Source organism: Rutidosis leptorrhynchoides, chromosome 3, assembly GCF_046630445.1.
Source record: "Rutidosis leptorrhynchoides isolate AG116_Rl617_1_P2 chromosome 3, CSIRO_AGI_Rlap_v1, whole genome shotgun sequence".
Taxonomy (NCBI): Eukaryota; Viridiplantae; Streptophyta; class Magnoliopsida; order Asterales; family Asteraceae; genus Rutidosis; species Rutidosis leptorrhynchoides.
This window is the reverse complement of record NC_092335.1, coordinates 412886042-412958130: the sequence shown is the minus strand read 5'-3', so window position 1 is coordinate 412958130 and position 72089 is coordinate 412886042. Positions and strand designations below refer to the sequence as shown.

The following is a 72089-nucleotide window of genomic DNA, read 5'->3' as shown; positions in this document are numbered from 1 at the left end:
AACTTGCTCCGACACTACTTGCTCCGCCATTACTCGTTTCGACACCATTTGTTCCTTTCGTTCTGTTAACCCCTGGTCCGTAGACCTCACACTTTGACGCGCTATGACTATTTCTTTTACACTTGTTGCAAAATTTGGTGCAGAACCCCGAGTGATACTTTTCACACCTTTGGCATAGCTGCTTCTGATTGTTGTTGTTGTTGTTGCGGTTGTTATTGTTGTTGGGATGATTGTTGTAGTTGCTGTTGCTGTTGTTGTTGTTGTTGTTATTGTTGTTGTTGGGCCGTTTGTTGTAGTTGCGATTGATGTTGCGATTGTTGGGATAATTGTTGCGATTATTATTGTAATTGCTGTTGTTGTTGTATTGGTGATTCTTATCACCGTTTTCCTCCCACTTTCTTTTGACTTGCTTCACATTGGCCTCTTCATCCGTCTGTTCTTTAATTATTTCCTCAATCTGGTTCACTAGTTTGTGAGCCATTCTACATGCCTGTTGTATGGAGGCGGGCTCGTGTGAACTTATATCTTCTTGGATTCTTTCCGGTAATCCTTTCACAAACGCGTCGATCTTCTCTTCCTCATCTTCGAACGCTCCCGGACACAATAGGCACAATTCTGTGAATCGTCTTTCGTACGTGGTAATATCAAATCCTTGGGTTCGTAACCCTCTAAGTTCTGTCTTGAGCTTATTGACCTCGGTTCTGGGACGGTACTTCTCGTTCATCAAGTGCTTGAATGCTGACCACGGTAGTGCGTACGCATCGTCTTGTCCCACTTGCTCTAGATAGGTATTCCACCATGTTAACGCAGAACCTGTGAAGGTATGCGTAGCGTACTTCACTTTGTCCTCTTCAGTACACTTACTTATGGCAAACACCGATTCAACCTTCTCGGTCCACCGTTTCAATCCGATCGGTCCTTCGGTTCCATCAAATTCCAAAGGTTTGCAGGCAGTGAATTCTTTGTAGGTGCATCCTACACGATTTCCTGTACTGCTAGATCCAAGGTTATTGTTGGTATGTAGCGCAGCCTGTACTGCGGCTATGTTTGAAGCTAGAAAAGTACGGAATTCCTCTTCATTCATATTCACGGTGTGTCGAGTAGTCGGTGCCATTTCCTTCAAAATAGTCAAATGGAACAAGTTAATCATACAGAATATTAAGAGTGGTTAATAGTATTTCGTAGCATAATATGAACTCATTTATAAAAGCTTTTTCTTCATATTAGCGTTTTATAAGTTTAAATTCGGGTAGTACCTACCCGTTAAGTTCATACTTAGTAGCTAATATATAATTCAACTACTACAATTCTATATGAAAAACTGATTATAATAATATTTCGCGTTCAAACTTTTACACAATATTTTACAAACTTACAATACCGCTTATTTTACATATAGCATGAAATATAGCACACAATAAATTTGATTCAAGATGGTTGTGAAGATAATTCTAGCTAGTACACAAGTCGTTCAGCAAAGGCAATAAAGACACGTAATTCATACGTCCAGAAACAAGTCATGCATTCTGGTTTTACTAGGATTACTTCCCATCCTTGGTCTTGTGGAACATAACCGTTATGGCCGTTGAAAAGACAGCGTGTTGTAACGTCGTCAAAGGGACGAGGGTTACGTAATGTCCAACAGTCCCGTAACAATCTAAAAACCTCATTTCTTACCCCAATTACCGACTCCGTTACTTGTGGGAACGTTTTGTTTAATAGTTGTAGCCCGATGTTCTTGTTCTCACTTTGGTGAGAAGCGAACATTACTAACCCGTAAGCATAGCATGCTTCTTTATGTTGCATGTTAGCCGCTTTTTCTAAATCATGAAGTCCTATATTCGGATACATTGAGTCAAAATAATTTCTTAACCCGTTGCGTAAAATAGCATTTGGGTTCCCCGCAATATATGCGTCAAAGTAAACACATCGTAACTTATGGGTTTCCCAATGTGATATCCCCCATCTTTCAAACGAAAGTCTCTTATAAACCAAGACATTCTTGGAACGTTCTTCGAATGTCTTACAAACTGATTTCGCCTTAAATAGTTGTGCCGAGGAATTCTGACCGACTCTAGACAAGATTTCATCAATCATGTCTCCGGGTAGGTCTCTTAAAATATTGGGTTGTCTATCCATTTTGTGTTTTTAAACTGTAAAATAGACAAGAGTTAGATTCATAAAAAAAATTACTTATTAATACAAGCAATTTTTACATATATCATAAAGCATAAGCACACTATATTACATATATTACACCACATGAATACAACTATCTTATTCCGACTCGCTCATTTCTTCTTCTTCGGTTTTGGTTCGTTTTGCCAAGTTTCTAGGGATATATGATGTTCCCCTAATACGAGCCGTCGTTTTCCACATTGGTTTAGAAAAACCTGGTGGTTTAGAGGTTCCCGGGTCATTGTTACAACTTAAGGGCTTCGGGGGTTGACGATACATATAAAGTTCATCGGGGTTGGAATTAGATTTCTCTATTTTTATGCCCTTTCCCTTATTATTTTCTTTTGCCTTTTTAAATTCAGTTGGGGTAATTTATATAACATCATCGGAATTCTCGTCGGAATCTGATTCATCGGAGAATTGGTAATCCTCCCAATATTTTGCTTCCTTGGCGGAAACACCATTGACCATAATTAACCTTGGTCGGTTGGTTGAGGATTTTCTTTTACTTAACCGTTTTATTATTTCCCCCACCAGTTCTATTTCTTCATCCGGTTCCGATTCTTCTTTCGGTTCCGATTCTTCTTCCGGTTCCGACTCTTCTTCCGGTTCCTCTTCGGGAACTTGTGAATCAGTCCACGAATCATTCCAATTTACATTTGACTCTTCATTATTATTAGGTGAGTCAATGGGACTTGTTCTAGAGGTAGACATCTATCACATAATATCAAACGCGTTAAGAGATTAATATATCACATAATATTCACATGTTAAAAATATATAGTTTTCAACAAAATTTGTTAAGCAATCATTTTTCAAGTAAACACGGTCGAAGTCCAGACTCACTAATGCATCCTAACAAACTCGATAAGACACACTAATGCAAAATTCTGGTTCTCTAAGACCAACGCTCGGATACCAACTGAAATGTCCCGTTCTTATTGATTAAAAACGTTCCATATTAATTGATTTTGTTGCGAGGTTTTGACCTCTATATGAGACGTTTTTCAAAGACTGCATTCATTTTAAAACAAACCATTACCTTTATTTCATCAATAAAGGTTTAAAAAGCTTTACGTAGATTATCAAATAATGATAATCTAAAATATCCTGTTTACACACGACCATTTCATAATGGTTTACAATACAAATATGTTACAACAAAATAAGTTTCTTGAATGCAGTTTTTACACAATATCATACAAGCATGGACTCTAAATCTTGTCCTTATTTAAGTATGCGACAGCGGAAGCTCTTAATAATCACCTGAGAATAAACATGCTTAAAACGTCAACAAAAATGTTGGTGAGTTATAGGTTTAACCTATATATATCAAATCATAATAATAGACCACAAGATTTCATATTTCAATACACATCCCATACATAGAGATAAAAATCATTCATATGGTGAACACCTGGTAACCGACATTAACAAGATGCATATATATAAGAATATCCCCATCATTCCGGGACACCCTTCGGATATGATATAAATTTCGAAGTATTAAAGTATCCGGTACTTTGGATGGGGTTTGTTAGGCCCAATAGATCTATCTTTAGGATTCGCGTCAATTAGGGTGTCTGTTCCCTAATTCTTAGATTACCAGACTTAATAAAAAAGGGGCATATTCGATTTCGATAATTCAACCATAGAATGTAGTTTCACGTACTTGTGTCTATTTTGTAAATCATTTATAAAACCTGCATGTATTCTTATCCCAAAAATATTAGATTTTAAAAGTGGGACTATAACTCACTTTCACAGATTTTTACTTCGTCGAGAAGTAAGACTTGGCCACTGGTTGATTCACGAACCTATAACAATATATACATATATATCAAAGTATGTTCAAAATATATTTACAACACTTTTAATATATTTTGATGTTTTAAGTTTATTAAGTCAGCTGTCCTCGTTAGTAACCTACAACTAGTTGTCCACAGTTAGATGTACAGAAATAAATCGATAAATATTATCTTGAATCAATCCACGACCCAGTGTATACGTATCTCAGTATTGATCACAACTCAAACTATATATATTTTGGAATCAACCTCAACCCTGTATAGCTAACTCCAACATTCACATATAGAGTGTCTATGGTTGTTCCGAAATATATATAGATGTGTCGACATGATAGGTCGAAACATTGTATACGTGTCTATGGTATCTCAAGATTACATAATATACAATACAAGTTGATTAAGTTATGGTTGGAATAGATTTGTTACCAATTTTCACATAGCTAAAATGAGAAAAATTATCCAATCTTATTTTACCCATAACTTCTTCATTTTAAATCCGTTTTGAGTGAATCAAATTGCTATGGTTTCATATTGAACTCTATTTTATGAATCTAAATAGAAAAAGTATAGGTTTATAGTCGGAAAAATAAGTTACAAGTCATTTTTGTAAAGGTAGTCATTTCAGTCGAAAGAACGACGTCTAGATGATCATTTTAGAAAACATACTTCCACTTTGAGTTTAACCATAATTTTTGGATATAGTTTCATGTTCATAATAAAAATAATTTTCTCAAAATAACAACTTTTAAATCAAAGTTTATCATAGTTTTTAATTAACTAACCCAAAACAGCCCGCGGTGTTACTACGACGGCGTAAATCGTTTTACGGTGTTTTTCGTGTTTCCAGGATTTAAATCATTAAGTTGGTATATCATATAGATATATAACATGTGTTTAGTTGATTTTAAAAGTCAAGTTAGAAGTATTAACTTTTATTTGCGAACAAGTTTAGAATTAACTAAACTATGTTCTAGTGATTACAAGTTTAAACCTTCGAATAAGATAGCTTTATATGTATGAATCGAATGATGTTATGAACATCATTACTACCTTAAGTTCCTTGGATAAACCTACTAGAAAAAAGAAAAATAGATCTAGCTTCAAAGGATCCTTGGATGGCTTGAAAGTTCTTGAAGCAGAATCATGACACGAAAACAATTTCAAGTAAGATTTCCACTCGAAATAAGATTGTTATAGTTATAGAAATTGAATTAAAGTTTGAATATGATTATTACCTTGTATTAGAAAGATAACCTACTGTAAGTAACAAAGGTTTCTTGATCTTGGATGATTACTTGGAATGGATTTAGAAAACTTGGAAGTAAACTTGCAATCTTGGAAGTATTCTTGATTTTATGAAACTAGAACTTTTGGAATTTATGAAGAACACTTAGAACTTGAAGATAGAACTTGAGAGAGATCAATTAGATGAAGAAAATTGAAGAATGAAAGTGTTTGTAGGTGTTTTTGGTCGTTGGTGTAAGGATTAGATATAAAGGATATGTAATTTTGTTTTCATGTAAATAAGTCATGAATGATTACTCATATTTTTGTAATTTTATGAGATATTTCATGCTAGTTGCCAAATGATGGTTCCCACATGTGTTAGGTGACTCACATGGTCTGCTAAGAGCTAATCATTGGAGTGTATATACCAATAGTACATACATCTAAAAGCTGTGTATTGTATGAGTACGAATACGGGTATATACGAGTAGAATTGTTGATGAAACTGAACGAGGATGTAATTGTAAGCATTTTTGTTAAGTAGAAGTATTTTGATAAGTGTCTTGAAGTCTTTCAAAAGTGTATGAATACATATTAAAACACTACATGTATATACATTTTAACTGAGTCGTTAAGTCATCGTTAGTCGTTACATGTAAATATTGTTTTGAAACCTTTAGGTTAACGATCTTGTTGAATGTTGTTAACCCATTGTTTATTATAACAAATGAGATGTTAAATTGTTATATTATCATGATATTATGATATATAATATATCTTAGTATGATGTATATACAGTTAAATGTCGTTACAACGATAATCGTTACATATATGTCTCGTTTCGAAATCATTAAGTTAGTAGTCTTATTTTTACATATGTATTTCATTGTTAATACACTTAATAATATATTTACTTATCATTTAACATAATTAACCAAGTGTATCAATATCCTAATATGATTCATATGTACCAAGTAAGACGTTGTTATAACGATAATCGTTATATATATCGTTTTCGAGTTTCTTAAATTAATAGTCTCATTTTTATGTATATAACTCATTGTTAAAATACCTAATGAGATACATACTTATAATAAAATCATGTTAACTATATATATAACCATATATATATCATCGTATAGTTTTTACAAGTTTTAACGTTCGTGAATCACCGGTCAACTTGGGTGGTCAATTGTCTATATGAAACCTATTTCAATTAATCAAGTCTTAACAAGTTTGATTGCTTAACATGTTGGAAACACTTAATCATGTAAATAACAATTTCATTTAATATATATATATAAATATGGAAAAGTTCGGGTCACTACAGATACGGCTGACAAACTTGTTTGCAATTTCTGCTGAGATGACCACCGGCTGAACGGATAAAGCCCAATTCTGAATTGGTTGAAAAATGATTGGAGCATATCTCCAACTGTCCACATTGTTGTCTGACTGCTCCCCATCTTCATAACTACTATCATTAAACCACACCATCTTGATTACAACATCTGGAGTTGGCTCACGCTCTGTGATCCGGCTTCGTACTGGTTTCTGTTATCCCTTCCGCCATGCTCTTCCCTTCTTCTGTTCTCACCTTGACGCCCTCTTCCACCATCGTTCTTCTGCCATGCAAATTTTCTGCGAGGATCATTTCTCCTATATTGTTTGCCTGGCAGCCAGTGATTTAACTCTCCTGCCTTAATTTTTGCGATGATTTCCCTCATTAAAGATTTGCAATTATCTGTATCATGACCCCATGCCTCGTGAAAGTCACACCATAGCTCACTCCTTGGACCATCTCTTTCCTCCATAGGTGCTGGAGGATTAAAAGTAGTTCGGACGGGTTCAGTGAAGAGAATCTCCTTAGGAGTTTTGGTTAATGTCATTATCAACGGATGTCTCTCTATGGGCCTCCTGTTGTGGTGAAAATCATTGGGATGATTGTTGCCTCTCCATTCACCATTGGAATTGTCATTCCTCCTCTGATTTCGATCAAAGTACCGCCCTCCGTTGTGCGGTTTGTTACTGCTGCTACCATCAAACTTGTTTAGTCCTCGCTCTCCGGCTCGAACATGCTTTTGTGCAACTTCCAACGCCTGATGCAGAGTTTTTGGCAAGTCATACCTTAATGTATGAACAAGTGCACTAAACCGTCGTTGATCCAAACAGAAAATGAAACCAGATACTAGCTGTGACTCCGGACAATCACGTATCTTTTGTGCTTCAAGCGTGTATCTCTTCATGAAATTATTCAAGGACTCATTATGATGCATTGTTATCTCATGTGCATCAAGATGTGTCAAAGTGCAGCTTCGAAGATTTTGATATTGCATAACTTTGCACGAAGATCCAAATAACTTGTAATACTCCTTGATGGTAAGCTAGCAAACCACTCCCTTGCCATTTTCTGCAACACCATAGGAAACATATGACAAGCCACCTCGTCATCCCAATGCTGCAACCTCATTGCACCTTCAAATATGGTAAGGAAATCTTCAGGATCTGTAGTGCCATCATAAACTCCAATTGCCGGTATACCAAGATTCCTGGGCAACGGATAGTTAGCAATTCGATCAATGAAGCATTGAGTGGACTCTGCCATAGCTGATGGCTTTGTAGCTTGCTCTCCAGTTATTAAAGCAAAAAAATTATCCACAGCCACAGCGCGGACGGCGGGCTGCGCTAAGCGTTGCTTATACTTTGCCGGAGCTGTCTGCTTAAGGATTCCATTTAAAAGTAACGTTGCCTTCTTCTCAGACATGAACTCCTCCTTCCCATCATTCTCTTCATCAGAATCAATACCAATATAGCTGAATTCACTATCATCTTCAGAATCATCAATAAGACTACCCAACCTGTCAAGTATTTTGGATAACTTGTACTTTGACATAGACTGCTTCTTCATGATTTGCTTGTTCTTACCATCCATCGTCCTTCGAAAAGATGTAAATGGTATACAATGTCGTGGCTGCATCAATGGTCGCTTCTCTGGACTATTAACGAAATTGTGAAGCCTTGCTGCACTTTTGTTAGTTGTTTCTTCGATTATCGGCCTTTTCTCTGGATTAGTGACCAAACGTTTGAGCCTTTCTGCAGTTTCAGCCACTGTTTCCTCAATTGTGCCTTCTGGCGGCTGAACAGGTACATTCTCTTCAGGCATTAACGGATAAATTACCACGCCTTCGGTTGACGAATTGTTGAATGTTTCGAGGACACTTGTGGATGGGACTTCAGTTGTTTTTGATCCTTTTCCATTGCGCGTGTTCTTGACATTAGTGGATGGCGCCATTGTTAACACCTATTTCCTTACGAGGTAAGGCTTAGTGTATCAACACAATACTAGAAGTATCTAGTGAAGAGTGGGGGAGTGTTGCCGATTGATTTTTACCCTCGGAAAATAATCCCTGCAGACCCGGTTCACAAGTATAGAAACTTGTGGGGTGGCTTAATCAATCTGTGTCCGTTGAGCGTTGAGCTGTTAGCCGGATGACTTCTAGTGAGAGAAAGTACTGTGAGAGAGAGAAATGTGAAGTCTCTGCTCAGCAGTTGTCAGAATGTCTGAATGTGTAAAATGACGACCCAAAGGGTCTATTTATAGTGATAGATTCACCGGATTATTCGGGGACACGTGTCAGATGATGATATGTTCTGTTATTCGTGATCCGAAATTTACGCTGAATGGGGCGCTCTCCGGTCAGGGCTTATGCGCTAGGCGGCCTTCAGGGCTTATGCATGACGGGAGCAGCCTGCACAGCGGAGAACGCTTGACGGATAGTTTCACAAAACTATTGTTCCCAGTGTTCCTGATACTAATTTCATGCGAATATTATGCCTTTATGCGTGTATACGATAGGATACACCATTATCTGGTAGTTCAAAATGTCAATATTAGTAAGGACCATTACCTTAGCCTATTGCAGATCATGTACACTGTTATAAGCTCAAATGATATTTATCTGTGATCTTTAGCAGTTTTTGTTTTGCCTTTAATTCTCAACTTTAAAAATACACTATGTTATTTAACAGTGTGTTTTTAACATTTTTTATCAGCAGTTTCAGAATGATAGAACCTCATGGGTTTGACCTTGTGTAAACCACCAGACCCATTCAAGTCCAAATATGGGTTACTCCATCAGCTCCAAAATCTTGTTACTGAAGGACAGTTTCCTAATGAGAAGTTAACAACCACTGGTTAAAAGTAGTACGTAGTTGATCCCTACGATCTATAGAAAATCATAACTACACTGCTCTAATCTAAAGCTACTTATCAGTCAATTTTAATTTAAATCAACTTTTAAACAAAGAGTTGTGAATATGGATGACCCATATTGAGTTTGACTAGAGATGACCCATATTGAGTTGTGACTATTGATTTTATATAAATAAACACAGAGTTGCTTACTTCTGCTTTTTACCATCTTTGATGCTGACTTTGGAGACACTAATATCAGATGCAAGCTCTTATTGTAGATTTCATATTCTGCCAAAGCAGAGTCCTAAATTTAAATAATACATTTTTTACTACACAACTCTATCTGATTAGTTATTATAATTATAATTATTAAAATATATTATAAATTATAAATGTTTTGTTCATGTACTGACATTCAAATTGAGGTTATCAGGGAGTATTATTATGTTTTTGTGTTATATAGGGTGAGGATCCAGCGCTAAGGGGGTCTTTCAGCGATAAGGGGATAAAGTCAAGTTCTTCTTCTTTGATCAGTTTCATGATTAATTCAATCGATTTATTTTTGAACCCATTGTTTCACCGTTGTCCTCCTTCAATTCGTTTTACTAGTTATTTGTTTTTTAATTACATCGTTTTTTTGCTTTCTATATTCATTCAATCGCTTTTTCATCCAATCAATCAATCAATCGGTAGATTCAGTATCGAATTTTTAGATTTCTTTCGGTAAACCCTAATTCTTACTGTTTATGCTTTTAATTAGTATCTATGTTGTTAATCTTTAGTATTTTTATAATTGTTTATATTATATTGCAGCTCGATTGAATGCTACTCCTCATGTTTTTGCAATGAATATTACTGAATCGTCTGATAAGTTTCATTGTTTATTTTCATTTTTTCATCCGTTCTTCTTCTATTTTTGTGTTTTTATTATCATTTTTATATTATATGTTTGTTAATGATGTATATCAAATTTTAAGGAATATTATTTATCTCATCATTTTTTCATCATACATTGCATCAAATGTATTTTAATGCTTTTTTACAGAATTTCTAAAATATAATATTTTTCTCATCATCATTTTTATCATACATCACATGTATGTTATTTCTTTACACCAATATTTGTGTAAAATATATTATTTGTTCTGATCATTTTTTAATCGTACATCTCTTATATGTTTAAATGCTTTATACTAAAATATAAAGTTTTCACTGTTTTCCTCGTTATCATTTCATCATACAACACATGCATTTTAATGTTTTAGCCCAAAACATGTAGTACATAACTAGTCCGGATCCGGCCCGCGCGATGCGGCGGGGGCTTTCGGCCTACATATTCATATTTAATGTAGCTTTATGTATTTACAGGAGAGAAAACGACTCATTTGGTAAGCGTCGTTGTAGGTGTCGTCGTCTTTAGTGTTTTTTAAAAATTGTTCGGTTCGAACGTAGTTAGTTTCGTTTTGTTGATAAAATTATTTCGAGTCTAACGGTGTTGTTGGAAAAATTTAACTCGCGGCATGCAGGAAGATACGAGCTGTCGTCGTGTTTATCGTTTTTTTAAAAGTGTCCGTTTCGAACGTGCTTATTTTTGTTTTGTTCATAAAATTATTTCGAGTCTGAAGCTGCTGTCGAAAAAATTTAAATCGCGGCGAGCGGGAAGAGTTGTGTTTAGCGTTTTTTAAAAAGTGTTCGTTTTGAATGTAGTTAGTTTCGGTTTGTTCATAAAAATATTTCGAGTTTAACGGTATGGTCAGTGAAATTTAACTCGGGGCGAGGAGGAAGATGCGGGCTGTCGAAGTGTGTGGGTGAAGTTTTTATTTTAATTGAGAGAATTTATGTATTACCCCCTGGAGTTCAGGATAGTTTTTGTAAGCTGATTATAGTGAAGAGGTATTTTGCAGTGTGTGGGTTCAATTTTGGGTGAATGTCGTTTAGAAAGGGTGGATGGGTCTAAACGAGGTAAAAAGTGACGCGTTTTAGTGTAAACGAGGTAAAAAGTGACGCGTTTTAGTGTTTTAAGGATAAATGATTTTGTCTCCATCATTTCATCATACATGTGATGTATGTTGATGTTTTATTTCAAAACATATGGTACATAATGATTTTGTCATCATTATTTCATCATACATCACATGTATGTTCATGTTTTATGTCATTTTTATTTTTTGACTTCTTATTTTTTCAGATGGATCAAATGTTACACCTGTTATCAGTCATACAACGAGTTGTTATGAGCATTACACTCCAAATGGATCATACGATGGGTTTGACCTTGTGTAAGCCAGACTCATCCAAGTCCAAATATGTATTATTCCATCAGCCCCATATCCCCATATCTTGTTACTGAAGGACAGTTTCCCAACGACAAGTTAACAACCAATGATTAAAAGTAGTACGTAGTTGATCCCTATCTATACAATTTGGGGTACTGCCAACCCAGGTTCAATTCTCACTCCAAGCAAGAAGTTTTCAACTTTTGATGGTACTGCCAACATCAATGCGATTTGGGAAGGTCTCTGAGGGGGTTTTCCCAACCTTCGATGGTACTGCATTGCGAATTGGGTTTCCTCCTAACGCGTGTGTGGGTGACAAATGAGAACATTCGATGTCGATATCGCCGTTAAAAAAAAAACTGCTCTAAACTAAAACTACTTCTCAGTCCAATTTTAATTCAAATCAATTTTTAAACAGAGAATTGTGGCCAGAGATGACCCATATTGAGTTGTGACTAGACATGACCCATATTGAGTTGTGACTATTATATTATACTATACTATACTATATACTAAATATGGACAATGGAGACCAATAATATCTCGCCACCTCACCTAAAATCACTGTAGCTACTGTAGCAATTACTGTAGCTAATGTAGCATTTTTTTTTTTTTTTAACCACAATGGAGTATAAAATTTTTTTTTCCCCTTACCACAATGGAGTATAACCGCTACAGCATAATAGCAACTACAGTGTAACAGTAACGTTCAAGGGTATTTTTGTCTTTTTACAACCCATAAATTGCAAAAAAAAAAAATTGAAACAAATCTGATAACCAAGATCATCCAGCAAAAATTCACAAGTTATAATTTTTATAAATTGCCAAAAAAAAAAAATTCTAGAAACAAATGTGATAAACAAGATGATACACCAAAATTGGCGGATCAAATAGCTGGAGGTATGGTGGTGGTGGTTTGAGGTTCTGCAAACCTGCAACTTTCGAACTCTCTCGCCGGAAACTCCGTCGGTAACCAGATCTATTTTCGATGACATAAGTTCCTTTTCAGATCTGAAATGGCAGGTGGTGACGGCGTGTGTCTTGACCGGCGGCGAGGTGGTGGTTTGTGCGGATCTCAACAACAAAAACCACCTTCGGCGACCATCTGCTACCTCTGTTGCTTAATTTTTTTTCAAGAAAATATTAGAATGAGAAGAAGGTACCTGGTTTGGAAGGCCATATTCTAGGGATTCAACAGAAGTTCTTGGATGAAACATGAGATTTTAAAAATTGTGAAAAAAGAAAAAATAGTTATTATTGGAAGAAAAGAGGTTGAAAATGAGTAAAAGAGTGAGTGTAGAAAGAAGTTAAAAGAGGAATGTAGGATGTGGGCAAAGATGGAGGGGATAAAAGTAGTCAATAATAATTAAATAAAAAAACATTTAACTTAATAAATAAATAATACAAAGGAAAATAAGGAATAAAGGTCCAGGAGGAGATTGGGAGAATGGTAAATAATTGAAATCTCAAAGGCAATACCAACAAACACAACAATTAAAACTTGCAACTGTTGATCTCTCCCATGTCATCAATCTGTGCCTTCTTTTTAAGATATATTGTATATTATATGAGTGGCATTATTTCATTTTCTTTAGTTATTCTTTTATACAAAAAGACATTTTTAAATTTCAAATATTATAAGCGTGACAATTTAGAAATAGGAAAACAGTTTCATCATTAGAAACTTATCTTTTAAACCCAATTAATGGTGACAACAAATACACCAATTAGAATATCTAAAATGTTAGATATACTTCGTAAATATTTATAGTTTTAGGTAAAAAGCCGATTTTTTTATGATTTCAATTTAAAGCTATTTTGTGATTTTCAATTTAGACACCTAAAGTTAAATGAGAGAAAAGTGGTTATTGTTGATGGTGATGGTAGCAAAAATTGGGGATAATGAGGATGCAGTTTAGAAAGATGTGCAGAGGAACCCTAAAAGAAAAGGGTTGTGAACTTTAAGGTGTATCAGTGATTTTTTTGTTGTCAAGCACATTGGGCTAAGAATCCTACATAATTATTGTGTATCAAAGAGCCCGATTTAATAATTATGTAACATGTTGACTACTAAACTCAAGGATATTTACTGTACGTTTTTTTTTAACAAGAATAATTTGAATAATGAAACCTTTTTTTGCTGCGGAGTGAGTTTGGTCGGTTAACATCGGTTAATTGAATGGTTAACACTCGATTAATTAAAATATTTAAAAATAAAGCAAGGTGAAAAACTTTCTATGAACAAATCGTTAACCTTTTTTTTTAAACATTCAACGCTTAGATGACCAACCGTTAACTAGGTACATAAATAATTTCATCTTTGTTAGTTTTTACTCAAAGTTTTGTATAAAAATGTAACTACATACTGGCCAACGTGTAGAAACTGTATGCACTAATCCTCTACTTTTCTATTATTCAGTTAGTTTACTCTTATATTCGTGTGTTAATTAACATTCATAACTATCAACTAAAACGATTAACATAAACAGATTTTGAAATCCGCGGCAAAGCGCGGACCACGAACCTAGTTGATTTTCATAAACAAACAAAGCGTTGCTTACTTCTCTTTTTTACCATATTTGACACCGACTTTGGAGACACTAAAATTAGACCATTTCTAACCGTGACGTGACGTCACGGTCAGTTTTGGCACTTTGTGGTCAAAAAGTGCAATCTGAATCTGACCGTGCAGTGTCAGTTTCTGACATTTTTTTAACCACAAATGTCAGTTTTCAGTGTCAGTTTCAGTAGGGTCCACTAATTTTTATTTTTACATTTTTTTATATAATTTAATACATTATTTAATATAACTAATAATAAGATATTCATTGATAATAAAAACAAAATACAAAACTATTAAATAAAAATAAGTAATAAAAAAAGATTACAATCTAAAATAATAATAAAATTAAAGATTACATAATTAAAGACTAATTCGTAGGTCCAAATGACGTTGGAAGATTCCAAATATGCTCATTTAAATCTTCAGTGAGTTGGTCGTGCACCACCCTATCCCTTAATTATTTTGAGTAAAATGTATAAATATTGAAAGAAAGTTGATGTTTTTGTTTTGTAAAAATGAATAAAAAGTGTTGTATTTATAATTGAAATTTAAAAAAAAAATAAAAAATAAAAAAACGGCTAGAAAGCCGTTGGACAACAGCTAGTACACATGGACCATTCAGAAACGAACACGAGCAACTGACCTTTTTCGTTGCAATCCCAACTAACGCCCCAATCCGACGAAAACTGACGCCACGTTAATGGTCGTCAGTTTTTGTCAGTTAATGTCATGTGGGACTGACAGTGCAAACTGACGGAGGATTGGAGGTGGTCTTAGATGCAAGCTCTTATTGTAGATTTTATATTCTGCCAAAAGCAGAGTCCAAAATTTAATTAATACATTTTTTACTACACAACTCTATTTGATTTGATTAGTTATTATTATAAATTATAAATGTTTTGTTCATGCACTGATATTCAGATTGAGGTTAGACCACTCCCAGTGGCCCGTGCTGGAGGGTTTCTTCATCAGCTTCCTCTGAGGGCGCCAATGGCAATCCGTCCGCCCTCCTCCGCCCTGGATGTCGTCGCCCTCATTCAAATCATTGATACGCATGTTGCAGGGCGAAAAAAGCTGGTTTCCTGGTCCGTATTTAAACGTTACACAGCAACAACAATGGAGCAACAGATAAATTTTTAAAATTTGTGACTCTATATATACATATACATATTAAATATACACTTCACATTCATCTTAAACACTCTCATTTTAAACACACTTTCATTTTTAACACACCAAAAAATGTCAACACCATTGCTCGGTTCGTTCGACGTTTACTTCGGTGGTTTGTTTGATTTCGAGTACAAATCATACCATGACACAAATGCTACGAAGGTTTCTTTCGAAGATGTCAATGTCGACTGTAGTGTCCAAGCATTCCGGAAATTTGTGAAAGAAAACGTTTCGTTCGAATGGACGGACATTCTTCCTTTTGCGGAGCCGAATCAGGCGGCTACGTATCTTACGACCAACGAATATGACGACCCGGAAATTTCCGACCAAATTTAAACTTTAATCTTTATATTATTCCGACACGATAAGCAAAATTTGTTAAGTTAAATCTCAAGAATTTTAAACTGTGTTCATACATTCATTATAACCTCGACCAAATTCCGACGATTCACGAACCGTTATATATAAATAGATATGTATATGTATATATATATTATAACTTGAGAATATTAATAAAGTATTAAACGTATAATACTTTACACGAACGTATTTGTTTCAATATGATTTTCAACGAAATTAAAAAAAATATATATTAAATGATTGAATTATCAGAAACATTGAATTATGATTACAAGTCTCTGTTGAGAGGTCCACTATGATTTGAGAAAATCTATTCCTCTTAACGATATTCAGAATAATTTGTAAAGCTATTTATAAATAAAAACAAAAAGTGTCATTTACGAAAGTTAGATAAAAGTTAGTGGAGAATTGGTTTTCATAATATTCTATTAATCTATTTTCAAACGTACAAAGACGTTTTCAGTTTAAAAAGAACTTTATTATTAAAACGTATATAACTTTTATAAATATCTAGAATCACTTTTGACAACTCATTACTTAACCAGTATAATAAATATAACGATATTTATATTTTATTTCATTAAATATATATAACGATTCAGATTAATATTATATATATTTATACGAGTATTATACATACATAGTTTTTATACTTTTACTATACTTTAACTTTACCTTTACTTTACTTTTACTTTACTTTTACTTTACTTTAACTTTAATAATTCATACTTTAATAATTCACTTTAATAATTCATACTTTAATAATTCACTTTAATAATTCATACTTTAATAATTCACTTTAATAATTCATACTTTAATAATTCACTTTAATAATTCAAAAATCTATTATAAATAGAATTCAATAGGTTTCATTATTTCATAGAAACTTGAAAATATATTTCTCTAAACTCTCTCAATCGATTTATATATATATATATATATATATATATATATATATATATATATATATATATATATATATATATATATATATACATATATATATATTTGCTCTGTATTATTTCAAGATATTATTAGTATACATAAAATATTACGACAGAGTGCTGTCCGAGTGATTTCAAAATACTTTTTTTTGAATAAGTCGAAGCTAAGGAAATTATGGGTTATAGCTATGGAGGTTATGGGTATGATTCATGGGTATGCTCGTGAGGTCAATCTAGTGTTTATCATCTCCGTTGCGTTTACGTACTTTCCTGCAATATTGAATCTCAATATTGATACGTTCGTGAATCCGAGGCCAACCTTGCACTTGTTAAATGACGTTATATGTATTTTTACTACGAAATACAGTATGGTGAGTTTCATTTGCTCCCTTTTATATATATTTTTGGGACTGAGAATACATGCGCTGTTTTTATAAATATTTTATGAAATAGGCACAAGTACTAAAACAAATTCTACGTGGGTTTAAACCAGAAATATACTCTTAGCTTGATAACATTAAACTACTTGTCTATGTACGGTAGGCGCGAATCCTAAAGATAGATCTATTGGGCCTGACAAACCCCATCCTGACTATGGGATGCTTTAGTACTTCGAGGTTTATATAACACACCTGATTGGTGTACTTTCAGAGGGTAAAACATGAAAGTTAAGGCTTGTTACCGGGTGCCTACAACTTATAGAATACTTTTATACACTTGCGAGTGTACATATATTTATAAACGAAAATCTTGTGGTCTATTAATATATTGAAATGATTGTTATGATAAACCTATGAACTCACCAACCTTTTGGTTGACACTTTAAAGCATGTTTATTCTCAGGTATTAAAGAAATCTTCCGCTGTACATTAGCTCATTTTAAGGATATTACTTGGAGTCATTCATGGCATATTTTGAAAGACGTTGCATTCGAGTCATTGAGTTCATCAAGATTATTATTAAGCCAATTATAGTTGGATGTATTATGAAATGGTGTGCACGCCGTCAACTTTCGTTGTAAAGAAAGTTTGTCTTTTAAAAACGAATGCAATGTTTGTAAAATGTATCATATAGAGGTCAAATACCTCGCGATGTAATCAACTATTGTGAATCGTTTATAATGTATATAAACGGGTCCTTTCAGTTGGTATCAGAGCTGGTTTAATGCCGTTTATTAGCGGGTTAATCGTAGAGGGGGTTCTCACAGTGTTACCTGTGACGAAGCATTGGCTCTTACTGTAACGACCCGGAAATTTCCGACCAAATTTAAACCTTAAACTCTATATGTTTCCGACACGATAAGCAAAAACCTTAATGTTGAGTCTAGAAAGTCTGAAATCTATATTTGGATAAATAGTTATCCTTTGTTTATGCCTGACGATTCACGAACATTTAGTAAACTTGAATTTAAATTAATAAATTATTATACTTTTATATATTACTTGGAATATACATAATGCTATAATTAAGATTTCTTTAATTCTAAATATTTATTTAATATATTTATGTTACGTAATAGAAACATGTAATTAAAATGTAATTATATATTATGTTTAATATATATATGTATATCTATAATTATATATTTTTACGAAATTGATCTCATTATTTAGAAATACTCATTATATCTTTCATGAGGAAATTAATAACGAATATTTATATATATAATTGTAAGTTAATAAATGAGGTGTATATATATATAATTTACATATTTAGTGAATTAAATAAATATTGTAATCTATAAAGTTTATATTTATAGAGATTATTAATATTCCATAGTTATGTGTTAAATTGTTATAATATTTATTATTAGTATTATTATTATTATTATTATTATTATTATTAATTGTATTATTGTTATTAATATATTAATTAGTTATTAATATTAAGATTTAACATATAAAAGATAGACATTTAAAAAAAAATCGAATATATAGATTTTTGTTACAGATATACTGTGATATATAGAAACCAAAATATATATAAACAAAGATATATATATATATATATATAAATTAAGGGAATCATATCTATATGTATATATCTGCTGTCATATTTTTTTGTCTGTTTATTCCTTTTTCTATTGAGCCCGTGACCAATTATCGATCTCTATCCCTTATACATATACGTTCATCTCAGTTATAGGAATCATTCGAGTTTTTGTACCAAAGATCGATTATAAACCGCTGAAAGAAGTTACACAGAAAAAAATAAATAAACATAAACACTGGAATAGAGCGATACCCCTGCTTCGACCCATTTTTTTTTTATCTAAAGCTCGAGATCAAATGAACCCAAAAAGACACTCTCAACAACCCTAACCACCACTCGCCATAACCTTCTTGCTGCTGCAACAATTATATTTTTTTTTACTTCTGCTTCCCTGTCTGTTACGGTGTCAAACCACCACCTTCTCACCAAAAGACACCACGAACCACTCTCAACGAACTATTAGTTGCTGCTGTCGCTGTTTATTTTCTTCTTTTCTGTAACCATAGCGTAATGATATTGATGAATGAAGAAACCCGATTAAATAATCAAAAGTGCTGGTAAAGTGGTTCTTTAAAAATATTAAATTGATAATGGTGAGTGAGCTGTCAAGTGGCGGCTATAAGCTTGTTTCTACGTATCTGTTTCTATTCGGGGACAAACTATACCAATGGACCGAAATAATAACTGGCTATCGGGCTATATTTTTTCTATTGGACTTAGGAATATGATTTGGGCCGTATATCCCCTTGTAGTAATGGGTCGATTAATCTGGGAAAGAAGAAGATGAAACAGGCATGTAACGGGTTAAATAAAATATGCAGTCGAGTTTAAACAGAAAAATAGAAGTAGACGGATGGTTGTGTTGGTGTTTAGTATGAACGAGAGGTCTTGGGTTCGAGTCCCGTCCGGAGTCTTTTTTTCAGAAAAACAATTAAAAGGGTATACATTTTATTATCATTTGTGTTATAACTATTATTACTATTATTATTATTATTAACATTATTACTAATAAAAGTTACCAATTATTATTATTAACACAATTAAAAACTACAATTTTTCATTATTATTATTTCATTATTATTATTATTATTATTATTATTAATTTTAACAATAATATTATTTTTACAATATTATTATTACTATCATTTTATTTCTAATATTAATCTTGTTATTATAATACTTCTAGTATTATTATTATTATCAATATTATTATCATTATTATTACAATGAAAATTAGTTATATAAGAATTTTTCTAACAAAACTATATTTTTATAATAAATATTAGTTATCCATTTAAAATATATATAATAGTTGCAATTAATTAAAATAACATATAAATTATTATTATAACAAGTACAGTAATTAATATTAATATATATATATATATATATATATATATATATATATATATATATATATATATATATACTTGTTTACTGGTTGGTATATGTGTATTAATAAATAAACAAATGATATAGGTTCGTGAATCCGAGGCCAACCCTACATTTGTTCAAATGATGTTATATGTATTTTTACTACAAAATACATTAGGTGAGTATATAGTCCCTTTTAAACTCTAAATATTTTGGGATGAGAATACATGCAATTTATGATTTACGTTATGGACACAAGTGATTAAAATAATTCTATGTTGAGTTGTACCATGGCATATTTCTTTATACTTGGTAGCTAATATTTACATGAGGAATGTAAACGCGAATCCTGTTGATAGATCTATCGGGCCTGACAACCCCAACCGGGCTGGACGACCAGTTTTCAACGGTTGCACAGTACTTCGCTTCTGTATACTACACTTGGTACGGTGTAGCGATTATTTAAGAATATGCTGCGATGATTTAAATGTTAAGTATGGTTACCAAGTGCTCAACTACTTTTACATACACTTGCGAGTGTATTATGGTTAAATATATGAAATCTTGTGGTCCATAGTTATAACGCTGCTAGCATCAAACCTATATATCTCACCAACTTTATGTTGACGTTTTAAAGCATGTTATTCTCAGGTACCGCTGTGCATTTGCTCATGTTAAGGACAATACTTGGAGTCGATCATCGCAATGGAACCAAATGTTGATGACTTCGTCCGGATGGATTAGGACAGGTCCTTTCAGTTGGTATCAGAGCGTTGGTCTTAGCGAACCAGGTCTCCCATTAGTGTGTCTAATTGGTAGTTGTTAGGATACATTAGTGAGTCTGGACTTCGACCGTGTTTACATGTCAAAAGTTTTGCTTATCATATCTAGTCGGAAACCATCTGCTTATCATCCTTAGGGAATTGCCTGCTTATCATTCTTAAGTCTAGACACGTCTTACTACATTTAGTGCATCGACAGTGTAAAGACAAAACTCATATCTTAGCGTATCTGTTATTGTTACTTTTGGCTGACATCTTTTCTAAGATTCTCCGTAATTTATGGGATTTTGGTATTATATATACATATGTAAATTATGTATTGAAGAGTACCAAATCTAACTTCTATAATCTATTCCATACCAAAAATTCATTTCCCCGATTATACAAGATGGATTCCGCATCTAGTTCAAATTCCTCCGATCCCGACAACTATTCCGATATGGATTCTCACTCGAGCTCCGACAACAGTGTGACCGGAATGGATCAACCAATTTCCCATCATCTATTCTGGATGAATTGGAGATTGGTTCGTAATATACTAAATCACTGGAGACAAGAAGAAGGTGATCCATTTCATCCACCAAATTGTCCTCTTGACGATGAACCTGAAGCACTTACCGGCGAACCTGTTCGAGAAACCATTTTCTCTCTTATTTCTAGAGTCTCTCGTCACGATTATATACTATCTCATATTTCGAATCTTGTTCATTCGCTCGCTCCAACCGCCAATCATCCCGGTGTACTAGCAGAAGTTAACGAACTACGCGCTCGCGTGACGGCTTTAGAGAACATGGTGCGAAGGTTACAAACACCAGCAGCAGCACCAGCCGCATAATTAGCACCACCATCATCAACGCCAACAGTACCTTATTATCCTCAACCACAACCGCGTCGTAAACCTCAACATCACAATCTGTACCTCGGATATCAACCTCACACGCTTCAATATCACCATCTGTACTTCGAGTATGATCTTCGTTCTATATATTGTTCTACATCGATTATCTTCGCTTTACATATCATTCTACATCATTCATCTTCACTCGACATGGCGAATATGTAATTTCTAAAGTTTTAGAGATTATATAATCTAGCATTAGCGATAAATCAAATGAGTTTAATATCTTATTGACTCATTAAATCCATGATTATATCCGGAGAAAAATATATATGCAAGTATATTTTCATAAAGATTGTAATTAAGAATTCTTTCGTACAAACTGTTAATGATGAAAATATTTTAACGGGTAGGTAGTACCCGAGGAATATTTAGAATTCACATTAATAAGTTACACTGTACATTCTTCGAATCTGATTCAACGATCATTTACTATCCTACTTACAACTACCGATATACGTATTCGTTCACCACAGAATAATCATTTCTATTCAAATTTCATATTTGGATTTTACCTACCCGAATCCAACAAGTGGCATAAAGAAGAAATATTGGACAAATTAAAAATTGTTAGAAACACACGAATTAACTAATTAAAAATCTGTTAAGGATTTCACGCTAACTGTTCCGGCTAACTGTTCCCAGCTAACTGATTAACATTTAATTTATCGCAATTTACATTCTCGAAATTTTAAATTTCTGCACTGCACATACTGTCGGGACACATGTACAACAATACGTCAGATTAATTCTGAGACAACACGTTGTATAATGGGTCATGATATATATTTATTTATTTTACGCATTTTAAATAACGGGACACGTATGCAAGGTTTCGACTTATCATATTGACCCATCTATATATATATTTTGGAACAACCATAGACACTCTATATGTGAAGGTGGGAGTTGGCTATACAGGGTCGGAGTTGATTCCAAAATATATATATACTTTGAGTTGTGATCGACACTGAGACCGGTACACGGGTCACGATACGTATTAATTATGTATATTAAATTATATATGAATATATTGAACTGTTGAACTATTGGACCATTGGACAATCGGACTAATAGACTGCTAACTATGGACAAGAAAAATGAATTAAAATATTAATTATAACATATGAAACTAAACTAATCTTCAAGTTTGCCACTTGATTCTATCTTAAACCTCATTCGTATCTCGACAATTACAATTCGCATTCACAACTTTTCATGATTCTTGAAAACACCTCGATCGAAAAGATGAACCAACCGCACTTCATCTACAGAAGAAAAGATTTATGCACCTGAAAAACTTTCGAATCTACATTCATAGTTTAACACATATCGTGCTGAATCCTTTGTCATTTATTAGCAAAAACAACCCTACAATTTCTTTTCAGGAAGCTAATTTTGTCACAGCTCCACTTCGACTTCTCAGTGAGACTACTCCTATTATAATCTCGATATTTATACCTTGTCCTTTCGCCGTCGTTACTGGAGAACCTTTTATATTTCACAACATCATCAGCAGATGTAACAGCAACTCGTTATCTCTTTGGCGAAATCCGCAATCAGTATTTTGAAAATCTCGTAGAAATTCTTCCAGTTATACCGAAAACGTCTATCCCTAAGAATTTCATACTTCGGACGTGAAGTTTTTGAAAAACACCCTGAACTGCGAAGTAGATCTTGGAATGCTGATGAAACAGCAAAAACCATAAACGACTTTAACAGTCAACAGTTTGATGATAAAGTATAGTGTGTTGGTAAAGCTCAGAAAAATAGAAAGGGTTGGAATTGGAAAATGGATTGAGCAAAGTATGAAAGCGGCTGAGGATAAATCACAAGAACTGAACCTGTTTTCAAAGGATCCAAATGATTCCGTGCCTGCTGAAATCATTAGCAAACATCTTATTTCTCATTCTAAACCTTCACAGACAAATCTTCTTCATCATCCATTGATATTAGAAATTCTAAGATATTCTCGTATGTTCTATTATAAATATCCTCCATATTTCTGGCGATATTTTCACAACTATTCTTATCTGAGATCATTTATCTCTCCGCAATATCTGCAACATAAAAGAAACTGTGTTTCTAAATTCTGAAACCTTCGAGTTTAAAATATAAATGTTTTGAAGTAGTGTTGGGAACTGAAGCATGGATTAGTATAATATAATGACACTTGATCAACGTCATTATATTACAGTAAGTCATGTTGAGTTTCTAATGGAATGTGATGATTCACAGTACCATCGTCATGTGCCATGTTACACGGCTTACATTCTATATAAATTCAAAAAATATCAAGAAAATATTTCTTGATGATTCGGTCTTTTCCAGAATATTCTGGTAATTTGACAAATCAAAATCATGCCATTACCAATTCTTTCTTAAAGCATTAATTATATTCAATTCGAATTTCATACCTACGAATTCCGGACCATTACTCGCTTGACTAGAAGTCGGAAAGAGAAAACGAAAACATGAAGCTCCGAAAAATAATAAAGGATATAAAACCCAACACCCACTCAGGATTTACAAACCGTGTATATCAATACGTATTGCAACGTAAAGACACAGGAGAATTAAAAACATTATAATTCCAAGGAAATGATAAAAGTGACTAGATTCTTCTGGTGGTAAATGAAAGAGAAGAATGAAAAATATGAAAGTTAGAAGTATAACAAAAATCAAAACGGGATAAAGCATTTTAAAGAATACCTTAATGTATGAATTAGAGTAGGAAAAGTAGGAGATGTAGGATATGGAAATAAGGAAACGAATGGGGTAGTTTTATAGTAAAATATCCGACAAAGAAATGAAAATCGATTTGCTGCATTAACTCAAAGAAGATCTTGATCGCCGAAAAACCAAATCTTATAATGTAAGATTTTCTTTAGATCCCTTAAATTCTGGAAATTAATCCTAACCACGTCATCGGTAAAAACAATTCCATATTCACTCATTTCATTCTTTTGTGATAACTTCACTCGTGCGCTTCACATGATCGAATCGTTTTATCCATATCTTCCAATAATGATAAAACTCTATTATTACCTTATATTCGTCATGAAAACATTCCTATTGTTATTTATGACAACCTCTGCCAAATTTCGGGGACGAAATTTCTTTAACGGGTGGGTACTGTAACGACCCGGAAATTTCCGACCAAATTTAAACCTTAAACTCTATATGTTTCTGACACGATAAGCAAAAACCTTAATGTTGAGTCTAGAAAGTCTGAAATCTATATTTGGATAAATAGTTACCCTTTGTTTATGCCTGACGATTCACGAACATTTAGTAAACTTGAATTTAAATTAATAAATTATTATACTTTTATATATTACTTGGAATATACATAATGCTATAATTTAGATTTCTTTAATTCTAAACATGTATTTAATATATTTATGTTACGTAATAGAAACATGTAATTAAAATGTAATTATATATTATGTTTAATATATATATGTATATCTATAATTATATATTTTTACGAAATTGATCTCATTATTTAGAAATACTCATTATATCTTTCATAAGGAAATTAATAACGAATATTTATATATATAATTGTAAGTTAATAAATGAGGTGTATATATATATAATTTACATATTTAGTGAATTAAATAAATATTGTAATCTATAAAGTTTATATTTATAGAGATTATTAATATTCCATAGTTATGTGTTAAATTGTTATAATATTTATTATTAGTATTATTATTATTATTATTATTATTATTATTATTATTATTATTAATTGTATTATTGTTATTAATATATTAATTAGTTATTAATATTAAGATTTAACATATAAAAGATAGAAATTTAAAAAAAAATCGGATATATAGATTTTTGTTACAGATATATTGTGATATATAGAAACCGAAATATATATAAACAAAGATATATATATATATATATATAAATTAAGGGAATCATATCTATATGTATATATCTGCTGTCATATTTTTTTGTCTGTTTATTCCTTTTTCTATTGAGCCCGTGACCAATTGTCGATCTCTATCCCTTATACATATACGTTCATCTCAGTTATAGGAATCATTCGAGTTTTTGTACCAAAGATCGATTATAAACCGCTGAAAGAAGTTACACAGAAAAAAATAAATAAACATAAACACTGGAATAGAGCGATACCCCTGCTTCGACCCATTTTTTTTTATCTAAAGCTCGAGATCAAATGAACCCAAAAAGACACTCTCAACAACCCTAACCACCACTCGCCATAGCCTTCTTGCTGCTGCAACAATTATATTTTTTTTTTTACTTCTGCTTCCCTGTCTGTTACGGTGTCAAACCACCACCATCTCACCAAAAGACACCACGAACCACTCTCAACGAACTATTAGTTGCTGCTGTCGCTGTTTATTTTCTTCTTTTCTGTAACCATAGCGTAATGATATTGATGAATGAAGAAACCCGATTAAATAATCAAAAGTGCTGGTAAAGTGGTTCTTTAAAAATATTTAATTGATAATGGTGAGTGAGCTGTCAAGTGGCGGCTATAAGCTTGTTTCTACGTATCTGTTTCTATTCGGGGACAAACTATACCAATGGACCGAAATAATAACTGGCTATCGGGCTATATTTTTTCTATTGGACTTAGGAATATGATTTGGGCCGTATATCCCCTTGTAGTAATGGGTCGATTAATCTGGGAAAGAAGAAGATGAAACAGGCTTGTAACGGGTTAAATAAAATATGCAGTCGAGTTTAAACAGAAAAATAGAAGTAGATGGATGGTTGTGTTGGTGTTTAGTATGAACGAGAGGTCTTGGGTTCGAGTCCCGTCCGGAGTCTTTTTTTCAGAAAAACAATTAAAAGGGTATACATTTTATTATCATTTGTGTTATAACTATTATTACTATTATTATTATTATTAACATTATTACTAATAAAAGTTACCAATTATTATTATTAACACAATTAAAAACTACAATTTTTCATTATTATTATTTCATTATTATTATTATTATTATTATTAATTTTAACAATAATATTATTTTTACAATATTATTATTACTATCATTTTATTTCTAATATTAATCTTGTTATTATAATACTTCTAGTATTATTATTATTATCAATATTATTATCATTATTATTACAATGAAAATTAGTTATATAAGAATTTTTCTAACAAAACTATATTTTTATAATAAATATTAGTTATCCATTTAAAATATATATAATAGTTGCAATTAATTAAAATAACATATAAATTATTATTATAACAAGTACAGTAATTAATATTAATATATATATATATATATATATATATATATATATATATATATATATATATATATATATATATATATATATATATATATATATATATATATATATATATATATATATATATATATATATATATATATATATATACTTGTTTACTGGTTGGTATATGTGTATTAATAAATAAACAAATGATATAGGTTCGTGAATCCGAGGCCAACCCTACATTTGTTCAAATGATGTTATATGTATTTTTACTACAAAATACACTAGGTGAGTATATAGTCCCTTTTAAACTCTAAATATTTTGGGATGAGAATACATGCAATTTATGATTTACGTTATGGACACAAGTGATTAAAATAATTCTATGTTGAGTTGTACCATGGCATATTTCTTTATACTTGGTAGCTAATATTTACATGAGGAATGTAAACGCGAATCCTGTTGATAGATCTATCGGGCCTGACAACCCCAACCGGGCTGGACGACCAGTTTTCAACGGTTGCACAGTACTTCGTTTCTGTATACTACACTTGGTACGGTGTAGCGATTATTTAAGAATATGCTGCGATGATTTAAATGTTAAGTATGGTTACCAAGTGCTCAACTACTTTTACATACACTTGCGAGTGTATTATGTTTAAATATATGAAATCTTGTGGTCCATAGTTATAACGCTGCTAGCATCAAACCTATATATCTCACCAACTTTATGTTGACGTTTTAAAGCATGTTATTCTCAGGTACCGCTGTGCATTTGCTCATGTTAAGGACAATACTTGGAGTCAATCATCGCAATGGAACCAAATGTTGATGACTTCGTCCGGATGGATTAGGACGGGTCCTTTCACTTACTCCTCGCGGTCCCTATTAGGGTTGGCTGTACGTTGCCGAGAGGCGGGCCGTAAAATCAGTGTCTGAGGTACGCTCAGTGGTCACCCGACGGTTAGCTGGGAAGGCACTGAGTGGGATGTGTCCCCAACTTTCAGTTGGTATCAGAGCGGTGGTCTTAGCGAACCAGGTCTGCATTAGTGTGTCTAACTGATAGTCGTTAGGATGCATTAGTGAGTCTGGACTTCGACCGTGTCTGCATGTCAAAAGTTTTGCTTATCATTTTTGTCAAAAATTACCTGCTTATCATTCTTAGTCTAGACACATCTTATTGCATTGATTGCATGAATAGTATATATATAAAATTCATATCTTAGCGTATCTGCTAATTCATATCTTAGCGTATCTGTTACTGTAAACTTTGACTGACATATTCCGTAAATTCCTCCGAGAATACCACCCGATAGCCGGAAAATCATTTCATATCGAAAAATTCTTTATTCAATCGTATGAAATGGAATTCGTCATTAGTTCAAGTCCCTCGGATTCTGAAATGGAATCCCACTCAAGTTCCGAAAGCAGTGTGACCGGAATGGATCAACCAATTAGTCATCATCTATTCTGGATGAATTGGGGATGGGTTCTTAATCTACTTAACCATTGGAGACAAGAAGAAGGTGATCCCTTTCATCCACCACATTGCCCTCTTGGCAATGAACCTGAAGCACTTACCGGCGAACCTGTCTGAAACACTTTTTTCTCTCTCATTTCCAGAGTATCTCATCACGATTACATACTACACCAAATTCTAGATTTTATTTATCCGCTCGTCCTAACCGACAATCACCCCGGTGCAATAGAAGAAGTCAATGAGCTTCGCGCTCGGGTAGTGGCTTTGGAGAATATGGTGCAAAGGTTACAAACACCAGCAGCAGCACCAGCAACATAAACAGTACCACCATCAGCAACACCAACAGTACCATCACCACCACCAACAACAACATCCACATCCCACACCGCAACATCACAATCTGTATCTCAAACATCAACGTCATACGCCCTGTAAATATCCAGGAATATCAACAACAACAAACGATGAAGTATTAATTCATAAACTTCATTGAAGAGATATCTCTGCGGCAGCTATGTAATCTCCAAAATCTTAGAGATTATTTAATTCTGACCGTAAATCGAATGAGTGAATGGAGATGGTAGAGTAGAAACTTTGATCGAAAATGGTACGATTTACAAGCTAGAATTGTTTTACCAACAACATCAACAGGACCGTAGCATCATCAACACAGTCAGTGCCATCAGTATCGTCAGAATCAACAGCACATGTAACATCACAAACTCTGTCAGTTCAAGAATCATTGTGGACATCATTACGAATCAACAACAAATATATTTTATCAACGAGTTATGAAGTATTAACTCATTTCTAATCGAAAGATTTATATGTATATTTTATATGTATAAATTTTTAAACCATAATAAATCTTCCCGTACTAAGCTATTATGTGTGAATCTTAACTACTCAGTTAATTCATATTACAAATATGCAATGATGTACGTCCTTCGTCCGCAACTTAACCATCGTTAATTACAATCTCTGTCTCAATTCAATAAAATTCCAATTCATAATAAATCAAGTGTATTATTCGAATATATGTTTGATTTTACACTTTCATCATCGATGTACTCGAAACTTTTCAAATAACATCATTCGTACCTTGCGAAGTTCACAAGAATTTCACGAAAACCAACAAATAACAAAGTAATGATTCATAATTTCAATATTATTGAAGAAATACTTATGCAATTTATAAAGTTTTATGGATTACTCAATTCTAGTTCTAACCATAAAACAAATGAGTTTAATTTAATATTAACTCATTAAATCTATATTACATCTAAAGAAAATATACACATATATTTTCATAAAGACTGTAATAAACTTCTTTTGTACAAAATATTAATTGTGAAAAAAAAAATTTTAACGGGTAGGTAATACCCGAGAGATATATAAATTCACAATTAATATATTACATTTTTCGAAACTGATTCAGCAATCATCAACTATACTCCCTACTTTCACAACAATATCCATTCTTTCATATAAATCAAAATAATCATACTCATTCAAATTCAATTACATATTCTGATTTTAAAATCGCATAATTCAATTCGAAATATAACAAGTATCATCACTCTTAGATTCCTATATCTTTCAAAGCTATACTTTAACTTCAAAACTGTGTTAGAACATCATATGTATTAACGATTACAATATGTGCTTAAACCCTTCGAAATTCCTGAAGACACTTCAACTAAGGAACAATCGAGATGATGATCTAACCACATGTTACCCACAGTTATACACCTGAAAAACTCTCAAAACCCAAGTCATAGTTCGACACGTATCCATGTTAGACCCTTTGGCATTTACTAGCTAAAATAACTTTTCAATTCCGTTTCAAAATAGACAGTTTTGTCACAGCTCCAGCAAGTCAACTTCGACTTCTCAATCAAAACAGTCTTATTATAACCTCGATAGATACGTTGCCCTTTCGCCAACGTTACCGGAGAATCGTTTATATTCACCACATTAGCAATAAACTTACCAACAACTTCACTGATCTTTGACTTTCCAAAAAAAAAAAAATCATTATAATTATCAAAACCCTATCATATACTCATTCGTACCTTATAACAAGAATTGCCATACCAATTATTGAGAATCAGCAATCAGTATTTTGAAACCTCGCAGCATGTCTACATCAACAATTACATATACACATAACGTCTACCTCCAAGACTTACATTCTTTGAATGAGAAATTTCTGAAAAACACCCTAAACTGCGAACCAGTTCTCGAAATTTTGAAAAATGCTGATGAAGCAGCAAAAACTGTAAACGACCTTAACAGTAAAAAGTTGGATGATAAAGGATAGTATATTGGCAAAGCTCAGAAAAAGAGAAGCTTTGGAACTGGAAAACGGATTGAGCAAAGTATGAAGGAGGCTGTGGACAAATCACAAAGGCTGAACCTGCCTTCAAAGAATCCAAATGATTCAGTAGTTGCTGAAGTCATTAACGAATACCTTGCTCCTGACTCTAAACCCCTACGGACAATATCCTTCATCATCCTCTAATATTAGACATTCTAAGATATCATCGTATCTTTCATTATAAATATCATCCATACTTCTGAAGATATTTTTATAATTATTCTTATCTGAAATTATTTACCTCTTCGCGCTATCTGTATTATATCATAAAAGAAACTATTTTAGTTTCTAAATTCTGAAACATTCGAGTTTAAAATAGGAATATTCTTGAAGAAGTGTTGGGAGCTGAAGCATGAGTTAGTATAATATAATGACACTTGATCAACGCGATTATATTACAGTAATTCATGCTGAGTTTCTAAATGGAACATGATGATTCACAGATCATAACGTCATCATGTGCTATGTTACACGACTCTTGTATTCTCTTTGATCTCTAAATATCAAGAAAATATTTCTTGATGATTCGGCCTTTTCTGAGGTATTCTGGTAATTTGACAAGTCAAGATCGTGACATTACAATTTCCTTCCTAGAACATTAACAATGTTCATTCCGAAATTTATATCTGCGAATTCTGGACCATTACAAGCGGTGCTTAATCTCAAGAAGAAGAAACGAAAGGACAAAGCTCCGAACTAGAAATGGGAGTATAAATCATAGCAAATAGAAGAGAGCATTAACTGTGGATGACAATAATTATAGAAGAAGCAAGGACTTTGAAATATAAGGGAAGATATAAAACCCAACAACAACCCAGAAATCACAAACCGTATATATCAATGCATATAGCAATATAAAGACAGGAGAGAACTAAAAACACTATAAAACCAAGAGTATAGTAGAAGTAAATAGATTCTTCAGGAGGCAGATGAAAAAGAAGAGCGACAGACATGAAAGTGAGGAGTATATCAAGAATCAGCACTGGATGAAGCATATTGACAAATACTTTAAAAAATGAGTTGAGAAGGTGTGAGTTGTAAGAAAACAAAGGAGGTGGATTTATAGTGAAATATCCGACAGAGAAATCAAAATGGATTATTGCATTAATTCGAAGAGGATCATAATTTCCTTAATCGCCGAATAATCAAATCCAATATAGATTATAAAGATTTTCTTTTCGGAGATCAATCGTGATGACGTCAAAAGATACGACGAATCACTATTATCTTATTTCATTCATTTACGATAACTTCACTCACACGCTTCGAGTAATCGCATTATTTTATCTATGCTTCTTGAACATGATAAAACTCTATAATCGTTATAATAACATTCTCATTGTTAGTCATGACGACCTCTATCAAATTTCGGGGACGAAATTTCTTTAACGGGTAGGTACTATGACGACCCGGAAATTTCCGACCAAATTTAAACTTTAATCTTTATATTATTCCGACACGATAAGCAAAGTTTGTTAAGTTAAATCTCAAGAATTTTAAACTGTGTTCATACATTCATTATAACCTCGACCAAATTCCGACGATTCACGAACCGTTATATATAAATAGATATGTATATGTATATATATATATTATAACTTGAGAATATTAATAAAGTATTAAACGTATAATACTTTACACGAACGTATTTGTTTCAATATGATTTTCAACGAAATTAAAAAAAATATATATATTAAATGATTGAATTATCAGAAACATTGAATTATGATTACAAGTCTCTGTTGAGAGGTCCACTATGATTTGAGAAAATCTATTCCTCTTAACGATATTCAGAATAATTTGTAAAGCTATTTATAAATAAAAATAAAAAGTGTCATTTACGAAAGTTAGATAAAAGTTAGTGGAGAATTGGTTTTCATAATATTCTATTAATCTATTTTCAAACGTACAAAGACGTTTTCAGTTTAAAAAGAACTTTATTATTAAAACGTATATAACTTTTATAAATATCTAGAATCACTTTTGACAACTCATTACTTAACCAGTATAATAAATATAACGATATTTATATTTTATTTCATTAAATATATATAACGATTCAAATTAATATTATATATATTTATACGCGTATTATACATACATAGTTTTTATACTTTTACTATACTTTAACTTTACATTTACTTTACTTTTACTTTACTTTTACTTTAATAATTCATACTTTAATAATTCACTTTAATAATTCATACTTTAATAATTCACTTTAATAATTCATACTTTAATAATTCACTTTAATAATTCATACTTTAATAATTCACTTTAATAATTCATACTTTAATAATTTACTTTAATAATTCAAAAATCTATTATAAATAGAATTCAATAGGTTTCATTATTTCAAAGAAACTTGAAAATATATTTCTCTAAACTCTCTCAATCGATTTATATATATATATATATATATATATATATATATATATATATATATATATATATATATATATATATATATATATATATATATATATATATATATATATATATATATATATTTGCTCTGTATTATTTCAAGATATTATTAGTATACATAAAATATTACGACAGAGTGCTGTCCGGGTGATTTCAAAATAGTTTTTTTTGAATAAGTCGAAGCTAAGGAAATTATGGGTTATAGCTATGGAGGTGATGGGTATGGTTCATGGGTATGCTCGTGAGGTCAATCTAGTGTTTATCATCTCCGTTGTGTCTACGTACTTTTCTGCAATATTGAATCTCAATATTGATACGTTCGTGAATCCGAGGCCAACCTTGCACTTGTTAAATGACGTTATATGTATTTTTACTACGAAATACAGTATGGTGAGTTTCATTTGCTCCCTTTTATATATATTTTTTGGACTGAGAATACATGCGCTGTTTTTATAAATGTTTTACGAAATAGGCACAAGTACTAAAACTAATTCTACGTGGGTTTAAACCAGAAATATACCCTTAGCTTGGTAACATTAAACTACTTGTCTATGTACGGTAGGCGCGAATCCTAAAGATAGATCTATTGGGCCTAACAAACCCCATCCTGACTATGGGATGCTTTAGTACTTCGAGGTTTATATAACACACCTGATTGGTGTACTTTCAGAGGGTAAAACATGAAAGTTAAGGCTTGTTACCGGGTGCCTACAACTTATAGAATACTTTTATACACTTGCGAGTGTACATATATTTATAAACGGAAATCTTGTGGTCTATTAATATATTGAAATGATTGTTATGATAAACCTATGAACTCACCAACCTTTTGGTTGACACTTTAAAGCATGTTTATTCTCAGGTATTAAAGAAATCTTCCGCTGTGCATTAGCTCATTTTAAGGATATTACTTGGAGTCATTCATGGCATATTTTGAAAGACGTTGCATTCGAGTCATTGAGTTCATCAAGATTATTATTAAGCCAATTATAGTTGGATGTATTATGAAATGGTGTGCACGCCGTCAACTTTCGTTGTAAAGAAAGTTTGTCTTTTAAAAACGAATGCAATGTTTGTAAAATGTATCATATAGAGGTCAAATACCTCGCGATGTAATCAACTATTGTGAATCGTTTATAATGTATATGAACGGGTCCTTTCAACGAACGTTGGTACGGGATACAAGATTGGGTCGCGGATGGTGTCAAACCGATTTCGCTATAATTAATTTATGAAGATGAGGAATCGTTGGGTATGCACTACATTGAAGAGCTCAACCAGGGGTACGTCGAAATGGGAGATTACATACCCTCGGGACCTGTTTACGACACCGATGATCGTTTTTTTTTCGGATTCCGATTATTAAAAACGATTTGTGTTTGTGTCCCGAATAAATGTTTGTATTTTAACTTAGTTGTATTTGTCTTTTTTATTATTATGTTTATGTTTGTGTTCGTGTTAAATAAATGTTTGTTTAAATAAATGTTTCTATTTTATTAATTCGTTACATATAAAAATTAATCACAAATTTTTAAATTAGAAATATTAAAGATTACTTCGTAATTTTAATAACAATAACAATAATTAATTATTAATAATAATAACAATAATTAATAATATAGTAGTAGTAGTAATAATAATAATAAAATAATAACTAATAATAATAAAAATAAAAAAATTGAGTAAGTATGTTATGGTTGGCAATGGTGTGTTATGGAGGAAGTGGTGAGAAAGGAGGAGAGAGAAACCTGATGTGGCGCTGAGAAAATGTCCATGACGGCGTCATGATTGGGATTGGTCTTATCAAGGAGTATTATTTATGTTTTGAAGCATTGTGTCTTATTTTTTTTTCTCAGTTCCACACTGAAGAAAGTTCTATGGCTTACATAAATATTAAAGGAAAAAAAAAAAAACTACACTAGTTCAACTGTATGATGTACACACCTCATATATATAACCAACTAATTTATACTCCGTATAAATATTTTTCTTCAAACCCATGTCAATAAACTAGTTTAATACACATTTATAAAAATAATATATTTATTTATTTTTCCTGTACAGTAAGATAAGATGAAACAAATACAAGGCTGTTGTTCAAACAATCACATGCCACTGTCTTTTTTGAAGTTTCTTTGAAGTTTCACCTACCATCATTTTCTTTTCAAATCAAAATCAAATTGAATCGTCAAAATCAACTTTTTTTTTCTTCAAGTTCTGCTTTTGATAATGGCATCTTCTTCAACTTCGTTCGTTCAAAAGTGCTTTAGGTATGATGTGTTTATAAGCTTTAGAGGTGAGGATACTCGTAAGACCTTTGTAGATCATCTTTTTTCAGCTCTTAAGGACAAAGGAATTCTGACCTGCAGAGATGATAAGGAGATCAGGCAGGGCAGAAAGATAAGTGATGAGCTCATCAATTCTATAGAAAACTCGAAATTATACATAATTGTTTTCTCTAAGAACTATGCGTCTTCATCTTGGTGCTTGGATGAACTATGCGTCTTTATTTATTTTTACTGTACAGCAGACCAGACCGCTTACCCTGTTTTCTATGACGTGGAACCTACCGAAGTCCGCAAACAGATCGGTGTAGTTGGAAAAGCATTTGCCAAACATGAAAAGGCAGAAGATGCTGGGAAATGGAGAGGAGCTCTGAAAGAAGCAGCTGATCTTGCTGGGTTGGAGTTAAAGACCACCGCTAATGGGTAATTAATAATTTATACATACATTATTTTATTTAATTTAATTTAAATATTTAGATATGAAGTGATTGATCATGTAGGTGTTATGAGCAACTTAAATTGATAATCGACTCTCCTTTTTAACGTACAGGCACGAGGCTGAATTTATCAAACAAATTGTTGAAAAGATTTCACTAGAGTTACCTCCCATTTGGTCAAGCGCAGACGAGAATTTAATAGGCATGAAGTCAAGGGTTGACGGAGTTGTATCAAGTTTAGAAATTGGTATCGATGATTTTCGTGTGATAGGGATCAAAGGGATGGGAGGTGGTGGGAAGACAACTTTGGCCAGAGCAGTTTTTGATCAAATATCACATACTTTTGAAGGTCAAAGCTTTGTTGCGAATGTAAGGGAAGTTTCAAAAGCTTCCGGTTTGAAATCTGTGCAGAAACAGATTCTTTCGGATGTGTCAAAAGATCAAGGCATAACCGTAAACGATGTTTATGACGGGAAAAATAAGATGAAAAGATTGATGCCTAGTAGAAGGGTTCTTGTTGTTCTAGATGATGTGGATCACATTAATCAGCTTAATGAGTTAGCAATTGAGCCTAATTCGTTTAAGCCGGGGAGTAGAATTATCGTTACAACAAGAGATGAGGATGTGCTCAACATTCGCAGGGTAAAGATAACCATTCTTGAGGTCAATCTGTTATCGGAAGAGGAAGCAGTTAGTCTTTTCAGTAGGTATGCATTTGGCGGAGAGAATCCAATTCAAGGTTATGAAAAGCTATCAGAACAAGTTGTACGTTATGCAGATGGTCTTCCCCTAACGATCAAGGTTTTGGGCTCGTTTCTCGGTGGTAAAGATAACCTTGAGTGGATAGATGCGTTGGAAAGGCTGAAAACAATTCCATTGAAGGAAACTCTTGAGAAGTTGGAAATAAGCTATATAGGTTTAGAAGATGACTACAAAGAAATATTCCTTGATGTTGCTTGCTTCCTAAAAGGATGGTATAAAGACGAAGCAATCAGAGCACTTGAAAGTCAAAGATTTAATGCTAGAATTGGTTTAAGAGTTCTTGAGCAAAAATCACTCGTAACTATTTCTGAGGATAATTGCTTGAACATGCATGACCATATAGAAGAAATGGGCAAGAATATTGTTCGCCGTTTACACCCTCACGAGCCTTGGAAGCATAGTCGATTGTGGAATGAAACAGAAATTGAAGATATATTGGCCAATGACCAGGTAATTAATTAAGGATCGTCACTTTATTCGTAAGATATTGGTTGTTATGATATAACTAAATTTTACAATAGTCACTTTCTTATTACAGGGTATGGAAGCAACAAGAGGCATCCAACTTGAATCTACGGAAATTGAACCCAAAATTTTAATGAGCGGTCTTCAAAACATGAAGAAACTTAGATTTCTTTGCCTTAACTATCATTATTATTTTGATTCTGATATTAGTAAAATTGGCAAATGTGGTCCATACTTGCCAAACAGTTTACAATATCTGCAATGGAATAAGTTCCCCTTTGAATGCTTGTTATCCAGAACATTTACGGCAGATAATCTTGTTAGACTGGAATTGCGTGAAAGCAATATTGTACGACTTTGGGAAGATGGAAAAAGAAAGGTAAGATGATGTGGTTGATTAATTGTTTTGCATGATTTCTAAATGTTATATGTACATAGTACACCAATATTCATCTTTTCTTTTTTAATTATGTTTCTTTTTCCATCACAGGTTATTAACAATCTCAGATTCCTTAACCTCGAAGGGTCAAATTTGGTGGCCTTTGACCTTGAGTTCATTCCGAACCTCGAGACATTAGATCTTTCAGATTGTGAAAATATAGTGGAGCTTAATATTCCCAATGGATTTCCAAAACTCAAATTCCTCAACCTCACGCGCACACCCTTGAGGATTCTTAACCTTGGGCCGATTCCAGATCTTGAAACGTTAATCGTTAAGGGATGTTATGATTTGGTAGAACTTCACATTCCTTTTCAATGCCCAAAGCTCAAATCCATTATCCTTGAATCGGAAAAAATGATGATCCTTGACCTCGGGCTGATTTCATATCTCAAGACATTAAGTCTTGCAAGATGTGATTTGGCAGAACTTCACATGCCCAAAGAATGTCCAAATCTGAAATATATGAAACTTAGCCTTTCCAATTTGAGGAACCTTAGCCTTGGGCTGACTCCGGATCTCGAGTCATTAATTATTGATGGGTGCTGTGATTTGGTAGAACTTCACATGCCCAACACATACCAGAAGCTCAAATCCATTATCATTACATGTTCAAAGTTAGACCTAAACGGTTGTGGGAGGTTTGAATCATTTTTGTTCGCCAAAATGTTCCAGTTAGTTGAGATGGGTTCTTTTTCGGGGGAATATCTCGTAACAGAGTCCAAAGATATATGTCCATTTCATCCCGAAAACAGTTGGTGTAAGTTTCGGATTACACGTATCTATAAAGAAGAGCCAGTTCCGATGTATGCAAGTCAAGGTAAAGTTATGTCTATAAGTCATTGTGTTATCAACCTTGAGAGTTATGCACTAAGCGCTTGTCATTTACGATGTATGAAAAAGCTTACTTTAGAAGGTTATATTCACGAGGCCCCCAAAGATCTTGACCACTTACAATGCTTAGAGGAGTTAACTTTTTCTACAAAAGAAATTAAGAATCTTCCAGATAGCCTTTGTATGTTAAAACAACTGAAATCTCTTTGTTTTAAATCTTGTAGGCTTATCGAGAAGCTGCCTGACGATCTTGGCCTATTAGAATGTTTAGAGGAGCTAATCGTAACAGATTGTGTATATCTACGTGGTATTCCAAACAGTATCTGTAAGATGGAACGTTTAAAATATCTCCATCTCACACATTGTTTTTTAGTTGAGAAACTGCCTGAGGAAATAGGGGTATTAGAAAGTTTGAAAGAGTTGAACATACAAGGTAGTGGCATAAATCGTCTTCCTCCGAGCATCTTTCGGTTAAAAGGTCTGCGTATTGTTGGGACTAAATGGCGGCTTCAGTCTTATGGTTTTACATCTGTAAAAGATACGACTATGCTTGAAAGTTTCTGCTACATATAGCTGTGATCGATAACTCAGAAACAACGATATGTTACAGGTATATATCTACAAACTCTATTAAGAAGATATGTAACAGGTATATATCTACAAACTCTATTAGCTTCTTAATGTAGATTTCAGTAGAATATTTTCATTTTATATAAGTATGCTTCTAAATAAAATTAATATGATTTCATTTTGTATCTGTTAAAACTATTTTTTACATTTTCGAAATAAACAAATATTGATTGGAGTACATAAAAGCATTATGTTTGCACTCTTAATTGTCAAATGGAGTACTGTTTATAGTATTCGATTATTACGTTGAATATGGTGAGCTGGAAATTGTTGAGCTTGATACATGCATTATCATTGCTTATTGGATTCAGGTGAACTTGAAGGGCGAGTGATAAAAACAAGTTTTAATTGGAGGTTGATCTGTTGCTAATATGGGTTCAGATGATCAGTGAGGTTTTGTGCCCAACAAATGACAAATGGATGGAAATCGTCTTCATCAATTCCTGATGATCAACGGGTGTTTTTGTTTTGTTTTGAGTTTTCTTCGCATTTATGTTTCTGCCATGTGTTGGTCCTTCATGTTTGTAACTAATTTACTGTTAATAATGTTAGAATACAAGAACAAAAGTAAAAAAAACATATTACCATATTTGGTAAGTGGACTTTAGGATCAGAAGAAAGGTTTCTTAATCATTTCCTCATTTAGATGATCACAAGGGCACATTGGCTGTCACATTCTAACGGATACAAAGGCAACTTCAACAGCATCTTTCCATTATAATAAAAGTGGTTCCAAAAGACATATTGGAGCCTAACTTCTTTTAGAAATAGCTGTTAGGAACTTTGTACTTATAAGCATACTTTGTAATTTACTAAGAAATCAATTCAGCTTGTATCAATATAATCAATCAATGGCAACTCAAAATTGCAGAAGCAAGAAAATAGTTTCTCAAACAAAGCTACCATGTCAAAACTTGACGGTAGCCCAGTTAATCAAAGTATGAAATCCAATCAATTAAAGATCATGAAGAACAGTTACCTGAATGTCCTTTGTCAGCCACCACCGGTCACCATCAAAACCAAGAAATTCATAGCCTACCAAGAAGGTAAAAGGTTGAATACGGCGAAGATGGCGGCAACGGTAGCAACTGGAGCGGCGGCCGGAGATAAATGTGAGGCTACCGGCAACGGCACAAGAAAATCCTTCGATTTCATAGCTTCAGTAATCAAACGGAACAGCCACACTTTTACTTCAACAAGAGGTAAAGGGTTGAGATTAAAAACCTCAAACCCTAAAAGCTCTCTTACTTTTAATTCGTACATTTCGGCCAAAGGGATAAGGGGTAAAACCTCAAACCCTAAATTAAAACAGCCTATCGAATTTAAAAAGGAACCAATCATAACCGTAAACCTTAATCGCTTCTCTTGTCTTCAAGACAAGGAAGAAGGATTGAACCCCAGTTTTGAATTAGAGTTACAGAAAACAACCATAGATGAGATGAGATGAGATGAGAAAGAAATCCTCAGATCTTAAAATTGCTTGTGAACCACAACAACAAACTACAAATGGGGAGTCATGCGACTCAAACCCTAAGATTTTGTGTGGATTGAAACATGAGACAAGAGTATTGTGTATCAATCGCAACTTACGGCCAAAAGTGGAGTTGATATAGGTCTACGTAATTTGACCACAACACCAGGTCACTCCACTAGGTCATTTAACTCTCCTATTTTAAATAGGAGTAATAAACCCCCAATAAACCATGTTTTTAAAACTCAGCCCTCAAAATATAAACAATTATTAAATGGCCCTCCTGTGTCAAATACTTTGTCAAAAACTTTAATTAATAAGAATTCAAAACTTAAAAAATCAAATTCTAAAGTCTATACAAATAAAAGCGTTTTTGGAAAAGCTAATGCTATTACAAATAAAATATAAAATAAAGAATGAATTTTTGACTGCGGTGCTACTCATACCATGACTTTCGAAAAATCCGACTTTAGTTGTGAATCAATATCGCGGGTAAATAAAATTCAAGCTGCCAATGGAGAGATTGTACAAGTACAAGGGGGTGGAAAGATTGAAATTACTCCAACTTTGACACTATCTAATTGCTTATATGTTCCAGCCCTGTCTCATAAGTTGTTATCAATTAGCCACGTTACAAAAGAACTTAATTGTTCTGTTCTATTACACCCCACCTTTTGTATTCTTCAGGATATCAAGATTGGGGTGATTATTGGGTGTGGCACCGAACGGGGTGGGTTATATTATGTGGACGAAGTAACCCAACAAGGTACTGTGATGCTTGCACATGGAATACCTAATAGGGAGGCTTGGTTATGGCATAGAAGATTAGGTCACCCTTCCGCAAGTTATTTAAATCTTCTTTTTCCAAAATTATATCCACCAAATTCCGTTTTAACTTGCGAAACGTGTATTTTGGCAAAAAACCACAAAAGTACTTTTAAACCTAGTAAAACAAGGAAAAATATTCCTTTTTCGTTAATACACTCGGATGTGTGGGGTCCTGCTCCAATTAACGGCGGGAAAAATCTTCGATATTTCTTACTTTTCATTGACGATTGCACACGAATAACTTATACTTATTTTTTAACAAATAAATCAGAAGTGTTTGAAAAATTCTCTATGTTTTATACTATGATACAAACTCAATTTAAAAGAAATATACAAATTTTAAGATCAGATAATGGAGGAGAATTTGTAAACACCTCTATGAAACATTTTTGTCAAGAAAAAGGAATTCTTCACCAAACTTCGTGTCCTCATACCCCTGAACAAAATGGAGTAGCCGAGAGAAAAAATCGTATCATTTTAGAAATAACTCGGGCTCTACTAATAGAATCAAATGTTCCGAGAAGTTTTTGGCCGGAAGCACTTGCCACGGCAACTTATCTTATAAACCGTCTTCCGAACAAAATTCTTGATCTACAAACTCCACTTCAAGCTCTTTCCAAATTTCATGAACTCCCGTCTAATCTTACTATCCAACCTAGAATATTTGGGTGTTCTGTCTACATTCACATACCTACACAAGAACGAACCAAACTTGACCCATGTGCTGAAAAATATGTTTTTGTTGGTTATGGGGTGAACCAAAAAGGGTACAGATGCTACAGCCCGAAAAGACGTCACATATTCACTACGATGAATTGTGACTTTCTTGAAACTGAATATTTTTATAGATCCCAACACACAAGTGAGGGGGAGATTGAAACTAATGACATTGTGAGTTGGTTGGAAAGGATTCCCTCATCAGAAGGAGTGAACCACAGTACAAAAATAATGCAAGATACAGAAATCGAAAAAGAGCAAGAAAATCCAGCACAAGATGAACCAGGATGTTCAAGTCAAACTGGATCAACTCAACAAATTCCTGTTGAACCACAAAGTACAAGTCCTGTCGAACAACAAAGTTCAAGTCGGGAATCAAGTCAAGAAATTCTTGTTGAAGCAATTGCAAGTCAGAATGAATCAAATGAAGGTTATGTACTTCCTCCGAGAGTTAATAGGGGAGTTCCACCCAAAAGATATGATCCCGAAAAAGAAGCTCTTAGATCGAGGTATCCGATGGCGAATGTTGCGAAAGGCAATTTATCAGAAGAAGCAAAGAAGTTTAATTCTGCGATATACTCTGAAAAAATACCAACTTCTATAGAACAAGCTTTGAAATCAAAGAACTGGAAAAAGGCAATGGAAGTTGAAATGGAAGCTTTAAAGAAAAGTGATACGTGGGAAAAATGTACTCTTCCTCAAGAAAAGAAGCCAGTAGGATGTCGATGGGTGTTTACAATTAAACACAAACCAGATGGCACAATTGAAAGATATAAAGCTCGACTTGTTGCCAAGGGATATACTCAGATTTATGGGATAGACTACTCCGAGACTTTCTCACCGGTGGCTAAAATTAACACCATTAGAGTTCTTTTCTCTGTTGCCGCAAATAAAGGATGGCCTCTTCACCAATTTGATGTGAAAAATGCTTTTCTACCTGGCGAGCTCAAAGAAGAGGTTTATATGCAAGCTCCACCAGGATTCGCAGAAAACTTCAAAAACAGGGAAGTTTGCCGCCTTAAAAAATCTTTATATGGGTTAAAGCAATCTCCTCGGGCTTGATTTGGGAAATTTACCTTAGCCATGAAAAAATATGGCTATAAACAAAGTAATTCAGACCACACTTTATTTTTAAAACAAAGAAACAAAATGATAACTTGCTTAATTATCTATGTCGATGACACAATAATTACCGGAAATGACAGAGATGAATTTTTCAACTTAAAAGCAAATTTGTCAAACGAATTTGAAATGAAAGATCTTGGAATGTTAAAATATTTTTTGGGGATCGAAGTTCTTAGATCTAAACAAGGAATTTTTATATGTCAAAAGAAATATGTTCTTGATCTACTTGCTGAAACAGGGATGATCGACTGCAAACCAGCTGAGACCCCTGCAATTCCAAACCAGAAGTTGTTTATTGAAGAAGGAGTTGAATTTGCAGATCAAGAAAAATATCAAAGGATCGTTGGAAAGCTGATCTATCTTGCTCATACTCGCCCAGATATAGCGTATGCAGTAGGAGTTGTCAGCCAATTCATGCATCACCCTCAAGTACATCACATGGAAGTTGTGTGGAGAATCATCAGATACCTCAAAGGAACAACTGGACATGGAGTTGTATTCAAAAACAACGGACACCTCAAAACTCAGATATATACAGATGCAGGCTGGGGAGGTGAAAAAGGAGACAGAAAATCCACATCAGGGTATTTTACCTCAGTTGGCGGGAACCTGGTTACGTGGAAAAGTAAAAAACAAAAGGTTGTAGCTCTTTCAAGTGCTGAAGCTGAGTTCAGAGGAATAGCACGAGGAGTACAAGAAGCGTTATGGATCCGAAAGCTACTAACAAATATCGGATTTCCACCAGAAGACACTAGTCAAATTTTTTGCGACAACAAAGCAGCCATTGCTATTTCAGAAAACCCAGTTCAACATGATCGGACAAAACATGTTGAAATCGACAGACATTTCATCAAGGAAAAGCTTGAAGCAGAAATCACCTCACTACCATTTGTGAGATCAGAAGACCAGCTCGCAGACATCCTCACCAAATCAGTTAATGGAAGACTATTCAACGAAGTATTTGTCAAGTTGAATTTTGGAAACCTCACTATTCAACTTGAGGGAGAGTGTTAGAATACAAGAACAAAAGTACAAAAAATAGATTACCATATTTGGTAAGTGGACTTTAGGATAAGAAGAAAGGTTTCTTCATCATTTCCTCATTTAGATGATCACAAGGGCACATTGGCTGTCACATTCTAACGGATACAAAGGCAACTTTAACAGCATCTTTCCATTATAATAAAAGTGGTTTCAAAAGACATATTGAAGCCTAACTTCTTTTAGAAATAGCTGTTAGGAACTTTGTACTTATAAGCATACTTTGTAATTTACTAAAAAATCAATTCAGCTTGTATCAATATAATCAATCAATACAAACGATCAATTCTTCAATTGTTACAAATAATGTCAACATGAGTCACTAAGCACTTTTACTTGAGCCGATTGCTGATGCAGTACACTGTTGTAAGCCCAAATGATACCAGTATTATTTATGATCTTTACGAGTTCTTTTTGTTTTGCCTTTAATTTTCAAACATTTATATATTTAACAGCTGTTTCAACATGATAGGAGCTCATGGGCTTGACATTGTGTAAGCCCAATCTAAGTCCATATATGGGTTACTACATCAGCGCCAAATTTTGTTACTGAAGCGTAGCTTCTTTATAACAAGTTAACAGCTATTGAATATAAATTAAACTCATGTAATCAGTTGGAATTGAGTTAAAGCACGGTATCAGGTATCAGGCTTAGCAAGTAAAGCACAGTAACTAGTTTAACAACCATAGATCTCGACTAGATAGCAGGCTTGAGTTGTCAAACTAAAGGCGGAAAGTATGTTCTTTTGGAAACTTTGTTGTTCACTTACAAAAATAGGTAGTGTTTAAGATGGTCCATGAAATATATCTTAAAAAAAGAGGGCCAAATCACCATTAAAAATAGCATCAAAAACTATATCATCTTCTCCACAGCATTCTTCCAGTTGATTCACATAAATTATGGTTATAGTTTATCAAAAAAGAAAAAGAAAAAAATTATTACTATTTGAATGCAATAAACCTTTTACTGAAAATGGCACCTTATATTGATGGCGTCATATTAACGCACCTGAGATACAGCTTCTGTTCGTCTACCTCCTCCATAGCACAATGCTAGTGTGTGTGTGTGTGTGTGTATATTTTTATTTTTTTTTACTCGAAAGTGGTATTTATGAAAATTGGCATTAGATTAACTGCATTAATTACAAAATCTAGTTACGGGTTTACCAAATTCACCTTAACGTAAATGCATTGTCTAAAGAGGAAGTTTTGTATCTTATGTCATGGTGGTTGACGCACATGTCACCTTAGTTCTAAAATGAATAATACTTGTAAATTGATACATTACTTGTAACTTTGTTATATTTGTTCTACTCACGTTAGGACCTACTGATTTTGGTTAAAAGATGAACAAACGTTTGGGATAGATTATGGATAATTCATTCGATTCCATTTCCAGTCATGTTAGCAAGTCTGATAGCTTTAGTTAGTGTACCTTGGAAAATAGACCATATGTAAACGGCGAATAGAAAAAGTGTTAAACATGATTCTTAGACTACTCCATGCGAGATCAACATATCTTTATACGGAGTATAAATTTCTAATTTTATATCTTGTTATGTTTGATATGGTATCTTGTTATATTTATAACCATAACATATATCATATTTTTACGTATAATAATTCATTTATTGGATGACCAAAGATTGTTTCACATATATATTTCCTACAAATTTCATACAATCAGTGACAACTTGGCTACCATGGAAATGCACTTTTCACATACCCCGCGACTTACATCAAAATACTTTAACAATTGCTAATGATTTGAAACACTAGTTCATGACATCCAACTGTAAACTAGAACCATTAAACTTGTGGTCTAAACCTTATATTTTACACTTTAAAGTGTCTAAACCGTGATTTCAAGATTAAACCATTACAAAATACTTTAGCAGACACCATCCTTTTAATCATCAACGATATATTAAGTAACAATATCACTACACAAAAGTGTAAAGTAGAAACATTTAACAGCAAAAAAGGGACTTAACATATGTTTTTCTAAAGTTTAACCTCAACATCAACACCAGCAGGTAGATCAAGCTGCATCAAAGAGTCAATGGTTTGTGCAGTCGTATGTAGAATGTCAATTAGCCGTTGATGGGTTCTGATCTCAAAGTGAAATCTTGCGTCTTTATCAACGTGAGGAGATTTAAGCACACGGTATATTCTCTTTTTAGTTGGCAATGGAACGGGACCCATGGTCTTTGCATTAGTTGTTCTGGCAGCATCCATGATTTGCTTGCATGAATCCTCGATTAGAGGCACCCAGTATGACCTCAGTTTAATCCTTATTTTTTGTTTCGGTGCCAGCTGATCAAAAACAAGACATATATTAAGCTTTTACTAAACTAGATATATCTGTTGAATTATTTCAGTCATTTATCATTTATTTTGTGGGTCCTGATTCTACCTTAAACTTAAAAATGAAATGAAAATATGAACTACAAAATAACGACCAGATGAACTGAATCAAAACCTAGCTCAACATTTACCGAGGAAGACATTGCGTAGTCAGGACTCAGGTTAACAGACTTGTGTCTTATTACTGTTTATACTGTTTATATTTCATTTAGTGAATGGATTCATTAAACAATGCAACAAGCCATCAATATGTTTCTTTGACCAATCAAAAAACCTGACCCGGCCATTTTGTCCCCATAGTTCAGAACAATGTAAAACGCAGCTAAAACTTGACACATACTTTCATATGGACGTCAGACAAGTTAGATAAGTGGAAATAACGGAATACTAATACAAAAGATAGATATCTGAAATTGACATGTGACATGTTCAAAACCTACCATGGGAATTTTGATGTGCATTTTCAAAGTGACTGTACTTTTTTTTTTTTTTTTTTTTTTTTTTTTTTTTTTTGGCAAAAAAGGGAATTCAATTAAATGGCTTCAATTCACAAAATAGTGAAAAAGAAGCATATTACAGTAAACAAACAAGCTGGGTTTACAATTTAATACCCACTTGTGAAAAGAAATAGAACTACCAACTTAAACGAATACAGTAGCTTGCATACTTTCCCAAACAAAATAAAAGAACATCAAATTTTACATAAGGACCCAAGGTTGATTGTTCTATATGTATAATTGATAACTTGCACAAATCTTTGCATTAGATAGCCATTGGAATACCTTTAGCTTGATGCGCTCCACCGTTACGGCCCAACAAACATACGAGCCTTTGAAAACCAATTCGTTTCTCGCCAACCATATTGCCCATATAGCCGCCGGACCGATCAACTTCCAAAAACGTCCAATTTTGAGCTTGAAAATGATCTTTTAAAGAGAAAAAATATCCCTCCAAAAAGAAACCAATCCACCCGATCGGCCTCGAGACGAAACTTGAACCCCATTATAGACCGCACCTCTCCATATTTCATTAATCACACTAGGGGACACACTGAATTTTCCCGATCATGTTTGAAAATCCAATTCCACCTGTACAAACACAACTTTCCATATAAGTTATGATCAATTTGTATAGTTTACGACTTTCCACCTGTACAAACACACCATTAGTTCCCTTTATATATGTATCTGGTAAATTTTGTTGGGTAATCTTGAAATGATCCAACTAGAGAAGATAAAGGAGCCCAATTGCAGCCCAATTTGAATTGATCTAAGTCAAAAATTGAAAGAGTCAGATGAGTTGGATCACTATGCAGTTTATTGGTCCTATCTTTTAGGAGAACATGCAGAATTAATAGTGAAGTACATGGGGTGTCATGTAACTTGTAAATGCACGATTATTGTTTCCACTATCATAGGATGTTTGTTAGTGGTGGTGGGTATATAAATATTGCTTCTTAATATGAATAAAATTAAGAAAAAATATTAAACATGCAGTCCTCTGGTTATTTTGTTCTTTATACACTTTATATTCAATCAAAAATATATTGTGTATATTGTGGAATGTTCTAACAATTGGTATCAAGAGCAGGTAGTATATAAGAAATAAATTTCCACACATATGGTGGGATTGACATCTCATTAATATATAGGAGTAATTACAAATAAATATGGATAAAAAATAAATTCTAAATATACATGAACTTGTTCTCCAAGTATAAGATATCATACATAATTACGTAACACCTCTAATACCCCCCCCCCCCCCCCCCCTCTCTCTCTCTCTCAAGCGAATTGGTGGTGGGCCAACATGGAGCTTGGAACGAAATGATTCAAATAATGGTCGAGGGAGACTCTTCGTAAAGATATCCGCAATTTGAAGCGTTGTAGGAACAAACTTCGTGTATAATTTACCAGAAGAGATGAGCTCGCGAATAAAATGATAATCAATGTCAATATGTTTTGACCTTTTGTTAGAAACAGGATTCTGACTTAGAAATATTGCACTCTTGTTGTCGCATAAAATTGTCGGTCTTTCTGGAGGTAATACATAGAGCTCTCGAAGAAGATGAGTAATCCATACTATTTCGGCTGCAGTGTTAGCTAAAGCACGATACTCCGATTCACAGCTTGACCTAGAAACGGTTGGCTGCTTCTTGGCACTCCATGAAATAAGGTTACCACCAAGAAAGATAGAATAACCATAGGTAGAACGTCTTGTCTCAATACACCGAGCCCAAACAGCATCAGAGTAACCAAGGTTTTGAAGCATGATGAAAAGACAAACCATATACAAGTGTACCTTTGACATAACGTATAATCCGCTTCACAGCCTGAAAATGGTCAGTGGTAGGCGCATGAAGAAACTGACTAACTTGATTAACCGCATAAGAAATGTCGGGGCGAGTAATGGTTAGATACTGTAGTGCACATGTAGTGACCCGAACTTTTCCATGTTTATATATATTAAATGAAATTGTTATTTATATGATTAAGTATTTCCAACATGTTAAGCAATCAAACTTGTTAAGACTTGATTAAGTGAAATAGATTTCATATAGACAATTGACCACCCAAGTTGACCGGTGATTCACGAACGTTAAAACTTGTAAAAACTGTATGATGTCATATATATAGATATATATATAGTTAACATGGTATTATGATAAGTAAACATATCATTAAGTATATTAACAATGAACTACATATATAAAACAAGACTACTAACTTAATGTTTTCGAAACGAGGCATATATGTAACGATTATCGTTGTAACGACATTTAATTGTATATATATCATATTAAGATATATTAATACATTATAATATCATGATAATGTAATAATTTAACATCTCATTTGATATAATAAACAATGGGTTAACAACACTTAACAGGATCGTTAACCTAAAGGCTTCAAAACAACATTTACATGTAACGACTAACGATGATTTAACGACTCAGTTAAAATGTATATACATGTAGTGTTTTAATATGTATTCATACACTTTTGAAAGACTTCAAGACACTTATCAAAATACTTCTACTTAACAAAAATGCTTACAATTACATCCTCGTTCAGTTTCATCAACAATTCTACTCGTATGCACTCGTATTCGTACTCGTACAATACACAGCTTTTAGATGTATGTACTATTGGTATATACACTCCAATGATCAGCTCTTAGCAGCCTATGTGAGTCACCTAACACATGTGGGAACTATCATTTGGCAACTAGCATGAAATATCTCATAAAATTACAAAAACATTAGTAATCATTCATGACTTATTTACATGTAAACAAAATTACACATCCTTTATATCTAATCCATATACCAACGACCAAAAACAACTACAAACACTTTCATTATTCAATTTTATTCATCTAATTGATCTCTCTCAAATTCTATCTTCAAGTTCTAAGTGTTCTTCATAAATTCTATAAGTTCTAGTTTCATAAAATCAAGAATACTTCCAAGTTTGCTAGCTTACTTCCAATCTTGTAAAGTGATCATCCAACCTCAAGAAATCTTTTTTATTTACAGTATGATATCTTTCTAATACAAGGTAATACTCATATTCAAACTTTGATTCAATTTCTATAACTATAACAATCTTATTTCGAGTGGAAATCTTACTTGAACTTGTTTTCGTGTCATGATTCTGCTTCAAGAACTTTCAAGCCATCCAAGGATCCTTTAAAGCTAGATCTATTTTTCTCATTTCCAGTAGGTTTATCCACAAAACTTGAGGTAGTAATGATGTTCATAACATCATTCGATTCATATATATAAAACTACCTTATTCGAAGGTTTAAACTTGAAATCACTAGAACATAGTTTAGTTAATTCTAAACTTGTTCGCAAACAAAAGTTAATCCTTCTAAATTGACTTTTAAAATCAACTAGACACATGTTCTATATCTATATGATATGCTAACTTAATGATTTAAAACTTGAAAACACGAAAAACACCGTAAAACTGGATATACGTCGTCGTAGTAACACCGCGGGCTGTTTTGGGTTAGTTAATTAAAAACTATGATAAACTTTGATTTAAAAGTTGTTCTTATGAGAAAATGATTTTTCTTATGAAAATGAAACTATATCCAAAAATCATGGTTAAACTCAAAGTGGAAGTATGTTTTCCAAAATGGTCATCTAGATGTCGTTCTTTCGACTGAAATGACTACCTTTACAAAAACGACTTGTAACATGTATTTCCGACTATAAAGTTATACTTTTTTCTGTATAGATTCATAAACTTAAGTTCAATATGAAACCATAGCAATTAGATTCACTCAAAGCGGATTTAAAACGAAAAAGTTATGGGTAAAACAAGATTGGATATTTTTGCTTGTTGTAGCTACGTGAAAATTGGTAACAAATCTATATTAATCATATCCTAGCTAACTTGTATTGTATTATACATGTATTCTAATATATTATGTAATCTTGGGATACCATAGACACGTATGCAAATGTTTTGACATATCATATCGACCCATCTATATATATTATTTGGAACAACCATAAACACTCTATATGCAGTAATGTTGGAGTTAGCTATACAGGGTTGAGGTTGATTCCAAAAATTTATATACTTTGAGTTGTGATCTAGCCTGAGACGTGTATACACTGGGTCGTGGATTGATTCAAGATAACATATATCGATTTATTTCTGTATATCTAACTATGGACAACTAGATGTAGGTTACTAACGAGGACAGCTGACTTAATAAACTTAAAACAGTAAAACGTATTAAAAATGTTGTAAATATATTTTGAACATACTTTGATATATATGTACATATTTGTTATAGGTTCGTGAATCGACATGTGGCCAAGTCTTACTTCCCGACGAAGTAAAAATCTGTGAAAGTGAGTTATAGTCCCACTTTTAAAAATCTAATATTTTGGGATGAGAATACATGTAATTTTATAAATGTTTTACGAAATAGACACAAGTAAATGAAACTACATTATATGGGTGAATGATCGAAGCCGAATATGCCCCTTTTTAGCTTGGTAGCCTAAGAATTTGGGAACAGACCCCCAAATTGACGCGAATCCTAAAGATAGATCTATCGGGCCCAACAAGCCCCATTCTGGAATTTGGAATGCTTTAGTACTTCGATTTTATCATGTCCGATGGGTGTCCCGGAATGATGGGGATATTCTATATGCATCTTGTTAATGTCGGTTACCAGGTGTTCACCATATGAATGATTTTTATCTCTATGTATGGGATGTATATTGAAATATGAAATCTTGTGGTCTATTACTATGATTTGATAATATATAGGTTAAACCTATAACTCACCAACATTTTTGTTGACGTTTTAATCATGTTTATTCTCATGTGATTATTAAGAGCTTCCGCTGTTGCATACTAAAATAAGGACAAGATTTGGAGTCCATGCTTGTATGATATTATGTAAAAACTGCATTCAAGAAACTTATTTTTGATGTAATATATTCTTATTGTAAACCATTATGTAATGGTCGTGTGTAAACGGTATATTTTAGATTATCATTATTTGATCATCTACGTAATGCTTTTTAAACCTTTATCGATAAAATAAAGGTTATGGTTGTTTTAAAAATGAATGCAGTCTTTGAAAAACGTCTCATATAGAGGTCAAAACCTCGCGACAAAATTAATTAATATGGAACGTTTATAATCAATATGAACGGGACATTTCAGCACCAACAAGCGAGCGATAGAAGGTAGGATCCTTAAAAAGAGTACCATGCGATGTGAAGCTCTCAGCCGTAGCTAGTGGTGTTGCAGCTGGCTTGGAGTCCACTAAACCGGCCTGAACCAAAATATCATGAGCGTATTTTGTTTGGCTCAAAAACAATCCGGAATCATTGTAAGCTACTTCGAGCCCTAAGAAATAACTGAGGTGACCAAGATCCTTAATGGCAAACTCCTCATTTAGACGATTGATGAACTTTCTAATGATGGTACTGTTATTGCCTGTGAGGATTAAATCGTCCACATATACTAGCAGGTAAAGTAGGCATGAGCCTTTTTTGTAGACGAAGAGTGAGGGGTCTGCTCGACTGCAAGAAAAACCAAGTTGAAAAAGAAAAGTACTAAGCCTTTGAAACTAAGCTCGAGGAGCTTGTTTAAGGCCGTATAATGCTTTCTTGAGTCGACAGACATGAGAGGGAAAACTTTGGTTATTAAAGCCCGGAGGTTGTTCCATTAATACTGTCTCAGTGAGATGGCCATTGAGAAAAGCGTTGTTAACATCAAGTTGATGAAGCGACCATTTGTGAAGTGTGGCAAGAGATAACACAATGCGGACAATTGAAGCTTTGACAACCGGGCTAAAGGTGAATGAGTAATCAATGCCAGGTACTTGGGTAAAACCTTGCGCAACTAGACGGGCTTTTAGATGATCAACGGAGCCATCTGATTTGAACTTGGTGCGAAAAACCCATTTCGACCCAACAATATTGCCATGCTTTGGTCGCGGTATAATTTCCCATGTTTGATTAGTTTGCAACGCATGCATCTCATCTCTCATAGCTCTCAACCAACCTGGATCCTTAGAAGCAGTCTTAAATCCACGTGGTTCAGTGTGAGAAAACAAGGCTTGATGAAGGCCAGAAGAAGCAAGTTGAGCTAGATCAACGATATGCCTTGTTTTAAAAATTCCAGCCTTAGAACGTTTAACCATGGGATGACCAGTAGTGACAGTGGATGATCTAGAATTAGGCACAGCAGGATCACAGGCATGATCAGGTTCTAAAAGTGGGTGACCAGTAGTCACAGATGAGGGCACATCAGAATTATTGGCATGATCGGATTGTGAATGCATATCATGTTCATGACAAAGTGTGCACGAAGAGGCAGGAGACAAAGTTTCTGATGTTGATGCATCTGTAGCAGGTGGAATAGATAAGCCGGAACCCATAGTGTCAGGTGAAGTAGAATGCCGAATAGGAGCTGATGTATCCATGTAATCTAAAAATACCAAACTTGCGGGATCAACAGACGGTGAATTTCCATTAAATGGAAAAACTGCTTCATCAAATTGGGCATGACGTGTAACATATTCACGACCGGTGGTAATATCCAGGCAACGAAACCCTTTATATTGGGAGCTATATCCAATAAAAACACAAGAAATACTACGAGGCGCAACTTTGTGTAATGCATAGTCTCGTACATAAGGGAAGACACGACAATCAAAGGTACGAAAGGTACCATAATGTGGCGTGGATGAAAAGAGGAGTTCATAAGGACTTTTGTTGAGTAAAACCCGCGATGGCAACCTATTAATAATATAAACAGCAGAGCTAAAAGCATCAGTCCATAAAGAAGCAGGAGCATGCGAGTGAAACATCATAGCCAAACCTGTTTCAGTGATGTGACGGTGTTTGCGCTCAGCTCTACCGTTTTGCTGTGGTGTATAAGGACAAGATATACGATGATGTGAACCATTGTCCAAAAGTAGAGATTTAACTCTGGCATTAATAAACTCTGTACCCTCGTCACTTTGAAACACTTTAACCTTGCACTGAAATTGAGTCTGTACAAAATTTAAGAAGGCTGTAAATACGCTGAAAAAATCAGATTTAGCCTTCAGCGGGTAAAACCATGTGAAACGAGAGAAGTCATCCATAAATATTACATAATATCTATATCCATGCGTGGACATAACAGGAGCAGGACCCCACAAATCACAATGTATCAAGTCTAATACATGAGATGAGCGTTTTTCGTTATTAATAAAGGATAGGTGTTTACACTTGGAGAGTTGACATGATAAACAAAGGCCCGGTTTTGGTAATAAGGATGTGACTGACAATCTTCCTAATTTATGTAATAATGAAATAGTGTCAAATGAGACATGACCTAGACGACTATGCTATCGTTCAAACGAGTCACGAAGCTTGATGGAATGTAACTTCGAAACAAAAGCCTCGTGTCCCCGCTCAAGCACATAAAGATCTTGACTACGCCGACCTGTTGCTAAAACTGTTTTTGTGAGATGATTCTGAATAACAAATTCATGGTCATTAAATAATATGTCAATAGGGTTATCAGATGTCAACTTGCTAATAGATAAAAGATTCTTGGTAATATAAGGAACAACAAGAACATCTAGCAATTTAATATCCTTGGAGATGAGGGAAGAGCCGATATGTGATATCGGTATCGAGTTACCATTACCAACCATGACTTTCTCATTGCCTGAGTAGGGTGCAGCTGAGTCAAGATGAGATGTTGATGGAGTCATGTGTGCAGTAGCCCCTGAATCAATATACCAAATCGGAGAACTAGAGTTCACATGACAATTTGCATGAAAGGCTTGAGCCAAGTTACCAGCAAAAACAGATGAACGAGATGCAAAAGTATGGAGATCGGGACACGTTGAAGCATAGTGTCCATTATTACGACATAACTGACAGCCAGGAGGGCATCTACCAATAGCATGACCTGTCATGATAACAATTTTTTTTTTTTTTTGTCGTACAATTAAAAAAGAGGCTTGAATCAAACCCACGACTGATTTGATCAATAACGAATATGTGTTGAACAATTATCAAAAGATTTAATTGATGGTAGTATTTCATTCAATGAATAATTAAATCTTGAAAGCAGAAAGTAATAGTGGTAAAGTAAGCATGTGTCAGAGATATATTTGAGATTCGGTGCAAATAATGAGAATATGTGGCTATTGTTTTGCAACGTCAATAGATGGAGAATATATATATATATATATATATATATATATATATATTTTGCTAGACTTACACCAGCGAAGGATGAAAAAACATTAACAATTGCCTCTTTAAGGTTGGTGAGATAAAAGTGATACTCAAACACCGATTGTAGTTTAAAGACGAAAAGAACAAAACTTACATGAAAACACCAACACAGTCATAGTTGATAAGAAAAATAAGAAAAGAAGTAGACGTATTTTGTTTGATCGTGAGGATCAGAAGATATTAGGCTGATACCATATAAGAAATAAATTTCCACGCATATGGTGGGATTGACACTCATTAATATATAGGAGTAATTACAAATAAATATGGATACAAAATAAATTCTAAATATACATGAACTTGTTCTCCAAGTATAATGTCACAACCCAACAACTTTGTGGCCCAACCCACTAAGATTATAACCCAAATCATGGAAGGCCCAAGAAGCATATGGAAGATATCTAGAATTCTCTCCTTATTCTTCCATGGAATGGTATGGAAACTCCATAGATATTTCTAGGTCATGAAGTTTCTAGTACTTAGATCATAGCCATTGATTTAGTTTAATCATAGCCATCCATTTTGATGTAAGAGTAGTATAAATAGGGGTGGCCTCATTTGGCACACCACACCTCAAATCTCAAACATTCTCTCTTGTAAAACATTCTCAAGCAATATAAGTATTTTCTTCAATTCCACTTGTTCTATAATATTTTCTCTTTTGATTACTTGAATCATTTAAGGTCCGAGTAAGGCTGACTTAGTAGAGACTAAGTGCCGCACGTGAGCTTATCGAGATAAGTCCGTGACTTTTGGTATCAAGAGCAAGGTCGATTCAAGGATATGGCAACCGAGACCGAGAAGAATGTGAGCGCAACAAGTGGTGTGATGGGTGATGAGACTCATGGCCGGGTAGAGACTCGCCAAGGAGCTAAGAAGAACCGAGGTACGTCCAAAGACTTTGTCGCAAACTTGGACAAAAGGATCATGGATGTAGAGACATCCATGGACGACGTGAAAGCAAAGGTCGAAGACGTCCACCAACGTTTGGACGGTTTGGACGGGGACTTTGACGAATTGAAAGATGATTGCAAGAGTGCAATCAACGTGCTAGACGTTGACATGCGACGTGAGATTCATGACTTAAGGGGTATGCTCATGGGTGAGATTACGAAGTTGCGTGGCGAAATGGAGGGGGAGGTCTCCACTATTCACCAACGCCTCGTGGATTTACAAACCAACATGAACTCTTGTTTGAGATTCATGGCTAGTGGGGGTGGCAACACTGAATGCAATGCTCTGAAGGTGGACGTTCCCAAGCCGTCACCGTTCGTGGGGAAGCGGGAAGCCCGAGCGGTTGATGATTTTATATAGGAGATGGAACAATACTTGGAGGGAGTCAACATAGTGGATGATGCAATGAAGATCAAGACGGCAACCCGTTACCTGAAAGATACCGCAGCGTTATGGTGGCGTCGTCGATATGGAGATATCGAGAAAGGTACAGTTACTATTGATACTTGGGATGATTTCCTTACCGAACTTAAGAATCAATTCTACCCCAAGAATGCTCAAACGAATGCGATGAGTCGTCTACGTAAATTACATCATTCCGGGATGATTCGGGAGTATATTAAAGAATTCACGAACCTTAGCCTGGAGGTCCCAGATATTCCCGATGATATTCTTCTCTTCTATTTTCTCGATGGTTTGCAACCTTGGGCTAAAATGGAGTTGGAGAGACGAGGAGTCCAAGACCTTGCCACCGCAATTGCTCAAGCGGAGGCACTAGTCGACCATGCTAATAGGAAAGATTTGTTCAAGTCAAAAGATAAGAAGGTGAGCCATGAGAAAGGTGGGGGAGATAAGCCCGCCCAATCAAGGAATGATAATACACGTAAGCCACCAACCGGGAATAACAAGAGCATAAAAACTTCTTACAAGAATGATGGATGTTTCATATGTGATGGACCGCATAGAGCCCGAGATTGTCCGAAGAAAGCTAGCCTTCATGCTATGGAAGCTCAAAAGGTAGGTTGTCAGGATGAGGATGTGTGCATGAGATCGATGCAAATACTCAACACTATCAAGGTCAAGGTGGAGTTACCCAAAGTAATGGCTAAAGGACTCCAATTCGTGGAAGTTTATGTTCCAGGAAACCAGGTACGAGCTTTGGTAGATACGGGAGCTACTCATAACTTTGTCTCCACCGAGGAAGCTAAGAGATTGGGGATTAAAGAGATAAAGGAGGGCGGAATGATGAAGACGGTGAACGCGAATGCTAAACCGATTAGTGGAGTGGCTAAAGATGTGCAAGTGAAGATTCGAGAATGGGAAGGAACGATTGATCTATCAGTCGTGCCTATAGACGACTTCAAGTTAGTACTTGGGATGGAGTTCCTAGATAAGGTACGCGGTTTCCCTATACCATTCGCTAACTCACTGTGTATCTTGGATGGTGAGAAGACTTGTATGGTGTCAACCGAACGTGGAAGTAAGAGTGCATCCAAGTCAATTTCGGCCATGCAATTCAAGAACGGGTACAACAAGAATGAGACATGCTATTTAGCGATAGCAAAGCAAGAGACGGTCGAAGATAAGGGAAAACTAGAGGTACCCAAGGAAATTGAGAAGGTCCTTGATGAGTTCAAGGATGTCATGCCCAAGGAGTTACCAAAGAAGTTACCACCTAGGAGGGAGGTTGACCATGTGATCGAGTTAGAGCCGGGATCAAAACCACCTTCCAAAGCCCCATACCGAATGCCACCACCCGAGTTGGAGGAGTTGCGAAGACAACTTAAGGAGTTGCTGGATGCGGGATACATCCGACCGTCAAAATCCCCGTATGGTGCTCCGGTGCTATTTCAAAGAAAGAATGATGGGTCCTTGCGGATGTGTATAGATTACCGAGCACTCAACAAGGTAACTATCAAGAACAAATACCCAATCCCACTTATTGCTGATTTGTTCGATCAACTTGGGAAGGCGAGATACTTCTCCAAGTTAGACTTGAGATCGGGATATTATCAAGTCCGAATTGCCGAAGGAGATGAGGCTAAGACCACATGCGTGATGAGGTATGGCGCTTATGAATTCCTAGTCATGCCCTTTGGTTTAACCAATGCCCCTGCCACATTTTGTACTTTGATGAACAAATTATTCCACCCGTTCCTCGACAAGTTTGTCGTGGTGTACTTGGATGACATAGTCGTGTATAGCGACACCACGGAAGATCATGTGAGGCACTTGAAGCAAGTATTCCAAGTACTAAGGGACAACGAGTTGTATGTGAAGCTAGAGAAATGTTCATTCGGATTAGAGGAGGTGGATTTTCTTGGACATAGAATTAAAAATGGGAAGTTACTCATGGATGGGGCTAAGGTCAAGGAAATTCAAGAGTGGGAGGCACCAACGAAGGTGACTGATTTACGATCTTTCCTTGGTTTAGTAAACTACTATCGTCGTTTTATCAAGGGATACTCGGCAAAAGCGGCTCCATTGACAGAATTGTTAAAGAAGAATAAAGCTTGGTTGTGGGATGAGAAATGTCAAGCAGCATTCGAGGAGTTGAAAGGAGCTGTCATGGAAGAACCGGTGTTGAGACTTCCGGATGTGACCATTCCGTTCGAGTTACACACAGACGCATCGGACTTTGCTATTGGAGGAGTTCTAATGCAAGAAGGTCACCCAATCGCGTTCGAAAGTCGAAAACTTAACGAGGCGGAAAGGAAGTACACTGTGCAAGAGAAAGAGATGACAGCGATTATTCATTGTTTGAGGACATGGAGGCATCATCTTTTGGGATCAAGGTTCGTGATCAAGATGGATAATGTGGCAACGAGTTATTTTCAAACCCAAAAGAAGTTGAGTCCCAAACAAGCTCGTTGGCAAGACTTCTTAGCCGAATTTGAATATGTGTTGGAGTATAAGCCTGGGAAAGCCAATGTGGTAGCTGATGCCCTAAGTCGTAAGGCGGAGTTTGCAGCGATCACAAAACCACAATTCTTCCTTCAAGATCGTATAAAGGAGGGATTAGAGCATGATCCTATAGCCAAAAACCTTGTTGGATTGGCTCGAGATGGGAAAACGCGAAGGTTTTGGCTCAAAGGTGATCTATTATTCACCAAAGGAGACCGGTTATATGTGCCTAAGTGGGGTGATCTTAGACGGACAATCTTGAAGGAGTGTCATGATTCAAAGTGGGCTGGTCATCCAGGTATCAAGAGGACGCTGGCATTAGTAGAAGGCACTTATTATTGGCCAAGGATGGAAGACGACGTAGAGACGTACTTGCGGACATGCCTAATATGCCAACAAGACAAGATAGATCAACGCCAACTAGGAGGACTATTACAGCCGCTACCTACACCGAAAGGACCATGGGAGAGTGTTTCCATGGACTTCATTACTTGCTTACCCAAGTCGGAAGGGTGTGGGAGTATTATAGTCGTGGTAGACCGATTTTCTAAGTATGGTACCTTCATAGCCGCATCATCCGAAGTTACCGCGGATGAAATCGCAAAAATATTTTTCAAGAATGTGGTGAAGTATTGGGGGGATACCGCATGTGATAGTAAGTGATCGAGATCCGAGGTTCACGGGGCGTTTTTGGACGGAGTTGTTCAAGATCATGGGGACAGACTTGAATTTCTCCACGAGTTTTCATCCCCAAACGGATGGACAGACGGAAAGGGTGAATGCACTATTGGAGCTCTATCTTCGACACTATGTAAGTGCAAATCAACATGATTGGGCTAAGCTTCTTGATATTGCTCAGTTCTCTTATAACATGTAAAGGAGTGAGTCCACGGGGAAGAGTCCTTTTGAGTTGGTGACAAGACGCCAACCTTTGACCCCGAATGCTTTGGCCACTTCATATGATGGAAGCAGCCCAGCCGCTTATAGAACGATGAAGGAGTGGCACGAACAAGCCGACTTGGCGCGAGCATCACTAGATAAGGCGACCAAGAAAATGAAGAAATGGGCGGATGAGAAAAGACGACATGTTGAGTTCAAAGTTGGGGACCAAGTGATGGTGAAGCTTTTACCTCAACAATTCAAAACATTTAGGAAGGTGCACAAAGGATTGATCCGGAGATATGAAGGCCCATTTCCGGTAATTGGACGTGTTGGGAATGTATCTTATCGAGTTCAACTACCGCCCAAATTAAAGATTCATCCAGTCTTCCACGTAAGTTTTCAAAAACCTTATCATGGAGACGAGGAAAACCCAGAACGAGGAGTTTCCAAACGTGCACCAATGGCAGTTGTGACTTCTTTTGATCGTGAGGTGGAAGATATCTTGTTACATTGAACTGTACGGATACGAGGTGTGCCGAGCTATAGAGAATACCTAGTTAAGTGGCGTAACTTGCCCGATAGTGAAGCAAGCTGGGAAGCCAAAGACTTATTATGGCAGTTCACAGACAAAATCAAGAAGTATCACGAGGATCACACGACGAGGACGTCGCGAGCTTAGGTGGGGGAGAATGTCACAACCCAACAACTTTGTGGCCCAACCCACTAAGATTATAACCCAAATCATGGAAGGTCCAAGAAGCATATGGAAGATATCTAGAATTCTCTCCTTGATTCTTCCATGGAATGGCATGGAAACTCCATAGATATTTCTAGGTCATGAAGTTTCTAGTACTTAGATCATAGCCATTGATTTAGTTTAATCATAGCCATCCATTTTGATGTAAGAGTAGTATAAATAGGGGTGGCCTCATTTGGCACACCACACCTCAAATCTCAAACATTCTCTCTTGTAAATCATTCTCAAGCAATATAAGTATTTTCTTCAATTCCACTTGTTCTATAATATTTTCTCTTTTGATTACTTGAATCATTTAAGGTCCGAGTAAGGCTGACTTAGTAGAGACTAAGTGCCGCACGTGAGCTTATCGAGATAAGTCCGTGACAATAAGATATCATACATAATTACGTAACACCTCTAATATAGTAGATCTGGTTCATAGCAGAAAGCAGGGATGATCACCATTGATCATCAAAACGCAGTTGAAAAAAAACAGCCTGATCAATGCAGGGAGATCAGAAGAAGCTGTTTGCAGCACGAAGATAATAGCAGGGCTATTCATTAAGAATAGCAAGAAAGCATTAGCAGAAGAAAAGATGCAGCATGGTTGATCATATTTTTTTTATCAGAAAAAAGGCAGTAGCATGGTTGAATTTATGAGCAGAGAATTCAACAAATTAGCAACAGGTAATCACGTGATTAGAAGCAAATTTGCAGCAGGAAAATAGCAAGAAAGCGCAAGCAGCAAAAGCGCATCATAAAGCAGTAATATGCGGCCGTAGCAGAAAAATGCAGCAGCAGGAGAAAGCTGCAAACAACAGAAGATTGCAGCAACAGTAAGCAGATTATAACAGCAGAGAATCGCCGCAGTAGATAGCAGTTTAGCAGGAAAATGGCAGCAATTAGTTGGAGTAGTAAACAACACCAAACAACAGGTAGAAAGCACGAAGAAAGCAAAGAATAGAAGAACCAAAGGCAGTAAGATCATGAAGAAATTTCAAGATTATGGGGGTGATTGTTGGGTAATCTTGAAATGATCCAACTAGAGAAGATAAAGGAGCCAATTGCAGCCCAATTTGAATTGATCTAAGTCAAAAATTGAAAGAGTCAGATGAGTTGGATCACTATGCAGTTTATTGGTCCTATCTTTTAGGAGAACATGCAAAATTAATAGTGAAGTACATGGGGTGTCATGTAACTTGTAAATGCACGATTATTGTTTCCACTATTATATGATGTTTGTTAGTGGTGGTAGGTATATAAATATTGCTTCTTAATATGAATAAAATTAAGAAAGAATATTAAACATGTAGTCCTCTGGTTATTTTGTTCTTTATACACTTTATATTCAATCAAATATATTGTGTATATTGTGGAATGTTCTAACAAATTTAGCTCAAGCAAACGCGATTTGAAATGCGAAATTCATTTTCATAAGATGTGCTCATACTATAAGATCAAATCATACCATCCTATCAAAAACCGATACCGTTTATTTTTCTAAAAAACCACGGCGCTTTCATGCAGGTGCGAGTGTAGCAAGTAATCCGTGGGGTCCTGTTACACCACTAGTTGCAAATTTTTTTTTTTACAAATGATGATTCAAAATTATACAGGACACCACTAAATATAATTGTAGGACCCCATCATTTTTAAAAAACTATAATTTTATAGTATGGGCCTATAAAATATTTAGAATTAGTCCACTTTTTAATTTTATTATAAGCCACTAATAAAGAAATAAAAGAATAAACTTACTCTCTTATTGTTGGCACTCACCCCACCACAATGTACAATCCTTATTTTATTCATTACCCATTACCCAATAAACACCGTTGTCCTTCTTTTTTTAACTTTTTGTTAAACACCATAGCAACTTGCTAAGTTGCTCTTAATTCTTCAAAAAAATTGAGTCTCAGACTCTCAGTTCTATCTATCGCAAATAATAAGGTACAAGTATATACTATATTTTTAAATCTCTCAATCTCAAGAATAACTTATTGTTTTGTAATATGTAGATAATCATTAGTTAGTGTTTTATTTTTTTATTTACACATCATAGAGACACAAATGAATGAATGATCGATTGGTAAGTGGTAATTATGTCAGTTTCTTTCTATATCATTGCGATGCTTGAATTTAGGTGGAACAATATGAATAGCTTATAGCTCTGTAGTAATGTTACTTATTTCATGGTGTAAGTATAGAAATTAAGAATAGAATAATAACTAGATGGAATTTGGTAAACATAGCCGTAAGTAATACCAATACCAAATTTTAGTTATTTAAGCATAACTAAGAATAGAACAGTACCAAGATGTTTTGAAACTTTGGTCAGATGGTATTAGAGCACTGGGTGTGGTGACGCGTCAGTTTAGTGTTAGTTTAGTGTCTTGCTGATGACTGGACGCTGACTGGACTGACAGTGTAAACTGACATTGGTGAAAAAACAGGGGTTTTGGGAAGAATGTCAGTTCAGTTTCTTGGAAAGAGAAAATATTTTATGTTATTATTATTTAATTATTTTTTAAAATTAATTAAATTTTAAAAAAAAAATATTAAAACAAAATAAACTTCATTAATAATAAAAAAAGTTACATAATTAAAAATTAAACTACAAAATAAAAATACAATGCATAATAAAGATGTTATTTGTAAGTCGAATAGCCCAAAGATGTTTGACCAATGTCACTCTTCCCCCTCATCCTCCTCCTCCTCATCCTCCTGATCCCGAATAGCCCAAACATGTTCGACTAAATCGCCACGTAAACGTTCATGCACCTCCCGATTGTGTAATTCCTTCGTCCTGGCTTTATACTCTTCACATCTATCGTACCAAGTAGTTTGCATGTTCTGGACCGGTTCATACACCCAATTATTCTCAGAAATGTTGAACCCATTATCTTCAACTATCATGTTATGCATTACGATACACGCATACATAATTCTTTGAATAGCCTTCACCGAATAAGCCCTTGCAGGTTGTTGTAGTATATGCCAACGTCCTTGTAAAATAACAAAAGTCCTCTCAACATCCTTTCTTGCCTTAGATTGTTTGCGTGAAAAGTATTTACTCTTGGGATCAGCTGCACTTGAATACGCTTTAACAAACGATGCCCATTGAGGGTAAATCCCATCCGCTAAATAATAACCTCTTTTGTACTCCACACCATTAATAACATAAAGGATGTCTGGAAAATTATCATTAAGCATCAATTCGAACAAAGGACTGGTATTTAACACATTTATGTCATTGTTTACCCCAGCTACCCCAAAATAAGCATGTCATATCCAATTATCATATGAGGCAATGACTTCAAGCATAATAGTTGGATGACTATGATATCCTCGCTTAAATTGACCTTGCCATGCAACCAGAAATTTTCCCCAAACCCAATGCATACAATCTATACTACCTAGCATGCCTGAAAAGTCATGCTTTTCCTCATGAACCTCGTATAAACCTTCCATGTCCTCACGAGTAGGCTCGCGCATATAATCATTTGAATATAAAATAATAATACATTTCATAAAATTCTGTAAACTTTCACGAGCTACACGTTCCGACATTTGTAAATACTCGTCTAACGTATCGGGTGTATAACCGTATGCCACTGACGAAGTGCCGCCGTTATTTTTAAAGGTGTACTAATGCCTAACTCACCACGGGCATCAGGTCTAACATGAAACCATTCAAAATATTTAGGTAAATGATTTGCAGAAAAATTTAATATACCTTTCATAATTCGGTTGAATACATGTCTCCTCATTCGAAATCGACGTTTGAACTCCACTTCGCTGATGTTCAGCAAAATAGTCTCTTATGAGGCGATCATGTGCTTCATGGTGATCACGTCTGATATAGCATCGCGTTAAACGAACATTAGAACTATCCCCCTCATCACTTTGATCGGCCTCTAACATTTCGAGTGAAAGCATCGTATACTCATCGTCGGAAGATGAATAAGCCATTGTATTTTATAAACTATTTTTTGGATTGTATAAAAAATGAGAGAAATGAGGTTTGTGTGAGTGTATAGATTGTGATTTGTGTGTGTATATATAGAGGTTAATATATATGTTATTTAAAGAAAAAATGCAATAAATCACACTAACGGATATAAATTTGAAAACGGGGCCCACTAAAGATCAAAATGTAGTGACTCGGAAAATTTCGACTAATTTTAAACCAAACTCTCGATACGATTTAATATTTTTGACACAATAAGCAAAGTCTGTTAGGTTGAGTCTAGTAAATTTTTGAACTATTTTGTACATTCAATTTGACCTTCGACTGTTCCCGGCGATTCACGAACAACTATTTGTAAATAGATACATATATATGTAAATATATAAATATATGAAATATAATATCATAATAGACGATTTGATTGTAAGAATTAAGTTGTAAAAATAATAAACGATATAACATTCCCTGAAAAATCGTCGGTAGAAGAGAACAAGAAGAGGCTGCTTTTGTTTTACTATACCTTGATCATTCAACTCACATGTTGCACTAAATTACTGTTTGTTACTTTAATTTATTTGTTTGATTGTTATGCCGTAACCCCACTCCAACTCAATATGTCTAATTGTTTTATTTTTCTTTGAAAGCAAACTAATCATATCATCCTTTTACTGTTTTTGATGGATTGTTATATACATAGAGATATGTCAGGATATCGATATATACATAGCAAAGATACAATAATAGACACTTTTACATTATTGAATGAAACACCTTTACATTTCATTCTTTACAATATGCACACACTTACATACACCCTTACACAAACACAAGCATCACCACCTTCACCACACCCATTCGTCAACCTCACCATGAATAACCCTATCTTCCCTGCTTAAACAATCACGAAAACTATCACTACCATTGAAGCTTATAACCATGAATGTTCTCTTATTTCGGTTTACATTTGAACCACAACAACCACCTCTTAAACCAACAGCAACGAAATCCACTTCTATTCTTTTCTGTTTTCATTCGACCAACATAACAGCCACCATAAACCACCTTTCTTATTTATTCATTTATTGGTCTCATGTTGCAAACCACCATCCTTCTCTTGATCACCATTCGACAACCATCTTAAACCATCACCATACACCGCCACACGCCACCCCGACTGCAAACCACCACCACTTATTCACCAACCACCACCTATGAACACCAAACACCCACCACATATAACTTGCAAACACCACCACTTCTTATGTTCCTGTTTTCATTGTAAACTACTTGAAACCGCTACCCTTATCTCCCACTTATCTCTCTCACTCTTCTCTCTCTCTCTAAAATTTCCTTTTCGTGAACCTTGAAAACCACAAAACCAAAACCCATTTGTAATTCGTTATTTCTGTTGTTGCAAACTTGTTTACGTTCTTGTTATTACCCTTGTCGAAACCATAACTGTCATGACCCGGATTTTTCCATGATTATATATTGAACAATATTAATATTTACATGATTAAATGTTTCCAACATATTAAGCAATCAAACTTTTTAAGTCTTGATTAATTGAAACGAATTTTATGTAAACGTGTGACCACCCAACTTGTCCGATGATTCACGAACGTTATAACTTGTAAATAACATGATAATATATATATGAACTTATATATATATTTAACATGATGAAATGATAATTAAGTATCTCATTAAGTATATTAAAAATGAACTATATACATAAAATGAGACTACTAACTTAAGGATTTCGAAACGATATATATACGTAACCATTATCGTTGTAATAACATCTTAATATTTATATATCATATTAAGATATATTAACACACTATGTTATCATGATAATATAACAATTTAACATCCCATTAGATATAATAACAATGGGATTAATTACATTTAACAAGGTCATTAACTTAAAGGTTTCGAAACAACACTTACATGTAACGACTAACGATGATTTAACGACTCAGTTAAAATGTATATAAATATAAATAGTGTATTAAGATGTATTAATACACATTTGAAGGACTTCAATACATATATCAAAATACTCTTACTTAACAAAAATAATCACAATTGTATTCCCATTTGTTTTCATCAAGAATTCTACTCGTATTCGCTCGGTATTTGCACTCGTATTATACCCAGCTTCTAGATGTATTTACTATTAGTATATACCAATAAAAATCTTCTCCTTAGCAGCCTTAAATGATTAAGGAACATGTGAAACCAACTATTTGTCAAGTAGCATGAATTATTTAGCAAGAAAACAAAATTAGGAATCTTTTTTTTCTTTATAAACTAAAAACGTTTTTATGCATACACACCATTTCTTCATTCCATTTTCTCATACTTACACTCCAAATTCTCTCTCAAAATACTCCTAACTTCATACATGATCATCTCCAAGTATTTTCTCCATCATTTAGCTTCAATTACAAGCTTTAATCATCATAAAAACAACCTAAAATCAAGAAGTTGCAAGATTACTTCCAATCTTTTTAATCCAATCCAACAACTCATCAAAGATCAAGAACTTCCATCTAATCTCAGTAACTTTTCATTCTTAATCAAGGTAATAATCATATCCAAGCTTTGGTTTAATTCCTATAAACATAACTACCTTAAATCAAGTAGTAATCTTACTTGAACTTGTTTTCGTGTCATGATTCTGCTTCAAGAACTTCCAAGCCATCAAAGATCCTTTGAAGCTCAAGTTATTTTATCATCATTTCCAGTAGGTTTACCTACTATACTTGAGGTATTAATAATGTTCATAACATCATTCGATTCATATATATATAACTATCTTATTCGAAGATTTAAACTTGTAATCACTAGAACATAGTTTAGTTAATTCTAAACTTGTTCGCAAACAAAGTTAATTCTTATAACATAACTTTTAAAATCTACTAAACACATGTTATATATCTATATGATATGCTAACTTAATGATTTAAAACATGTAAACACGAAGAACACCGTAAAACCGGACATACGCCGTCGTAGTAAAACCGGGGGCTGTTTTGGGTTGGATAATTAAAAACTATGATAAACATTGATTTAAAAGTTGTTCTTCTGAGAAAATGATATTTCTTATGAACATGAAACTATATCCAAAAATCATGGTTAAACTCAAAGTAGAAGTATGTTTTTCAAAATGGTCATCAAGATGTCATTTTTCGACGGAAATGACTACCTCTTTCAAATATGACTTGTAACCTGTAACTCCGACTATAAACCACTGCCTTTTCAGTTTAGTTCTAAATACTAAAGTTCATTATAAAACCATAGCAATTTGATTCACTTTAAACGGAGTTGTAATGAATATTTAGCGATCAAAACAAAATCTGCTAAAATTAACGTTGTATGAATGAAATTTATATTGTAAAAACTATATTAACCATATCCTAGCTAACTTTTCCTATATATATTTGGACATGTTATCATTAGTATAACAAAATATTATAATCTTAGTTAATTCCGAGATTGTATATATATATATATATATAATAATCTTGGTACATTCCATGACAATAAGTATACAATACGTTTTTATAAATCCTAAGACAATAAGTATACAATACGTTTTGATAAATTCTAAGATAATACGTATACAATACGTCTCTGGGTTGATGCAAAGACAATACGTATACAATACGTTGTGGGGTAATTCTAAGATTATATATATCGATTATTGGACTGTTGGACATTTCGGACTATTTAGGACTACTAACATAAAAATGTTAAAAACTAATATATAAGTATTCTATGAACTTGTTTTATTTTATTCACATGTCGTATTATTATCTGAATCATTATTATTGTTATAGGTTCATGAATCCAAGGACGACGGCCATATTTTTAATAAGCTGAAAACTTATTATTAATATACTTTTACTACCGTGAGTATATAGTCCCATTTTTAAACTCTACAAATATTTTGGGATGAGAATACATGCATTTTATGTTTTACGAAATGGACGCAAGTACTTAAAATATATTCTACGTTGAGTTGTACCACATTGCATATCTTCCCTAATAGCTTGGTAACTAATATTTACATATTGTAAGAATATGTGATCGCGAATCCTATTGAGAGATCTATCAGGTTTGACAACCCTAACCGGGCTAGTCGCTCTAGTATCGTAAACGGTTGCATAGTACTTCATTTTTACTACACTTAGTACAGTGTAGGGAGATTTCATAATAAATGGAATATGCTACATTTATGGTTAAGTATGGTTACCGAAGCGCTCAACAACTTATAGAATATCTTTATTAAAATATTTATAACTATGAAATCTTGTGGTCTATATTTATATCGATGCTAGCTTTAAACTTATATATCTCACCAACCTTTGTGTTGACTGTTTAAGCATGTTTATTCTCAGGTCCTTAAGAAAGTCTTCCGCTGTTGCATTATCTGAGCAAGCTGTGCATGGAGTCTCATGCTTTTGTTTAAATGAAGTGTTGCATTCAATAAAACCTTTGTCATGTATTATATTCGACTGTTATGTCACGTGTGTAGTATTTGGAAACCGATGTATTATGGGGATTATTTCTTAAATAATCGCCCACTTGTTTAAAAACATGCATTATGTATAATAAGGGTGTGTCTTTTTATGAAACGAATGCAATATTTTCTAAAATGTATCATATAGAGGTCAAATACCTCGCTATGGGACCAATGAATAACGTACCGCGTTTATAGTAATATGGACGAGTCGTTTTAGTTGGTATCAGAGCTGGTTTAAGCTGTGTCGTCGGCTTAATCGTAGAGGGGGTTCTCACAGTGTTACCTGTGATGAAGCATTGGCTCTTACTCCTTGCGGTCTGAATATGGTTGGTTTTGCCGAGAGGTAGGGCCATAAAATCAGTGTCTGAGGTACACTCAGTGGTCACCAGGCGGTTAGCTGGGAAGGCACTGGGTGGGACGTGTGGTGTCCCCAAGTGACTTTTAGTTGGCATCAGAGCAGAGGTCTTAGCGAACCAAAAATTGCATTAGTGTCTGACCAGTATTTGTTAGGATGCATTAGTGAGTCTGGACTTTGACCGAACTTGTTTTTGAAAACCATTACTTATCATTTTTGGTCGGAAATTAAATATTATAACATGTAAATATTATGTGGTATATTACTAATGTGGTAGTTAATGTGTGATAGATGTCTACTTCTAGCACCAATCTCATTATCACATTCAGCGACTCCGAAGTTGAATCTCCAGCAAAAGTACCAATCATCGACTTATCTGATAACGACGATGACCCGAAGGAAGGTGTATCAATCATCTATATAACTGATGATGATGATGACCTGGAGTCAGATGCATTTTTGGAAGAATCACAATTCCCAGATGAACCAGTAGAGGAACCTATAATCCACAACCCAGAAATTCCAAAAGCAGAAACTAATAAAACAATTATTGTACCAAGTGCTCCCGATACTACCACGCCTAGTCAACCATGTCTTACCAATACTACAGAAATGTCATCTACTGAACCCCAACCAAAACCTAGACTTACCGCTGAAATACGCACTCTGACAGTAAGGAAGCGAAAATTCTATGATTTCCCAGATTTCTTTGAATTCCCAAGGAATCCTCGTCATTTCTAATATGTTTTTGCAGCTATTCGACTTCACGCCTTATATAATAATATATCATGTGCTATATTTCATCTTACATATGTTTTATGTAAATAGTGGTATTGAATTATTGTAAAATATTGTACCAAAAGAATAAGCGTGAAGTATTAATGCATTAAGTTTTTCATGATAGAATATTATCATGATTGTAGTAGTTAATTTGTGTACTAGCTATTAAGTATGAACTTTAACGGGTAGGTACTACCCGAGCTACAATTATAAAATGATAATAAGAAGAAAATGCTTTTATAATAATTGGTTCATATTATTAATATGCCACGATGTACCATTAATTACTTGCTACATCTATAATATTCTATGTGATTAATTATCTTATATGTTTATTGAAGAAACATGGCTCGATTAAATTGAATGACGGAACAAGAAATTGAGGAGCTTATCAACCAACGCGTAAATGACCGAATGCTTTGGGTCGAAGCGGCAAGAGCAGCAACAAACAACACAAACCCTCATGTTGAATGCTCATATAAAGCATTTCAAGGTTGCAAACCTTCATCATTCAGTGGAACAGAAGGACCAGTCGGTTTAACCCGATGGTTCGAAAAGCTGGAGTCCGTATTTAAAATTAGTGGTTGTGCGGAAGGGTATAGGACAAAGTATGCTTCATGCACATTACAGGATGGTGCACTTACATGGTGGAAAAACTATGTAAAAGCTGTATGGGGCGATGGGGCATATGATACTCCTTGGGAAGAGTTGAAAAATATGCTAATCACTGAATACTGCCCAAGAAATGAGGTCAGGAAGATGGAAACCGAGCTATGAAATCCGAAAGTTGTCGGAACAGAACTTACCAACTATAACAGGCATTTATGGAATTAGCCTTGTTATGTCCTGAATTGGTACCATCGGAAGAGCGAAAGATTGAATTGTACAAAGCTGGTCTGCCAAAGAACATCAAGGCCAATGTTACAGCATCCAAACCAAAGACAATTCATGAAGCTATCACCATGGCAAATGAGCTAATGGATCAGATCATCCTGGATAAGAACGCATCAAATACCGATGCTAAGGTATCGGATAACAAAAGAAAGTGGGATGGAAACCGTGATCGAGGTCACCAGCAACAATCTCTCTGTGATGACCCGGGAATTTCCGACCAAATTTAAACTTGAATCTTATTTGATTTCGACACGATAAGAAAAGTCTGTTAGGTTGAGTCTTAAAAAGCTTGAACTGTTTCATTTATATCATTTGACCTTTGACTATTCCTGACGATTCACGAACAATTATGTTCAAATAATATGTATGTACAAATATATATAAATATAAATATAAGTGTACATATAATACTTTGAATTAATCAAAATACACTTTAGTCAATTGCAAAATATATATAGAATAATTAAGTTACTATTAAAATGAATATACATAAATTCAATACATATGTAGTATCATATATATTGTAATATATAAAAACTTGAAATATACAAATATAATATCTTACAATATGTAATTAATAATTATGATATAAT

At 34.2% G+C, this 72089-nt stretch overlaps 1 protein-coding gene across 2 annotated transcripts; it reads left to right on the top strand.

Annotated features, from left to right (window-relative positions):
- Positions 1–35431: 35431 nt before the first annotated feature.
- On the top strand, positions 35432–39997 carry LOC139902828 (TMV resistance protein N-like). Of its 2 annotated transcripts, none has more exons than XM_071885474.1 (5): positions 35432–36006; positions 36134–37232; positions 37321–37626; positions 37738–38506; positions 38745–38925. In XM_071885474.1, exons 1-5 carry the CDS (start codon positions 35528–35530, stop codon positions 38780–38782), a joined length of 2691 nt encoding a protein of 896 aa, XP_071741575.1. In that variant the 5' UTR covers positions 35432–35527; the 3' UTR covers positions 38783–38925. The 2 variants fall into 2 exon arrangements, with proteins under 2 accessions (XP_071741575.1, XP_071741574.1); XM_071885473.1 differs by adding an exon at positions 39462–39997 and having other exon boundaries at positions 35437–36006; positions 37738–39130.
- The last annotated feature ends 32092 nt before the right edge of the window (positions 39998–72089 follow it).

What these genes read in the sequence shown, in the direction of transcription:
- LOC139902828 (XM_071885473.1), top strand. Translation starts at nt 35,528, where the DNA reads ATGGCATCTTCTTCAACTTCGTTCGTTCAAAAGTGCTTTAGGTATGAT. An exon ending in TTAAAGACCACCGCTAATGG is followed by an intron (nt 36,007 to 36,133) that starts GTAATTAATAAT and finishes TTTAACGTACAG; the next exon opens with GCACGAGGCTGAATTTATCA. An exon ending in GGGAAGATGGAAAAAGAAAG is followed by an intron (nt 37,627 to 37,737) that starts GTAAGATGATGT and finishes TTTCCATCACAG; the next exon opens with GTTATTAACAATCTCAGATT.